This window comes from Vombatus ursinus, unplaced genomic scaffold (assembly GCF_900497805.2).
Source record: "Vombatus ursinus unplaced genomic scaffold, bare-nosed wombat genome assembly UNPS02014167.1, whole genome shotgun sequence".
NCBI lineage: Eukaryota > Metazoa > Chordata > Mammalia > Diprotodontia > Vombatidae > Vombatus > Vombatus ursinus.
In genome coordinates this window covers 2109721-2179210 of record NW_020953945.1, presented here as the reverse complement: position 1 = coordinate 2179210, position 69490 = coordinate 2109721, and the positions used below count along the sequence as shown (strand labels likewise).

The window sequence follows — 69490 nt, the reverse complement described above, 5'->3', positions numbered from 1 at the left end:
TGGATGGGTGGGTGGGTGGGTGGGTGGATGGATGGATGGATGGATGGATGGATGGGTGGGTGGGTGGATGGATGGATGGATGGATAGATGGACAGATCAATAAATGTGAAAGCATTTTTCAGCAAGTACTATGTGCCAAGCTCCGTCCTAGGCCTTCAGACTCATCATACTTTCTAGAAATGGGAGTTTTATAGGCATATGGTCTTGAAAGCACCACTAGAACCTTCTCAGGCACCTCGCTGCCCCCGGGAGTGACACTGGGCTCTTGGAGGCTTTGTGCAGGCTCCTGCCAGTCCTATCAAAGTCACAATATCAGGGCATCAATAGTGCAAACCTCACCCATGGATCAAGAATCTGACACGCAGCCTACACAAATGGTTGTCCAACCTTTCGATCAACCTGTAGCTCAATCAGAAAGCTCTTCAGTCAACCAACAAGCATTGATTAATGTCTATGAAGTGCTTATTACGTTTAGTATGTGCTAATCCACAAACAAAGCACTCATGTCTCCCTGGGCATTCTCTCTGGCCGCCCCTCCCCATGCCTGGGACACTCCACCTCCTCCACTCTGACCACTGACCTCCCCAGCTTCCTTCAAGTCCCAACTAAAACCCCACCTCCTACAGGAAGACGTCCTCAACCTCGCTTCATCCCGGTGCCTTCTCTGTTAATTATTTCCTATTTCTCCTGTCCACATAAATTATGCTCACATGGGCTATTTGTGCCCAACTTCTGAGCTCACAGAGATCTGATCAGCCAGTCAGACACACTGTACCCTGACCCCAGCATAATGATGTCACATTGGTCCTCTCGAAGAAGACCAATGGTGGCCAACCACCAACCATCTCTCCTGTCCTTAGTTTGCTGTGTATATATTTGTTTCCATGTCGTCCCCCGTTAGATCGTAAACTCCACAAGCACAGGAACTGTTTTTTGCTTCTCTTTGCTTAGCACGAGGCCTGGCACATAGTAGGTACTTAATAAATGTTTATTGAATGAATAAATGAACCCACTAGCCTTGTGCTGGGCACTGGGGATATATAAAGCCAAACAGGGCCTGTCCTCAAGAACTTACATTCCATAGCAACTCTCTGCATCTGGGGAGAGCTCTAATTGTCAGAAAGTGTTTCCTGACATCCCCCTAAACCTGCCTCTACGACTTCCACACAGGGCTTCCACGGTTATGCAGAGTTCTGGGCCCCGGGCAGAACCATTCTCATTCTCTTCTGTGAGGCAGTCCTCAGCTAGCAGCTCTGTGTAGCTCCAAGGTTTATAAACTGATTGACATGTCATCGTTTGATCCTCACAACAAACCCAGGAGGAAGGCACCACCATTATCCCCACTCTGCAGATGATGAAACTGAGACAGAGAGGTTCCCCAGGGTGACAGCCTTGCGTCGGTGGCTGGATTCGTCATCTTCCTGACTCCAAATCGCGCTCTGTAGGCCCGATGCCGCCCAGCTGTCCAAGTCCTCTAAATCTCTTCTCCCAAATCCTTTGACCAACCCATGGGTCTCAAAATCCCCTGCTCACCCTAGCCGCCATCCCCTGGACACTCTCCAGTCGGTCAGTGTCCTTCCCAGAACGTAGTGTCCAGAGGCAGGGATCGCATCACCATTGTCTCTGCATCCCCAGCGTTTAACACAGTGTCTGGCACATAGTAGGTTGCTTAATCAATGCTTGTTGAATGTAGGGTGACCAAGGCCAATCAGGCCAGTGGCAGAATGATCACCTCCTAGTTCTAGACGCTCTGCCTCTCAAGGAAACATCAATTCAGATTAGGAGCTGGGGCTTTTTATTTCTCTTGCTTTGTTATCTCACTGTTGACTCAGACACATGCTGCTCTCTACACACACCTCCCCCCATCCTGTGCTTTGGAAATTGACTATTTGAACCCAAACGTAAGATTTTGCATTTAAACCTCTCAGATTCCCTCTTCTCCTGTGCAGCCTGCAGAGGCCTTTTTGGATGCCACCTCTTAGCTAACGTGGATGGAAAGGCTTCCAGTGTGAGGCCAGTGACCATCAAGGCCACTCTCTGAGGGCCAGCATAGCTTAGCGCAGACAGGCTCATCACCACAAGTTCAGGCCACAGATTCTAAGTCTCCACGTGAAGTCAAGGAGTGGCTGTGACTGGTGTCAGTACGCAGGGAAGCATGGATCCTTGAATCACTGACATGACAGATGTCGGAGAGGAGATACGGTTCCTTTCTACATCCAGGGTCTGGTGGGAGCTCACCAGTGAGAGGAAGCTGCAGTGAATCCTTTGGTAAAGCAAAATCATTGCTCAGTCAGTGACGTGGCTTTAAGTCTGGCCTTCCACAGCATCACTCAGGGCATACCTCGACCCGTGTAAGTGAAAAGGAGGCTAGGCAGGGAGCAGGTCCCCAGCTCAAATTGGACTCTAGCTGTTTGTGATTCAGAGGGTACTTTGGAAAGCAAAGGCCTCCCAGAGTCCAGTTTGCTCCTTGGAAGACAGCTAGAGTTTCCTGTTCTTGGAAAGGATCCCCAGGGCACTCCAGAAAGTTCTAGACTATTAGAACAAGAACATAACAGTGAAGAGAACCCTGGAGCCTGGGTCCCAGGAAGCCACTAACTCACTCTGTGAAGCTGGTCGTGTTCCTTGACTTTTCTGAATCTCAGGGTGGTCCTATGCCTACGGAGGGGTGATTGTTCCCTGTCTGCATCACAGGGCCACTGAAGGGCTTCAAGAGATACAGTCATAGAGGGCAGCTAGGTGGCGCAGTGGATAGGGCACTGGCCCTGGAGTCAGGAGGACCTGAGTTCAAATCCAGCTTCAGACACTTGACACTTACTAGCTGTGTGACCCTAGGCAAGTCACTTAACCCTGAATGCCTCACCAAAAAAAGAAGAGAGAGAGAGATAAAGGCCTGAACATGCCCCATGAGATGTGCAATGTTCACTAGCTGGAAAAGAGCTCTGATGGAGAAAGGAGATTAAACTATCTTGAGATCAGAACTCGGATCAATGAAGATTCTTTAAGGCAGTGAGGGAAAGACTCCTGACAGGGACAGACTACCTGTGAACATAATCCCTGTCCTCCAAGCAGAGGCTGGATGGCCCCTTTTCAGGGATGCTGAAGAGAGTATTCCATCCAAGGTCCTGCGAACTCTAAGATGCTACCATTATCTAGTTCAAGTCTCTAGTTCTGACAGAAAATAAGACCAGAGAGAAGTGAAGTGACTTACCCAGGGTAACACAGGGAGTGTTACACAGAGCCAGGATTTGAACCCAATGCTCTTTCCACTATACTGTGTTACTCCAGAATCCTAGATACAGAATCCTGTATCAGCAAGCAAAACCTACAGTACTCAAAGGAGATCAGGAAGGAAAGGAAAGGGGATGACCAGAGGCTGAGACTGCCCTGGAATAGCAGGTGAACAGTTAACAAGATCCAGGGGTGGCCTCCCAGTGTGGAGAGGAAACCATAAATGCCTCCACCCCATCAGGTGGACCCCACCCCTGCCCCCTGATGGAAGATACGGGGGAGAGGGGCAGGATGGTCTGTGACGCACATCACTGGAGGGAACTCCAGAGCCAGAGAGATCGCTGACCCATCCGAGTATGTGATATAAGCGAGGTATAGAAAGGGAAGACCCAAGCACACCAACGGTGCTCATGCCTACTGTGGAGGTGTCCATCATGGCACCCAAGCTGAGCAGAGATCCCTTCCCTTGGGATACTCCTGGTTGCAAGTAACAAGGTGGGGAATCCATCGAGCACTGAGCACTGAAAGCCCCAGACATGAGATGCACGACCACCCACCCAGGAAAGATACAGGCCAGTTGCCTCGAATGCGGCTGGCTGCTGGACGGGCAAGGGCTTCAGATCTACAAAGCACTTTCCTTGGTGGATCTGGGCTTGTGATCCCAGCTCTGCCACGGCTTACCTGTGTGACTGTTCTCTCATCTGGAAAATGACCACCTCTGAGGCCCTTCCAGCAATAAATCCACAAATAACTAAGTAGGGAGCAAATGTCGTGGTTCTCATTTTATAGATAAGCAAGATGAAGGTGAGACAAAGGAAGGAAGGAAGGGAGGGGCTTGGCCACTATGACCCACAAGTCATAAATGACAGGTACAGCATTTGAACCCAGGGCTGCTGATACACAATTCAGGCCTCTTTCCACACCCTGTGCGGTAGGGGAGGGGCCAGCTCCCCATCTGAGCTCAGGAAAGGGATGTCCACAGATGCCAGGGCCACACCTAGACCCCGGGCTCTCGACTCAGAGCTCTTTTCACCGCCCCAGTGGGCCCAACTGTGGGCCTTGGGGGCCAGGTGCCACTTCACAGCCTTCTGTACAGTCCTGAGAGCACTCGGCTCCTTCGGCAGGTGTGGGGAAACCACGGTAAAAAGCGTTTGCCCACAGAGATGAGGCCAAGGGGAGCAAACGGGAGCTGAGGCTGCCAATACGGGTGGTCGGGGGGGCTCGCGGGCTCTGTTCAGCATTTCTGAAATTACGTCTGCCTTATTCAGTCCCAACGAGGGCGAGTCCCCCATCAGCCGATCCTCCGAGGAGGAAGGACTAACAGACAGAGCCTAGGAGTTCTGCTCTACAAAACCATCCTTGCTTCCAGGAGCCACCCGCCCCGATCTGCCCCGGTCCAAAACCCCCAGGGGTGACTTGGACCTCTTTCCCAGCATGGCACAAACATCTGTTTTTGTTTTTGTTTTTTGGCTAGGCAATGGGATTAAGTGACTTGCCCAGAGTCACACAGCTAAATCAGGTCCTCCTGACTCCAGGGCCGGTCGGTGCTCTATCCACTATGCCACCTAGCTGCCCTACAAACATCCTATCCTTTGGGGAATTCTTTGGGCCCATATCTCCCTTTCTTGGGGAAAACTTGGGAAAACTGGCTTCCAATTATCTGAGGGGTTTTCATGGGGAAGAGCCTTGTGCTGCTTGGCCCCAGGAAAGAGAAGTAGGAAATGTGGGGAAAGTTACAAATACACATCATCTTCACCATCCTCCCTTCCCAGTCCTGACCCTAGTGCTGGTTATTCCTTCTCTTACAAAAGTAATTTTTTTTTTTTACATTTTAAAGTCTTATGGAAATTGGAGAATAGTAATATTCCTGACTGCTATCATTCCCACGCTCCCCTCCCCCACCTGGAGCCAGTTCTATCCTTCTCCATACCCTCTGGGGGAGAGAACATCATGGCCACAAGCATGAACCTAACATTTCTGGCTTAAGAGCATCATTCTCCAGGGCTCCTCTCTGGTCCCCTCCTTTAAAAGGGAAGTGTGTCCAGCACAGGGAGAGACAGGAGGCCAACTCCATCCACGTGCAATGTCTCCATCCCCAACATGACCAGTCCCTTTTCACTAAGTGACTCAAGGAAAGCTAACGCTGCCCCTGGGGCCCTCGGCCCACAGAGAACTGAACCCTAGCCTAGGAAAGAAGAGTCACACAATCTCAGAGACAGTACAATAATCCTCTCCAGGACAACCAGGCCAAGCCAATCCAATAAGCACTGCCTTATACCTGTAATGAATGTGGCACTGTGCCAAACACAGGCTAATGCTGTGACAGAAGAATCCACAAAAGTCAGCAGCTGATTGGATCGGGGAGGGAGAGGAAAGAGCGGAGGCTGATTCAGAGGTTGGAAACCTAGAGTCGCCAAAAGGATGGTGGTGCCCTCAACAGAAACAGGAGAGAGTTTCAGAGAGAAAGATAATGAGTTCAGGTTTGAGATTCTTTCAGGACATTCAGTTGGAGATGAGGACAGGGAGTTAGTGACACGGTTAGTGACGAGCTCCAGAGAGAGATGAGAGCTGTATATGTAGATGAGTCATCTGCACAGATGACAGTTAAACCCATGGGAGCTGATGACGGATGAAGGGAGGGAGGGAGAGAAAAAGAGAAGACAGCGAGGGAACAAGAGAGAGAAAGAGACAGAGAAAAAGAGGATGGGAAAGAAAAAGAGAGAGAGCGAGAGAGACAGAACATTCGGGAGGATAACGTGGCCAAAGAATGCAGAGAGGGCAAGAAGGGGGATTGGGGAAAATCCACTGGATTTTTGAAGAGAGATGAGCAACCCTGGAGAAGACAGTTTCCTCTGAAGAATGAGACTGTAAGTCCTAATGGCAAGGACTGAGCGGTGACAAGGTGTGGAAGGGGAGGAAATAAGGAGCCAAGACCACTTGTTCCAGGACGATGGACAGCTGGGGACCTGGAGCGTGTTACAGGATGCTAGCCAAAGGCAAGGGTCTAGTGAAAGTTTTAAAAACAAATCAATCGGTCAACAATCACAGACTTTGCCCTGGCAGGGACTTTGGAGATGTGGTATTCAATTCCCTCTTTTAACAGATGAGGAAACTGAGGCCCATGGAGGTTAAATGATTTAACAAACCTATTCAGCATCAGAGGCAAGATGTGAACCCAGGACTTTTCCATTGTGAGGCTGGCTCTCCACATTATGTCATGCTGCCCCTCAGCTCTCAAACCAGCATTTATTATGTGCCTACTGTGTGCTAGGCAATGGGGACACAAAGACAAAAACAAAACAGCCCTGCCCTCTGCGAGCTTGTTTTACTAGGGAAGAACAATACGTACCCAGAGGAGAGTGACTGAGGAGGACTCTGCTGTTGGCTGGGACAATCCCGGCACCGAGCTCTGAAGGAAGCCAGGGCTCTAGGAGGCAGACGTAGAAGGGCAGTGGCCTCCAAGCGTGAGGGCCAGCCGACGCAAAGACAGAGACGATATCCAGGTCTGTTCTACTCGGGGAACAGCAAAGGGGCCTTCCTGGCCAGATGGTGGAATGCAGAAGGGGGGTGATGCACAAGAAGTCAGGAGAGGTGGGCGAGGGCTTGAAATGCCATCCGAGAGAGCTTAAGTGTGTTCCTAGAGGCAAGAGTGAGCCACAAACTTCTCAGGCAAGGGAACGAGGCCAGCTCTGGACCTCAGGGAAAATCTGGAGGGGGAAGACCAGTTAGGACAGTAAGGGAGACCTGAGAGCATTGGGGAGCATCAGGGAAAGGGTCAGTAGGTAGGCAAGACTGAAGACTGAAGTGAGGGGGATGTTTGAAGGTTTCCAACAATAGCTATGCCTTATACTGTGTATACACATAGACATACATACCTGCATACATACATCCAGAAAATGGAAGGAAGGATCAAAGGTACATGTAGAAGGACCAGTCCTGGGGAGAATAGATCAGAGAGGCGGAGAAAATGGGCATGACATCAAGTGATCGTGAGGTGGAGGAGAAAGAGCTTATGACCAATGTCCAATAAAGTAGATGAGGTCCTCTGCGGAGGTGGGAGGATGGGGGAAGAGCAGTATAGAAGGCTGGAGAGACAGGAGGATTGAACAGGGGCCATGGTAAATGCGTTAGAAATTCAGTTGGTGAAGAATCAAGGGATGCTCATGCCGAAGTGACGGAGTACAGAAGCCGGGGCCAACACAGGGCTGGGTAGTGATAAGGCAATAGACAATGGGAAGAGGAGGAAGGGATCCGAGGATGAGGATGATGTATGCTTGAACCTCAGAGCAAACCTCAAAGCAATGTCAAGACAGTCTGGGAGTGGCAGTGGGGAGCATGAAACATGCCACCTCCTCCTCCTGGCCCATTGCATCGTGGGGCAGGAGAGAAGCTGCCACCAGGGCTGGAGAGGGAGGCCAGGAATGCAGGAGCTTCTGAGTGTGGGGAGGCCAGTGTGAGGTGTCACCTCCATTGACAAAGCCCCCCGCCCTGGCTCCCTAGCACCCTCAGGATCAAACAAAAGACCCTCCCACTTGGTTTGTAAAGCCCTTCACCACCTGGCCTCACCTTACCTTTCCAGCCTTTCTTCTCCACATGCTCTCCAATCCAGTGACACTGATCTCCTGGCTATTGCTGGCACAGGACACTGTCATTCAGTGCCTTTTTTTTACTGGCTTTCCCCCATCCCTGAAGTTCTCTCCTTTCTTCCCTTTGCCTCCTGCTTCCTTGAAGTCCTAGCTAAAATGCCACCTTTTACAGAACACCTTTTCTAGTCCCCCCTTCTTTAGTGCCTTTCCTCTGAGGTTATCTCCAAATTACCCTGCCTAGAGCTTGTTTATATATAGCTGTTTGCACAGTGTTTCCTCCATTAGATTGTGAGCCTTTTGAGGGCAGGAACCATGTTTTTCCCCTTCTTTGTATCCCCAGAGCTTCGCATAGTGCCTGGCATATAGTAAGAACTTAATAAATGCTTATTGATTTGATTTGACTTGACTTGAGTAAAAGAAAGAGACCTAAAGTAAAGGGAAATTTATTCAAGAAAGAACAGAAGTTCCAGAGTCCAACAAATAGTTCTCCAGCCTCCATTTGAAGAGCTCCAATGACCATGCGAAAATTTCCAAGGCCACCCAACTGAACCTGAACAGTTCTCACTGTTAAGAAGTTTTCCATAATACAATGAAAATCTGCCTCTATGATTCCACCAGTTCTGCCCTCTGGTGTAGGCAAAACAGTCTTAGTCCCTAATTCCACAATGGTGATGGATGAAAAAGAATAATGGGTTTCTAGTTTGAAGACTTTTACGAAAACCCCACCTCTACTGTTTCCTAGAGACAACACTGAGGATGTCATTTCTCTACTTGGCTTCCTCTTCTTCCAGTAAAATGGGTAAAGTACCTATACCACCACCTACCTCAGAGGCTTGTTGTGAAGATCAAATTAAGTACTTTATTTAAAGTGATTTAGAAAAGCAAGCGATTGGGGCAGCTAGGTGGCGCAGTGGATAGAGCACCGGCCCTGGATTCAGGAGGACCTGAGTTCAAATCCGGCCTCAGATATATAACACTTACTAGCTGTATGACCCTGGGCAAGTCATTTAACCCCATTGCCTAGCCAAAAAAAAGTAAGCAATTGTCGTTGCCTAGATGATGGTGGCCACTTTGGTCGGGCAGTCCACCAACAGATGCGAGAGCTGACCATTAGCTGACCCCAAGACGACACTTCTACCAAAACCCCTCTTGCTGACATTACTGTTCTCGGGTGAAGAATGCCATTGTGGCTGAAGGACTGGGTGTGGTGTCAGGAAGGAGTGGCCTGTATCCCATGCTCTGAACTTACTAGCTGATGAGCCAGGGCTCTGTATGCCTCAGGGAATCCCATAGGACTTGTCTACCAGGTTACAATTTGCCTCGATGGAGTATTGGCTTCCAACTTCATCAGAACCGCTCTTTCCAAAGCTACCGATGAATTCTTGATGGCCAAATCCAATGGCCTTCTCTCAGTTCTCCATTGCCTTGACCTCTCTGCAGCAGGACCTCCTGGACACTCTATCTCTCTAGGTTTTCATGACATTGTTCTCTCCTGGCTCTCCTCCTGCCATCTGCTGCTGCTTCTTTCAGGCTGTGCCTCTGGGTATCTCTCCCAAAGTTCTGTCCTAAGTCCTCTTCTCTTTTCACTCTAGACTCTTCCTCAGATTCCATGGGCTCAACTACCATCTCTATGCAGATGATCCCCAACCCCACCTCCTCTCCTAGGGCAGCTAGGTGGCACCACAGTAGATAGAGTGCCAGGCCTGGAGTCAGAAGACTCATCTTGAGTTCAAATCTGGCTCAGTCACCCACGAGCTGTGTGACCCAGGGCAAGTCACTTAACCTTGTTTGCCTCAATTTCCTCATCTGTAAAACAAACTGGAGAAGGAAATAGCAAACCACTCCAATATCTTTGCCAAGAAAACCCCAAATGGTGTCACAGAGTTGGACACAATTGAATTGACTGAACAACAATAACCACTCTCTCCTGACCTCTAGTCATCCGTCACTAATTGCCTATTGGACATCTTGAATTGGACATTCCATAGACATCTTAAACTCAACATGTACAAAACTGCACTCGTTCTCTTTGACCTCAAATCCTCCCCTCTTCAAACTTACCTATGACTGTCAAGGACACCACCATGAACCTAGTCACCCAAGATGACAACCTTGGGGTCATCCTCAACTCCTTCCCTGCACTCTCCCCAGAGAGCCAATCTGTTCTCAAATCTTCTCGTTTTTGCCTTCACGACCTCTAATTTATGCCCTGTCTCTCATACAGTGGCCACCTTAGCTCATGACCTCTTCACCACTGTCCTGGAATTCTGCAATATCTTTTTTTTTTTTTTTAATGAGACAATCAGGGTCAAGTGACATGCCCAGGGTCACACAGCTAGTGAATATCATGGGTCTGAGGCAGGATTTGAACTCAGGTCCTCCTAATATCTTTCTACCTGGTGTCCCTGCCTCAAGTCTCCAACCACTCCAACCCATCCTTCGCTCAGGCACCAAAGGGATTTTTCTAAGGCCTGGATCTTTAGAGGGGACTCCCCCTCCCCTTAAAAAACGCCACTGTTCTCCTATTACCTATTACCTCCAGGAGCAAACAGAAACTCATTTGTTTGTCATAAACCAGCCCCTTCTTACCTTTCCAGTCCTGTTACACTTCACACCTCTCCACATACTATCCACAAACATAACCCTCCATCTCTCATCCCTGCGATTTTAGCGTGGGCAGGACCCATGCCCAGAGGGCTCCCCCCTTCACCTCTGCCTCCTGGCTTCCTCAGGATTCTCCTTCTGCAGGAGGCCTTGCCAGGTCCTCCCAAAGGCTAAGGCCTTTCCTCTGGGGTCGCCTTCCACATCCAGACATTCCATATGGATCCTGTGTGTAAGTATGCATAGAGATGTGTGGATAGACACGTATGTATACTCTGTACACACACATGCAAAGATATGTCTTACATTATGCATACACAGACATATATACCTGTACACATACATAGATATATGTGCTTATCTGTCAATTTTCTCCCGTTCGAATGTGAACTTGAGGGCAGAGACTCTACTGCCTTTCGCTGCGTCCTCAGCTCTTAGCGTAGTACCAAACAGAGCTTAATGCATGCTTGCTGCTGACACCCAGCTGCTAAACAGAGATGTCGGGGCCCTTCCATGTCGTGTTTTCTGTGTAGCCTTCCCCTCCGTTTTCTGGTCACAATCGCTTACGAACAACGTCCACTGCACCGGAGCTGAGGTAAAAGGAGGCGAGGTTTGTCTTGTGTCTGGTCAGGCAAAGTGCCCGGAGGGCAGTGGACGTTGAGGTGGAAACCAGACAGCTACAGAAAGCCCTGAGCGCGAGTGATCAGATCACTACCCTGCTCAAAAGAATCTGAGGTCTTCTCTCTTGTGCTAAGATGAGAACCCACAAGCGGGCTCCAAGCCCCGTTTCCAGTTTTCTTTCCCATGAGCCCTCTTCATGCTTCCCACTTTTAGCTGAACTGGACAGTTAACTCTTCTGGGATCTCCTCCTGCTACCCCTCACCTCCACACATTTACACAAGCTATTCCTAAATGAGAAGGCTCCCTTCAGACTCATGAAATCCTCTTTTTCCAAAGCTTTCCCTCAGCCCCCCCCCCCCCCGATAAAAGCGATCCCTCCCTCCTAGACATTGGACCACCCTTCTAGAGCTGAAAGGGATACTGGAGGTCATCTTCTCATTTTACAGATGGGGAAACTGAGGCTCAGAGAAATGATTTGCTCAAGGTCATGTAGCTAACAAGGGGCAGAGCTGGGTCTTCTGACTAGAAATCCAGTGGTCCTGCCTTAGCACCGTTCTGCTTCCTCAAATATGCCTTTGGATCTCTTTGGGTCCTGTCTTGGACTCCCTCACCCAATCCTCCTCTTCTCCCATGTGGCATTCCTGCCCCTCCCCAGGCTCCTTGAGGGGAAGGGCAGTGGTCATTTTTCATCTTCGGATCTGCACAGCCAGCCCCAGCAGGCTATCAACAGACATTTGTTGAATGGTACAGCTCCCATCCCACCCGGGTCCTCCAAGGGAAGAAGGCTGATTGCATCCCTTCTGCCAGGGAGAGCGTCAGATATAGTTCTCCTGCTCTGGCTGGCCTCAATGCCCGGCTGTGAGGCAGAAATCCAGGCCTCCCGCTCCCCTCCCCCACCCCCCCAAGACCTAACCACACACCAACACCTGAGATGCTCCGTGGAGGCCGTGCAGAATGCACAGAACTACCAATTCTCAGTCTGGTCACGCCTCTCGCTCATCAATTCACACACAAGGCAGACCCACCCATTATCGCTCAGCTCTCTTAGGATCCGTTCCTTTGATCAAACCAAAATCTACCCTCCCCAAAACTTGCCCATTTCTGAGAGGGGATGGTGGGGAGAGGTGAAACAAGTTCTGTCCCTCTTCCAGGGGACAGCCCCCCAGGGACTTAAAGACAGCTATCCTGGCCCCCAAGTCTTTTCTTCACCAAGCTAAAACCCCCAGTTCTCCCCCCTACTTCCTGTATGTATGTATGTATGTATGTATGTATGTATGCATGTATATGATTTCCAAGCCCCTCACACTCGGGCTTGTCAATGCCTTCCTTAAAGTGGGGTCACTCAGGGCCTCTAAACGTCATCTAAGCGAGACAACAGCGGGAACATCCCTCATCCAGGTCTCACTGGACTTTTGCCAATGAAGACTGGAGGCTGTTTTTGCCTGACCCCCATACCATTATACACTCAGCTCACATGGATAACCCTTAAGGTGAGCTATCATCTCTGGGTTGTCGTTTTCTTCCCCCACAAAACTATGATTTAGCAGCATCTCCCCACAGAGGGGCACCTTTCCTTTGGGCTAAGAAATTTTGTGTCCCCCCCCCCCCCCCCAGAGTCCTCTACCAAAGCGCAAATATTCTGAGAAGCCACTATTAGTCATTAACACCACAACTTATTTCACTAGTGGTAACAAACCTGTAACCTAAAAAGGCTCTGAGAAAGAGGACCGAGTACAAGAGGGTTAGGTTTTGATGAGGAAGAGAATCCTAAATCATTCTCAGGAAGGACAGGGAAGGACCCTCCCACTCATATCCTCTACAAGGTTAAGAAGATCTTATAATCTACGCAGGGGTGAGAACAGCCTTTGGGAGACAAATCTCAAAGGCCAGATTGGGAAAGAAAGAGACGCTTTCACCGAGAGCCACCGAAGATTTCATTTCCCCTCCTACCTCAGTTCAGGGTCCCAGGGCCAGGCTGGTGGTCGGCCCAAGTCACCTCTCTGCCTGACATCTGCGGGGGGCTCCTCCCCTCAGGCCTTCCAGGGTTCCAGGTCCCTAACAGGCTGGAGTGAGAGCTCCATTTCCCCCACACAGTCCCCGCTCCTTTGTGACTTCACACGCTGAAGTCACTCCGGAGACAATGCCGAGCGTTCTACCTCCAACCAGCTCCAGGCCCAACCTGCTCAGAGAACTGTCCCGCAGTGCCAATAAGGGCGCTGCTGGCCTATGTGGGGAAGGGTCATGCAGATAGCAGCGTCAGAAGCACGCGCCACTTCCAGTACTATGGATGATGCTGCTGTCCTTAAGAGAAGAGGCTACATCATGGGAATAAATCTGGGAGAGGGCTCGTATGCAAAAGTGAAATCTGCTTACTCTGAGCGCCTGAAGTTCAACGTGGCGGTCAAGATCATAGACCGGAAGAAAGCCCCCACTGATTTCTTAGAGAAATTCCTGCCCCGGGAGATCGAGATCCTGGCAATGCTCAACCACCGTTCCATCGTCAAGACCTACGAGATCTTCGAGACGTCCGACGGCAAGGTCTACATCATCATGGAGCTCGGGGTCCAAGGAGACCTCCTGGAGTTCATCAAGACCCGGGGCGCCCTGCACGAAGACGACGCCCGGAAGAAGTTCCACCAGCTCTCCTCGGCCGTCAAGTACTGCCACGACCTGGACGTGGTCCACCGTGACCTCAAGTGCGAGAACCTCCTCCTGGACAAAGACTTCAACATCAAGCTGTCCGACTTCGGGTTCTCCAAGCGCTGCGTTCGGGACGACGGCGGCCACATCACGCTCAGCAAAACCTTCTGCGGGTCGGCGGCCTACGCGGCCCCCGAGGTGCTCCAGGGCATCCCCTACCAGCCCAAGGTGTATGACATCTGGAGCCTGGGCGTGATTCTCTACATCATGGTCTGCGGCTCCATGCCCTATGACGACTCCAACATCAAGAAGATGCTGCGTATCCAGAAGGAGCACCGCGTCAACTTCCCCCGCTCCAAGCACCTGACGGGCGAGTGCAAGGACCTCATCTACCGCATGCTGCAGCCCGACGTCAGCCGGCGGCTGCACATCGACGAGATCCTCAGCCACTGCTGGGTGCAGCAGAGCAAGGCCAAGGCGCAGCAGCCCTCCACCTCCTCCAAGGAGTGGGAGAGCTCCCGCGGGGGGAAGGACACGCTCAAGGTCCCAGAGCTGCGCCCAGAGAAGAAGTCGGCCACCAAGGTGGAAATAAAGGAGGAGCCCAGGTCGGAGGCGCTCCCGGAGAAGGAAGAGCCGGTGCAGGTGATGAGGCAGTCGCAGACCCTGGGCTTCAACTCGGACGAGCCGGCCGCTGAGACCAAGCAAGGGGACCCCTCACCGGCTCCAGAGACCGTGCACACCTAAGGAGGCTGAGCGGGCCCCCGGGGGCCCGAGAAAGAGAGGAACGGAGCCCGAGGTTCAGCTCGGAGCGCGGATGGGAGAGGTCAGGAGCGTGCAGGAGAAAGTAAACACGGTCCATTATAAGCTGCTATTTTCATTAATTCCTCTTCCCTTGCTTCGAACACAGCAACCACATGGCTAAAGAATAAACCAATAAATCATAGACTATATTAAAACCCAAATCTGGCAAGAGTATTCTTCCCCCTGCCCGCCCCCTCCCTGCGCTGGACGTCCAGCAGGGAGGGACCACAGCCCGAGGGGAGGTCGAAACGGGCAAAGACAGCCAGATGGGGAGTTGGAGGACCCCGAGTTCAAATCCTGGCTCTGGCACTTACTAGCCGGGTGACTTTAGACAAGTCAATTCTCCTCGGCGGACCTCAGCTGCTTCCTCTGGAAAATGAGACAGGTTGTTGAATAAGCTAGTCTCTGGTCCCTCCCGGTTTTAAATCCTTGTGAACCCCCACTGAAGGAGCTCCCAGGCAGCTGTCTTCCATCCCTCTGGTGACCTCCCCAGAGCCCCGGGTCAGGAGGCCTCTGCTCCACGTCCTGTGCACAGGCAGGCCAAGACCACACTCATCCTCCCTGGGATCTTGCCCTTGATCTCGCCCCACCACGAACCCCCTCCCACTTTAGGGCCTTTAGCCCAGGGGAAGTCCCCAGTGCCTGGCAGCTCTGACTAGGACACTTTTCACTGCCGAAGCAGAGAAGGGGGAAAGAAGGAAGGAGAGAGGGAGGGAGGGAGTGAAGAAGGTGATTCTAAGCAATGGCTTTAGAATCAGAAGGCCTTGGTTTGTAGCCCAGGTCGGAAACCACCTGTGTGGCCTGGGCAGATCACTCAAGCGCCCTGGACTTTCCTTCCTTCACTGCCATAGCTCTAAATCCTGGATTCCTCCCCGACCCCTACCTTTTCTGATCCCTTGCTCTACGGCCTTGAACAAGACCTTGGCCATCTCTGGGCCTCACTCTCCTTATAGCTAAAATAGAGATGATAAAGTTTGCCTTCCTTGCCTTTGTGAGGATAAAGAAAAGAACAGGTAGAAGACGACCATGGTAAATGTCTCATAGGCTAGGCAGAGAGGGGGCCGTGATGAGAGATGGGCGAGGTCAGAAGCAGGAAGGGGCATCTGGGAGACCAGGGCAGGATTTGGAAATCACAGCCCCTGAGAGTACCTGAACCCTCCCCTGGCCCAGGCCACCTGACTTTCTCGTCTGCAAGGGGGGATTCTTGGCATGAGAAATATATATGGTTCCAAAATGTCACCCCATTTGTGCCCTGTTAGTGTTAGCTCCCCAAGTCCTAGATACAGGGATGTCCATCCCTGGGAAGCCTAGGCTGAGTCCTACCTTCGACTGGGCTCGTCGGCTTAAGCTGGGAACCACAGGCCAGGAGGCAAGTGGGAAGACATTAGGAATCCCAGGCCATACTGAGTTTGGCCAGCCTGGGCTCACAGAATCACAGGATCCTGGTGAAAAGGGTCAGAATGCTATTACTCCCTGCCCAGGTAACCTAAGGCAAGCCCCCTCTCCGGGACTGTTTTCCCACATACAAGATGAGGGGGCTGGACAACACGGTCGCCAAGGCCCCTCCGGCTCTAAATTCTCTCTGATCTGATGAACCTCAACCAGAAGAGGCCTCAGCAGCCTTCCAGCCCAAGCTCCCAACCCCAGGTAGGAATTCCCTCTGTGGTCACCCCAATAGTGAGTCAACCACCAAGCCTCTGATGTGGGAGGTCACTCAGCTAGATCTCTGGTGACCCCTTAAGAAAGCCCAGAAATGTTTAGAAACCAAAACTTGTCAGACCCCTAGGTGTTAAGTCGTTCTGCAAACCAAGCCCCCTCACTTCACTGAGCTCGTGGCTTGCTGTGCATCAGAATCTCCCACTAGAGGCAGGATATACTCAGAGGATGTGCTTTGTGTGGCACACAGAAAGGAGAAGGGACAGGCAAGCGTCCAGTGAGCCTGGCTCCCAGCTGCAGGCCTCCCTACCCCATCCTAATCTGGCTCCCTACCCATCCTGTCCACACACTGACATTCCCATTATAAAAACTGGGCCTTCTTGGCTCTCCCCAGTCTCTGACTGGCTTTCCCAGGATACAGAACAGGAGATTCTGAAAGGGATGCAACCAACCGTCCCATCTTGCTCTGGTTCGAGAGGCCAGGATGATTGAGCTAGACTTTGAACCACCAGACCCTCCATGCCAGGAGGCCCACCATGCCCAGCTCTAAGCTCAGCCTGGGAGCACAGCGGGACTTCTAGCATAGGCTGTCCAGCTTCCTGTCCCCAGTTACCTGGCCCACAGCTCACATCATCCCTGGGGAAATAGGGATTCCCAATGACGCACTGCTGTGGCCAGAGCCTGGCTGGCCCTGGGCATCTCCAGCCCCATTCGGGGCTAGGCGATGGTCCTTCAGAAGAAAAGCAGAGTTGATGCTGAGGGAGCTGAGCCCAATGGACCTGAGGAGGGTGGTCTCCATCCACCAGGCTCAGAGACGAGTCCACAATGTAGCCGAAGGTTGTTGTAGAAAAAATTAGACCCGAAATCCTAGGCCCGGGGCCCAGCTTCCCTCTTACCTGAAACAGTCACAACCTCCTGGGCCTCAGTTTCCTCACCTGTAAAACGAAAGGGCTGGACCGGACGGTCTCTACGTTCCTTCCAGCTCCACACCTAGAACTGATGTGAAAGACTTTGCAAGGATCGCAGCGTGATGGCAACACCAGTGATGACTTTTTTTTTTCTTCTCCTCTCTAAGCCTCAACCTCCCCCCCGTAAAATGAAAGTAACAACTCACACCAGCATAGTCTACCTCACGGGACTATCATACAGAAAGCACTTGGCGTACCTCAGAACACAAAAGAAACGGGAATTGAAATCACCGATCCCTGCCTCTCCCAAGACCCTCGATCCCAAACCTGGGGCCAGGAGAGAGGAAAGGATCTACTGGTGTTATCCAGTCCCGACTGGGCCCTCATTACTGGAAGGCAGTTACTGTATTCCCTCCCTAAGTGACCGTCCATCCCCCCTCCCCAGAGCTGCTGTTCCAAGCCTTCTCTCATCTCCTCAGCTGAGGACCTTTCTTCACATTTGCTGAGAAAACTGAGGGAATCTGCCATGGGCTCTCTCTGCTCCCTTGTCTTCATCTCCAAACTCCCTGACATTTTGCACTCCCTCTATTCCAGTTTCTGATGAAGCGGTGGCACCCTTCTCACCAAAGCCAGCCCTTCTCCATGTACCCTGGTTAACACCCCTTCTCATCTCCTCCAGGAGGGACTCCCACGACCCTGCCTTCTTTTTCCCTGATCTTAGATCTCTTCCTGTCTACTGGTTCCTTCTCTGCCACCTAGCCTTAAAAAAAAAAAGTTTTTTCACTTGATCCTATAACATCCCTTCAAGCGGTCATCTTCCATCTTCTTCCCTTCCGTAACCTCCTACGAAAAGCTGCCTCTGCTTTCTGTCCACACACTCACTTCTTCACCCTTTGCAATCTAGCTTCCAACTTGGCCACTCAACCAAAACTATTCTCTCCGACGTGACCCATAACCTCCCGATTGCCCGATCTGCTGCCTTCCCAATCTCCGTCTTTCTTGACCATCTCAAAAAGGTCAGGTGACTGCCGGCTCCTAAGTCCTTCTCTGCATTTCCATGACACTGCTCTCTCCTGCTTCTCCAACCTGGATGACAGGGCCTCCTCAGTCTCCTCTGGTGGATTACCATCCATAACCCATTCTCTTCACAACACTCTGTCCCGGGCCCCCATTTCTCTCTACGTTCTGTCTCACATTGACCTCGTCAATTCCAGGGGAGTTAAGGATTTATCTTTATGCAGACAACCCCTAAGAGCTAGCCCCACATTGCCAACTAACAGCCTGGTGGATATTTTCCACTCAATATCCCATAGACAATTCGAACTCTGTGCCTCTTGCACCTGTCCCCCTTCTCTGGTCACACAGCCATCACCTCTCACCCAGCCCACTCTAAAAGCCTGATTAGCCTCCTTGTGTTAAGTCTATCCCTTCACCAGGCCCTCCTCACCTCTGCCTCTGAGAGAGCTGAGTTTCCTTTCCTTCAAAGCTCAGCACACCTTTCCTGATTCTCCCCCACAAAATGTTCTCGTATTTATAGATTCGGTTTGTACATACTTTGTATGTGCTTATGTATTGGTACACATCGGCTGTCTCAATAAAATATAAGCTCTTTGCGGGCAAGACTGTTGTTTTTGTATTTGGATCAATAGTATCCAGTAGGCACTTAATAAATGAAATGCTCCCTTTTATCCTAGACCCTGGAGAAGAAAGAAGAGGATAGCCCTCCTAAGCCTCCCCTAAAGCATTCTGCATCCCCTCTTCTCACCTCTGTGTTCCAAGAGTTCAAAAAGGCATAACAAGCCTGAAGGAAGCCAACCCCACCCTCTTACTCTTAGGGGATCCCCTAAGGGGGTCACGTCGGAGAGAGTAGTTTTGGTTGAGTGGCCAAGTTGGAAGCTAGATTGCAAAGGGAGGAGAAATTAGTGTGTGGACAGGAAGTGGAGGCAGCTTTTCGTAGGAGGTTAGGGAAGGGATGTTATAGGATCAAGTGAAAAAACTTTTTTTTTTTTTAAGGCTAGGTAGCAGAGAAGGAACCAGTAGACAGCTAAGGGGCAGACGGCTAAAGCCAGAGGATCCTTCCTGGCCCCAAGAGCACCATGTTCCTGGAGGTCTCTGACTTCAAGCCAAGAGGCCTGACCCACCCAAACAAGGACCAGGACCTCAGAGCCCCACCGTATTAACATTTCCTGGAGAAGAAAAAAATCAAAGAGGGTAAAACTGCCTTTAAGCTTCTAAAGGATGATCACAGCCTCAGACACATAACACTTACGAGCTGTGTGACCTAGGACAAGTCACTTAACCCCACTGCCTAGCAAAATAAAAAAAATAATAATCTAAAGGATGATCAATGGGAAAAGACATTAGCCTTGTTCTGCTGGGTCCAGAGGGGAAAACCCAGAGTAACAAATCTAAGCTGTGGAGACACAGGTTCAGGCTGGACGTGAGGAAAAACTTCCAAATAATAGGAGCTGGAGCAAGCTGCCCAGCAAGGTAGCGTGTTTCCTCTCACTGGAGGTCTCCACACCCCATCTGGGTGACCCCTCGTCTGAGATAGTGTCAAGAACTGGTCAGGTTGGTTGAATTATATACCCACCAAGATCCTTCCTAGCGTTAAGAAATCTGTGGTTCCTCCTTCCGTTTCCCAGAAGGGATCCCAGCACCCTGCATGTGCCTCAGAACATGACCTTCCTACCTACCGAGGAAGGGCTCATCTGAGAGGCAGTATGGCCCAATGAAAAGAACAAAGATCAGGAGGCCTCGTTTTGACACCAACTTGATACAAGTGTGAATATGCCTCTTCCCCTTCTTTGGCCGCAGCCTACCCCTCTGTGAAGTGAGGGAGCTGGACTCAGTGTGTACTGGGTCCATTCCAACGTTACTGTTCCACAGGTAGGGGCTGGCAGTTCAGCGTTGAATCAGGTCCAAGCCATCCTTGAAGAGGAATGCTCCCAACACCTCCCACTGGTCATCCTGTCTCTGATCGCACATCTCCTGAAAACTTGCCCTCAGTGCTCCTTGTTCTGCTCCCTAAGGCCCAACAGAACTAATCTAAACCCTCCTCCATATGACAGCTATCACCTCATTCCCTGTGTCTGCTTATCCAGCTAAATAGCCCTCATTCCTTCCAGACATCCTCAGATGGCTCGGTCTCCTGCCCTGCTGCATACACCCCAGTGAGTCAATGTCTTTCCTTGAATGTGGTGTCCAACCAAGGCTGACCACAGTACTCCAGATGGAATCTGCCAAGGGCAGAGGGACAGTCACCTCCTGTTTTCCAGATACTGTTCCTCTCAATATAAAAAAGATTGCATTAGCTATTTTGTTGGGGGACTGACAGGTGGAACTTACTCACTGAAACCCCTATATATTTCACTATCTTCTACCTGATCTCCCTGGAGGGTTGAGCCCAATTGTCTATCTCTACCCTTCCTGAAGACAGTTGCTCATGAAACTCCAGCAAGGTACACCTTATCCCAGGGCCTGGACCCAACAGATTGCTAGTTAAGCACACAGGACGTTCAACAAGCCATCCTTAGCAAAATAGACATTTCTCTTCCATAGGCACTGTCATTAGCTCCCCTCCACCCCCACTCCTAATCTTGGCCCTAATCCTTCTAATCCCTATGCTGGAGGAATTATAGCTCATAGCTCAAAGGGCTGAGAACTGAAAGGGGCCATAGATCCCAGCCCAGCTCCTCTGGAAGCCTACCTCACCCCAAATATCCATCCTCATGCACAAACCCTCCAACCAGTTCTCCATTCAGTGTTTGACCTCCACAGTCCCCTCTGCTCATCATCACTCAGTCCCTTTTCTCCCAGATATCCAAAAGCTTCCTCAACTCAACTATTACCCAGTTCTCTGACCAGGATGGCTTCCCCATTAGAAATCAGTACAATTAATTACAAGGACATAAAAGTTACAAAGACATCAGCCTAACTTGGGAGAAAAAGCACAGGGTTTGAAGTCGGGAGGACCTACATTCAATCCTGCCTCTGACACCTCTGACCCAGGCAAGTCACATAACATCTCAGTGGCCCCCAGTCACTCTCTAAGGGTGTAAGTTATAAATGAGCAACCAGTCAGCACTGGTGAAAGGAGCTTCCACATTAGGATTTCCCTACACCTATGAAATCACAGACCAAAAAATATCCAGGAATAATACCCTTAGAAACATCCTGACTGCCATTACAAAGCAAGTTTGAAGAGGACAGTCTTCCTTTCCCCTACCACACAAGGGTAACCTTGAGCTCTCAAAGGCTACGTGAAGAGAGGACTGACTAATCTAGCAAGACTCTGAGTCTGGGTCCTGTGTTGAACAGTGCCCCTTCCATCCAAAGACCAGCCCACCCAAGTCTGGATAGTATTATCAGCAGAGGCCTGGATGCAGCTGCTCAGTCCATCCTCAGCCAAGTCGAGGAGGGGGTCTCTCTCTGCTCTGGGTCACTGCAGTGAGCTCCTGTGAGGAGTAACCATAGATCCTTAAGTCATCTTTGCGCCACCTCCCTCAAAGGCTTGTTTGAAAGACACACTTGTATGTACCGCAGCCTTCTAGAAATGGGAGCTGTTAGGAGAATCCTGATCCAGGGCCTCCCTCACCTCCCTCTAACTGCTCTCTCTCCCCTCCTCCATTCCATCTGTCCTTCCCTTGCTCAAGCACTTCAGGCAAACCCACTAACTACAGGATGAAGCCCAAACGCTCGTCTGGCCTTCAAGGCCTTTCACGATTTGGCTCCAACCAACCATTCCAGCCTTATCTTAATAAGTCAATCAACAAGCATTTATTAAGTACCTACCGTTTGCCAGACCATGGACTAGGTACTGAGGATAAGAAGACAGACATTAAACAGTCCCAGGCCTAGAAAGTCAGCCAGACCATCTCACTCACTAATCCCCTACACATGACCACGTGCATTCCCTCCCCCAAGACTTTGTTCAAGCTGTTCCTTCATGAAGAGGATTCACCTCTCTTTCCTACTGAAATCTTCCCATTCTTCCAGGACCAGCTTAACTCCTCCCTGCCGGCCTTCCCCTCCCCACCCCCCCAACCCCACCCCAGGTGTCTGCTTGGGAAGTATGTGCAACAATTCACAAATGCAGGCTATATCAAAGTTAGGAGGAAAGCCAGGCTAGGGGAAGGATGGCTTTATGGCCCCCACTTCTCCCACTGAGGAAGAGGGTTCCCATCCCAGATAATAGAAACATAAATATTTTGGTTCTTTGTAAACCTTTGATAGCAACACTATCCAAAATGTATACACACACTCTTCCAAAGACAAGGACAAGAGGTCTTTGATCTGAGGGCCTCACCTAGGAGTTGCCCAGTTAAATTTGGGTCCTAGCCCCAGGCCTGCTCCAAGTTCTTGCACTACATTCACGGTTCTCCTCTCTCCCTCCTTTCTACTTGCACCAGAAGCCCCAGGCACCAACCATTTCTCCCCCAAACATCTGGCCAGGGTAGAAAACTTGTTCCCAGACTTCCAGTGATCGAAACAATACATGTAGCCAAGTCCAATAACCGTCTCTGCAGGCAAAGCCAGGCATCTTCATGGAGGGAGCTAATGCTTTGCATGTTTTCACATTCAAAAGAAATCAAACAAATTCACCTTGAGTGGGACAAAGCCAAACGCCCAGTCCCAGAGTCAAAGCCCGCACTGTGCGAGCAAGGCAGACATTAGACATCCCACCTGTCATTCTGTCCTGGCCACAGGCCACCTTTCCTGACTGGCAGAACTCTGGGAAAGAATCCATTCTGATGGACAAGTTGCCCAGGCACATCTTGGTTAAGAGAAAAAAAGAGGGGAAGTTACCAGCATCCTGGGGTGGGGGGAGGGGGGTGCCCCTTGCTGCTAGCCTTCCAGGGTTCCAGATGCCCCACAGCCTCAGGGCGAAAGCCCCATTCCCCCCGGCCCAGTTCCCCCCTCTTGGCAGCTTCGCTTTGTGACTTCACACGCTGAAGTCACTCCAGAGACAATGCCGAGCGTTCTACCTCCAACAAACTCCAGGCCCAGCCTGCTCAGAGGACTCTCCCGCAGTGTAAACGAGGACACTGGTGGCCCACGTGGGGAGGGGATGTAGATAACAGCGTCAGAGGCATCGGTTGCTTCTGGCACCATGGACGATGCCACAGTCCTAAGGAAGAAGGGTTACATCGTTGGGATCAATTTAGGGAAAGGCTCTTACGCCAAAGTGAAATCCGCTTACTCTGAGCGCCTGAAGTTCAATGTGGCGGTCAAGATCATCGACCGCAAAAAAACACCCACTGACTTTGCGGAGCGATTCCTGCCCCGGGAGATGGACATCTTAGCTACGGTCAACCATCGCTCCATCATCAAGACCTACGAGATCTTCGAAACATCCGATGGGAGGATCTACATCGTCATGGAGCTCGGGGTCCAAGGAGACCTCCTAGAGTTCATTAAATGCCGGGGCGCCCTGCACGAAGACGTGGCCCGTAAGATGTTCCGCCAGCTCTCCTCGGCCGTCAAGTACTGCCACGACCTGGACGTGGTCCACCGTGACCTCAAGTGCGAGAACCTCCTCCTGGACAAAGACTTCAACATCAAGCTGTCCGACTTCGGGTTCTCCAAGCGCTGCGTTCGGGATGGAAGCGGGAGGATCATCCTCAGCAAAACCTTCTGCGGGTCGGCGGCCTACGCGGCCCCCGAGGTGCTCCAGGGCATCCCCTACCAGCCCAAGGTGTATGACATCTGGAGCCTGGGCGTGATTCTCTACATCATGGTCTGCGGCTCCATGCCCTACGACGACTCCGACATCAAGAAGATGCTGCGTATCCAGAAGGAGCACCGCGTAGACTTCCCCCGCTCCAAGACCCTGACGGGCGAGTGCAAGGACCTCATCTACCGCATCTTACAGCCCGATGTCAACCGGCGGCTGCACATCGACGAGATCCTCAGCCATTCCTGGATGCAGCCGCCCAAGCCCAGAGTCACGCCCTTGGCCTCCTTCAAGCAGGAAGGGGAGGGTAAATACAGGGCTGAGTATAAGCAGCTGGACGCCAGGCCGGCCACCAAGCAAGAACACAGACCTGACCACAAGCTGGGAGCCAAGACCCAGCACAGGCTGCTGGTGGTCCCCGAGAATGAGGAGACCAGGCCTGAAGAGCGGCTGGCTGAGACATCCAGAAACAAAGACCATCTGCAAGGATCTGAGGTGGGGAAAGCTCATGGCTAGAGGCGGCCGGCCTTCCTGCCCCTCTCCCCCAGGGTAGTCTCTGTCGCGTAGCTTCCGTACAAGTAGCTAAGTAGGCAGGTGGGAACAGAAGAAGAAGGCACAGGTGCAAGGACAAAGTAAAATCTGTCAATTAAACCACTATTTTGATTACATTCTATAGCTTTCTTCCCACTCAGTAGCGGAGATACTACTTGCTAATCACCAAATAAATCACAAAGTCTTTACAAGTGCAAACAATGCACCGTGAGGAGTCTTTTTCTCTAGGATGTGGGTGGCGGCAGGGCCAAGGGGCCTTACCCACACTCCCCAAGGTGGGGCTGGGGTGGGAGTCTGCTCAGACAGGGTCCTGGGGGGCAAGTGGTGCCTGCAGAGAAGTGGGCGAAGGCGGGTGTCTACACGACTAGGGAGCTCCCCGGAGGTCAGATCCCAGGATCCAGAGAGAGCCACCCACCCTAGGCATCTTTGTATTCTGCCCTCAACTCTAGTATCCCATTCCAAGAGGCCTGGGAGATGCCCCCAGTATCAAACCAAGCTCATCAGCTTCCAAAAAAGCTTCCTTTCCTTCCAGCATTTGGTTCAATTCAACAAGCGACTGATTAAATAAGTCGCTGCTGTGGGCTAGGTCTAGAATTCTGGACCTGGAGTCAGCAGACCTGAATTCAAATCCAGCCTATGGCACTTACGAGCTACATGACAACAGGCAAGTTATTCTCAGGCCCTCAGTCCTCCATATCCATAAAACAGGGATAATACTTATCACATAGTGTGGTTCTGATGCTTCAACGAAATGATTTCCATAACGCACTTTGGAAGCTTGAGAGTGCTGGATAAATGTAAATTATTACTATTAACTACTAGGGGAACAAGATACCGAGAATTTAAAAAAAAAAAAAAAAAAGGAAGCTACAAGGCCAACTATGACAGGGCCCAAGGAAATAGCCCACCATTGTGTTCTAGGAGCATTTCAGGAGCAGCCAGGGAAATGAGGGAAAATGGCTTTGAAGGCTCAGGGTGTGAACTGAGCCTGGATGATGAAGGGGCCTGGGTCTAAGACAAAGAGAAGTAAATTTCAGGAACAGGAATCAGCCCGTCAGAAGGCAATGGCAGAAGGAGGGAGGCACCACGCCCGTTTCCACCCTGTCTCTCACACCCATCCTTCTCTACCCCCAGAAGTGCCACTCTGGTCCATGCTGCCATCACACTGATAGGATGACCTTTCTTAGGTGCAGCGCTGAGCAGGGACCTCCCCTCTCTAAACCCTTCCTGGATCCCTATTACCGTGGTCCTACAGGGAATGCCATTCCCCCTGAGCCAAATGCCACCTGTCCTTCCAAACCCAGCTCAGCAGCCCCCCTCCATGAAGTCTTTCCTGACCACGTCACTGCAAAGTGTCCTACCCTTCTCTCAGTCCATATTAACCACTTCCTTTCTATTCCACTCACTTAACAGCAACCGAAAACATAGATTTAGGAGGGGGAAGCACTTTAGAAACCACACCAATTAACTTCCTTATACAAACAGGAAAACAAAAACCTAAAGTGGGGAGGTTTTCCCAAGGTCACCCAGACAGTAAATAGCAGTCAGGATTCCAACCCAGATCCAGCTTCCAAAGGCACTCTTCCTCACTGGTATCTGGCCATGTCTATCCCCTATGGTGCTTTATTCATCATCAACTCTACAAATACACATTGAATGAAGACTAGTCTTACCCTAGTAAAGAAAATGAACCCTTGGAAACTCCCCACCCCCTCCCCCAGGAGACCACCCCCCTGGTTCCCAAAGAGCTTTGGGGGCAACTGCTGCTGTAACAAAACACAACCCAACTGGGATCATCGCCCGCACACTCTTCTTCTGTCGGCCAAGCCCGTGGGTCTAAGGTACCTGCGTTTGTCACTGGCTGAGGTGTTGACAAATGGGAAGTGGCTGCTCCCTCCCCGTTTACATGGTCGGGAGACCTGGGTTGCACTCAGACATTTATTCAACAATAGACTTTGGCCAAGTCACCGCCCTCTCTGGGCTTTAGTTTTCCCCTCTTCCAAATGGAGATGAGGGTAACTGCACTGCCCACCCCATAGGGTGGTGAGCTGTAAATGAGATAACACAACTAGGGGGACTCCAGTTGTCTTCAACCCCCCAGAGGTCTTCAAACAACAGCTGGATGTCCAACAGTTTGGGGGGGGGGAGTCTAAGGGAGGAAGGGGGGTAGACTCTTTTCAGGGATGGCTTGGAGTTTTTAGACAAAATAATATAAAACTGAGGCAACACAGAATGTCCGTCTTCAAGCATTTAGAAGGTTCTTAGCAGGCCATTTCGGCTTTGTTCTGCCTGCCTCCAGAGGATAAACTACGAGCAGTGGGGGGAATGGGGAAGCGGATGCCAAGAGACATATTTAGGCTGGAGGCAACGAATAGCCTTTTAACAATCCCAACTCCCCAAAAGCGGCTACCTGCCTCAGGAAGCGATGGATTCATCTCCACTGGAGGTGTTCAAGCAAGGACTGAAGGACCAATCATTCAAAGTCAGGGACTCTACAGGGGCCCTCAGCTCAGGCAAGCAAGGACTAAACGTCCTCTCGGGTCCTTCCCAACTCTGAGACTCTAAGATGACTCTACTGACCCAAACTTAGAAAAGAAGCCCCTGCCCTCGGCCTCCCCGGACACAGGAGTATGTCACGAAGGCCACAGCTCCAGCTTGGGGAGAATGGACAGGGAGGCTCAGAGAGACAGAAGAGCAATGGAGGACATTGGCGGACCCGCTTCTAGGCCTAGAGGGACCAGTGCCCAAGGAGTGTCCTGAGAGGGCACCTCGGCCAAACTCGTCATTGCACAAACGGGCAACGTGGGAGGCCACAACTCAAGCTCCAAGCAGAGCAAGCCTAGGCCTGCCCAGAAAAGGACGGAGAATGCTGAGACTGGTGGGAAGATCGGCACACCCAGGCTCAAAAAGCCCAGTTCAAGTATTGGCCATGACCTTTTATCAGCTACGTGATCCTGAGCCAGTCCAGTCCACTCTCAATCTGCTTCCTTCTCTGTAAAATGGGGAGAATAATCACGTACACTCTCACAGAGGGAAGATAAAGGACTTTTAGAAAACCACCCGGTAAAGTGTAATTTTGTGCTACAGGCATGTGAAAACAAACCAGAACATCTCAGAGGCACACACCCAAGTTTCTGATGAAATCTTTCTGGGCAAGGTGGGGTGGCATGGGCTGAGTGATAAGCCCTGGAAGGACGGTGTTGGTCTCCCAGCCTGAGTGACTTCCCGTCTCTCTCTCTGCACCAACCGTTGCAGGCCTAAGGTCTCAGGAGTGGGACCAGAGCAAGCAAACATGGTGAGAGCCTACAGCATGAGACTGGGAGCCACTGCACTTTTTCTGTGAAAGAGCTCAGGGGCCTTACAAGGACCCTCCTCAGCTCCCCACGCTCTTCCCAAGCAGCCAGCCAGCCTGTGCTCGCAGACCTCCCCAAGTCACTACCTCCACTCGGAGAGAGCTCCCCGTATGAAACCTCCACCTGCCTCCGTGACTTCTACTCACTGCCCCTGGGCCTGCCCTCCAGAATGAGTCTCAGCCCTCTTTCCAGGTGACAGTCGTAATGACCGAAGAAGACGGGGCCTGGAGCCCCAGCTCGGATTCTTTAAGCCAGAGCACCAAAGGAATGTGAATTGCTGCTATCCTCCAACTCATCCCCACGACTCGACTGCACAGGTGGGCGTGACTACAAAACCTGCTGAAGACACGAAGCTGAGACGGCCAACGACCGAGGCAAGGTCCACAAAAGATCTCAAGAGGCTAAGACGGCATTTAATGGTCCAGTCCTATGTGTGGGCTCATACAGTTTAGACCCCGATACAGAATGGAAACAATGCTGGGAAGGGGATACTAGGTCGGGCTGGGGTCTCCCTTTCCCGGGCCCTTTGCCAAATCCCCTAGAGGAGGCCCAGGTTCTGGGACCCAAAAACCAGGCCAACAGCTCCGACCTAGCGTTTTCCCCCCACGAAGGCAAGCATTCACGTCCCGATTTTAGGGAGAGAGGAAGTGCTAAGAGATGTGCTCAGTGTCACCCCCAGGAGACCCGAGGTCACCCTCACCCAGATCCAGGCCCGCCGAGCCCTGCCTGGCCACATGGCCGACCCAGGTGAGGGGAGGGGCTGTGCAGCCAGACAGGGACGGGAACCCAGGGAAGCTTTGGTTCAGCTTTTAGTTGAGCCTGACCAAGTGCCCGGCCTGTAGCTGGGTGCAGGCGTGGCCCCTCCACGGGGGCATTTCCATCCCACCTGACAAAGCGTTCTGCTGCCCCAAGGGTCCCATGGCCAGGGAGGGCTGCGCTTTGCCCCGGGCCCCCACTGCAGGGTCCTCAGAAGAAGTCCGATGCTTTCCGTCGCTTGGGGAGCTGCAGGAGGTTGTCGGTGATGGAGGCAGGGTCCTGGGTCAGAGGAGTCCTCGTGGTAGTGCCGGGGGCAGGAGTGCCCGTGGGAGTCTGAGGACCGCCCGCAGGCGTCTTGTAGCCAGGGTGAACCGGGGATGGCGTGTAGCTGGCCCGCAGGGCCTTGTCGGTGTATTTGCTGGCGGTCCTGTTGACAAGGCGCTGCAGGGCTGGGGACATGGCTGGACTCAGGCCTTTGGGAGTGAGGCTGCGACAGAGGGAAGGAGACAAGGCACAGACACTTAGGAGCCTCCAGGCCAGCAGCCACAACGGGATCCCAGGGCACAGAGCCCGCGGGGTCTGGCTCGGACATAAGCTACCTCGTGCCCCCCTTGTTCGAGACAAAGCAGAGGCCAGAGATTCATGACCCTGGGTGGGATGAGGCTCCGTGCCACCCCGGGAGCCCCGAGGGCCCAGGGCTTCTGCCGGGACAGGGCCACCCTAGTCTCCCCAAGGCCTCTGCCAACCCAGGGGCACAATCTTTCTCCCAAAATGAAAAGGCTCATGGGTCGGCTCAAGGAGGCGACACACAAGTGTGGGAGAAGTGAGCAACGGTTCCAATGCGGCGGGCGCCCAAGACCCGAGGGGGTGAGTACGCTTCCTGCCACACCGAGGACGGTAATCAAATCCATGGAGAACCATCCTGGCCGCTTGCCTTTTGATCCGAGGGAGGGTCAAGGCCTCGGCCCCCTCAGAGACAGGGTCGCCCTCGTGCCTCTGGATCCCTGTGGGATGGACCTCCCTCCCTGCTTTCTAGCCTCATGAGCTCTCCTCCTGCTGCCCACAGAGACAGCCAGGGCAGGGGCATCTTGCCTGCTCCCCGTCTCCACGCAAACCCTCCTGCTTTAATCACTTCCCGGAGTCCCAGAGGTGCTGAGAGGCTGGGAAGGGGGCCCAGGGCAGCTGCTCCAAAGGTCCCTCCTGGTCAGAGGGGAAGCCAGAGAACTCGAGCTCTGCCAGCAAGGCAGCCAGGGCACACCTAGCACATACACTGTTGGAGGCCACAGCATGGGCTGACTGCCTCCGAGGAGCTATTTTTTTCTCTTTCTTTTCTAATCTCTGTTGTAAGGGATGGCTCACTGGATAGAGGGGAGGGGAAGGAAATGTTCACAAATAAATGTGATATACCCACAAAAGGCTTCAGTAAAATTTTAGAAGAAGGCTAGACTAGATGATAAGATCTGAGTTTGAATCCTGCCTCCACCACTTAGTACCTGTGACTTAGGGCAGGCCCTTTCAGGTCCCTGGACCTCAGTTTCCCCATCTGTAAAATGGGGCAGTTGTGCTAAGAGATCTTTCCCTTCCAGATCTACACTCGGCAATTTTGAGACAGTAGACTAGGGGCCAGACCCTCTGCGGCAGTCCCCCTTGCCCCACCCTGCCCCGCCCTGCCCTGAGAGAGGGACAGATGGAGCCTCACCTGGCCAGGTTCTCCGTGACTCTTCTTAGGGCCTCTTGTTTCTTGGCTCGGTTCTTGGCAGCTGCCTCAGTGGCCATCTTGAGACCTAACCTCTCTCTGCGTCCAGGCTCCAGGATCTGGAGAGACAGCGGGCCAGGTAAGGGTCTGAAAAAGGGCCCCAAAGCACCAGGCCATGCGTCCGCAGACGTGGCCTCACCCCTCCCACATTCTGCCAACAGCCACGCCCCACTTGGTCCCTGGACCCAGGCTGCTGGCCGAGGAGACCGGCACAGACTCGCCACTGTGCACCAAGGGTTGGACGCAAGGGGCCCTCCCAGCACAGGCCTAGGGGCTTTCAGCCAAACTGGATGATTCACTCTGTGCTGGCCCATCTGGATCACCAACACGGCAAATGCCTGTCCTGTCCCATCACATTGCAGGTCTCTGAGGGGAGGGGAGGGGAGCGGAGCCTCACCTGAGAACCCTCCCAACTCCCACGCAGAGCAGAGGCACGGCAGGGGCTCATCACTGCCAGCATCTACCTTGCACTTTCCGGGCATCACCTAAGGGAGCCTCATGACCAGCTGGGGACGTGGGTGCTTTTATGATCCCCGCTTTACAGTCAACAAAACTGAGGCTGACAGGGTTAAGCGATTTGCCCAGGGTCACCCAGCTGGCTGTGTTGGAGGCTCAAGTCTGGCACTCTGACCACTGCACCACCCAGCCTCCTCTGTTGTCATCTATCCTTCATTCACCCACCTCGAGGGTCTCCCGTCCCCTTTATGAACGCAATAAACTCTCTGAACTCATGCTAAAAAGGAAAGGCTCTTATCAACTCTCTGGGGCGTCACACATCTGTGCTAAGGGCCTTCCGGAGTCAGTGACTGTTCTGTCTACTACTCGTATTTCTCACTCACTTCAGCAACACAGGCTATCCTTGGGACGGGGCACAGGGCCCCCTCCACCATGCCATGCCACGCCACACTATGCCATTCCACACCATCAGGCATCAGCAGCAGCCAACACTTGGGGAGCAGCCTTGGTGCACTCAGCCAGGCTTCAGGCTCAGGTCCCACCCCTCCCCAACAGAATCTCCCCAGACCTCAGGGTCACCTTCCTATCACAACAAAGCATAGAAGAAGGATCTCCTAAAGGGCTGCACGTAGCAGGCTCCTTCCTAGAAGCCCACCATAACCCTCCTCGCTTTCCCATTCTTTATAGCTGGCCTGTGCATTCTCAAATGGTCTGGACATCAAAGACATTAGAACTCCTAGCCAAGGCAACTTTGGACTGGTACCGCCCCCAGGCCTAGACTCAAACCTATAGCAGAACCTGCACCCTCTTATCTCTGGAAAGAGGCCTCTGGCTTTAACTGAGGAACAGCTGAACAACTCCCGTTCTGTGTCTTCAATAGAAGGTCACTACGCCACCAGAAATAAGAGAGAACATTCTGGGAAGGCTCATCTAAACCAATGCAGAGCACAGGGAGCAGAAGCAGGACAGCCATGGACACATCAACCACAATCTTATCAGAGAAAATGCCTTTGAAAGACTCCAAAGCCCTGCTGGATGCAGGGCCCAGGCAGGACTCCCAAAGACTGAGGAGGGCGTGGCTGCCTCCTCCATCTGGGCAGAGACCAAAATGTAAGTCTGCAGATGGAGCCTCAAAGGGCAGAACGGAGAGCAGCCAGGAGAAGTCCCGGGGAGCCAAAGTGGAGCAGGCAGCGGGCCGGAGTGTCTCACTGTCTGGGTGGAGGGAAGACCAGAGGCCTTCGGGCCGGGCCTCCACATTCCCCAGACACGTCTGGTGGCCAAGGGCTCTGACAGGGCATTTGCTCAGCCCCAGAAGCAGAGAGGAAAGGAAAGCCGTGCCGCCATTGTGGCTGGCTGGCTGTGGTGGCAGATATGAAGACCAGACTAGCCTCTGGGTCCCCCCTAGAATCCCCATCACAGGTCTCCCCAACAAATGGTCATCCACTTAGCCTCTGCCTGAGGACCTCTCTGAGAGGAAAGGTGCCACCTGGAGAGAGGAAGCACCTTCTCTTCACTGCTCCTGGTTTGGTCCTTGGGGGCCAAGCAGAGCAAGACTCATGCCACACAGCCCTGCCAGGGTTTGATCCCTGCCATCACGGCCCACAAGAATGTCCGGGAGAAATGCTCAGCGTCAATCTGGCAAGCTCAACAGGCAGAGCCCTCTGCAGACCTGCCATCAGATGGCGTTTGCCATCAAAGGCAGTGAGGTTGGTCTGGCCGGACCTCTTCTGGATGAGGCCAGGCCAGGTCTTTGGGATGGCCACAGAAACTCAAGGCAAGCTCAGGAGCCTCTACACACAGTCTGCAGACTGCACGCTCTTCCCTTTTGGTAAAATTCACACATCTATCACTCTCCCCATCTCACACACACACATACACACACACACACACACACACACACACACAAACACACACACACACACGCGCGCGCGCGCGCGCACATGCACACGCACACACCATACCTTGAAGGCTGGCCCTGGAGTTCTGTCCACATATGGAGTTTCTGACCCATCAATTCGCAAGGGGGTACTCTCAACCTCTCCCCACGTCATCATGGGAGACTCGTTCACACCTAGAGAAGAGGCCAAGGCCAAGACGGAGTCAGTAAAATCAGCAGAAGCAAAAACATACGAAGGTTAAGGAAAATGGCTGGGGGAAGTGGGACAGACCAGGACATCCAATGAATCCTAGTACCTGCTTCTCCTCTGAATCCTAGCCAGGGCTCACACTTGCCTGGGAAGCCCTGGTCCCAGGGGGATAACCCAGCCTTGGGGGACAGTCTTTAACTCTAGGGGTCAGAGCCTGGCCTGCCAGAGGCTAAGCAACCACTGCAGGCCCATCCACACTTCACTGGCCCCTTCAGAAACGTGAGCAGAGAGATGATTTAAGGCCATTGGAGGTGTACAGAGAGAACAGACGATGGGATGAGGACAAGGAAGAGAATGCTGGGTGTAAGTCTACCAAAGTCTTTGTTATCCAAAGGGCCTGAGGGTTGCCAGCAGAAGGGAATACAGTTCAATGGATTCCCTAAATAATTTCCACTCAAGCTTTAAAAAAAACCCCAACATCCCCAGATTCCTGGGCAGAAGGAACTATTATTATCACTATTAACTATATGATCAATATCTAAATCAATAACTGTGATCAATATCAGAAGCTATTATTATCTCTATTCATTAGAAAGTAAGCCCCACGAAAGCAGGGACTGTCTCAGCTTTTCTATTTAGGTCCTTAGCACTCGTATGTACACACTACACTATGTACTACATACACGCTAAGCATTTAACAAATGCTTTTTCATTCATTCACAAAAAAATAACTACTTCAGTCTGCCACATGCTGTGCAGATGGTGTGGTGTGGAGATAACCTCAAGCTCTCTAGGCACTGGCAACAAAGTCCATGCTCTGGCGGGTCCTATCAGGCTGACGAGTCTGCATGGGCAGGCCTGGCCAAAGATAAGTATGCTTTCCAAGGGCCAGCTCAGGACACAAAGGCTCAACACCAGCAAGCTGGTCACCAGGATGATGAATTGGCCGCCTCTGCAGAGACAGTGGTAGAATAAAGGACGGGGGGACAGAAGCTGCTAACAAACCCAACAAGTCCAACGACCAATCGCACCAATCTGGACATGCTCGCTAGAAACAAAACCAGCAACCAAAGGAAGTTGTGGCCAAAGGGGTTTTCCTCAGAAGGACAAATAAAGCTCATTTTGCCAGGTGCCCAAAGACAAGAAACCCTTCAGAGGGAATGTGTTCATCTCCCATTGCAATGCTGATCATATCTGCAGATAGAACCTCTGGAAAACAAGCGTTCGTGTGCTAACATCAGCTGCAAATTTTGAGGAAGGAAGAAAAATCACTCTGGCAAGAACTAACCCCAGCCTCCCTTTAAATTGCCAACGACGTCAATGCCAAGTTGGGCAAAGGGAAGGAGAGTGAAACACATCATGCCTACTTCCGTGACCTTGTGCAGAGTAACCTCTCTGGGCAAATGTGCAAGCTGAACCACATGACTGCTCAGAGGCAGCTCTAAAACCAAGCTCCTGGGGTGGTAAATATGGCTTGAAGCAAGAAGAAGAAAGGTCAAAGATGCGTGCACACCACAGAGAAGTCTCACACCTACTCTTCAGGAATTCTTCCTCCCTAAGAAGAATCATGCGGCTCTGAGAAGCACTAAATAAGATCACCAAACTGGGAACCAATTCTATTACAACAAGAAAGGACTCATTAGTGAAATGGAAGCTGTTTCCAAATCAGTTTCTATGTACAGTTAGACCACCGACTGGTGAAAGCTAACATAAATATGATTACAAAGTTAGAAGAAACTAAAAATGAGAAAAAGGCATACCAGCCAATTAAAACAATCCTAACCTGACCTATTAAAACAATGAAAATGGGAAGTGGATGGAGGAAAAGACTGACACCAATTCTAACAACTCCATAGAGAAGTTTAACTGACGCAAACTGATCACCACAGCAAGGAGACCTTTTAATCGGCTAACCGTGGACCACCTTAGCAAGTGAAGAGAGATGGCGGCCACGGGCATGGCACAGGATCGGGAACGATATCTCTTCATAAACAGTGAGAAGCAGTAGACAATAAAAACTCGTTTTTTAAAAAATCTGAAGGAAGACCCAAAGACGATAAAAGACGTAAAAGATCTGCAGAGGTTTCCATCGTGAACTTTTTTCATCATTGAAGAAAGGACAGCCACCATATTTGAACTAACCGCAGTTGGTTAGAGAGGAAATGGAAGGAGCAAGGAAGAAAACAAATATTTAAGAGATAACTTGGTCTGACCTTATGGTCACCGATATGTAAAAAATACTCTACAATAAAACAAGTGGATATGTCCTCATTAAAGACAGCTGCCACTGATATGGAGGAAATCTTACCCAGAGTACACACAGAGAAAGATTCCCTACAGGTGGCCAAGCCTTCCAAATGCTTTTTTGTGTGCGTGGTTTTTTTTTAAACACAAACCTCATACTGACTATATGAAGCCCCTCAACACTAGAGAACCTCCCAAATGAGATCCATAATCACTCAAAGAGTCTGGCCTAACTGCCCACACGGGAAAAACCAAGTGGAAGAAGAAGAACGTAGAGAGCACATCCATGAGCAGCAGAGATCTTGGACGGATACCTCGAATGGACGCTGAATCGGACCCTGAACTGAACAGAAAGAAAGCAGGCTAGACCACCTCCGGAAACTTCTAAGATCTTGACGAGCACCACGATTCTCCCTCGAGTAAAGGCCCATAGGCTCAACAGCCATTTCCTTCCCACAATGGTGGACAGCAGCCAAGTCACAGAACACGAAAGTCTCCGAAGACTGAAGCTGAGATCACCCAAAGGGCAAAGGGGAGGCACCTGGAAGGCACAACCTGGCTGCAACGTGTGACATATGAATGAGGAATCATGAAGGAGGAGTATGGGAAGGAGGGCGTGCTGGTCACCCGGCAAGAGCCCAGGAGGACTGAGGGACGGCCCGAGATGGGTCAGACACAGTCACAGCGGATGGGCAGGCGGGCACAAGGAGGAGAGCGCCACATCTCAAGAGCATTTCAGCCCGTCCACTGTTCAGAGCTGCTCCCATTTCTAGAACACTGACATTTACCATGGGGTCTCTGTGGACAAAGGAAGGACAGATGATGATGTCACAATCCACATTTTATCTATGAGGAAACTCAGCCCTGGAGTGGAGAAAGGATCCACCTGGGGAGGCAGAGCCAGGACCAGAGCCCGGGTCTTCTTGCCCATTTGTGCCATGATGCCCTGGGTGCCCATGACTCTGGCAGCCCAAGGATTATCATTCCCACAGCTTACAGGTGAGGAAACAGAGGAAGGCGCCTGTCCAAGGTCACCTGGCTCAGGAAAAGCCACGATTAGAACCCAAGGGTCCTGACTCCCAGGCCAGTGCTCTTGGCATGACTCTAGGTTTTCAGAGCAAAAGCCCCACGTCCCCTGGGATCTGCCATCCCCCCCAGAGGCAGCTAAAACCACATATGCAAACCAAGAGTTTCTCTTACCAGGGGCTGGAGAAGGGGTGGTAACGAATCCATACCCATTGACCTTGGGAGACTCCTGAGGGATCAGCTCCTTGCCATCGGGGCCCACTTTACCCTGTTTGTACTGAAATACAAAGAAAGTCACAGATGACCAGCACGCACAGGCGACCGATACTGTCCAAAGCCTCAGACGCTCCCAGCTCTGGCCAGCAGGCTCTGCAGCCTCCTGTGGCGGGTGGTGAGAGCTCTCTGCGGCAGCCCTCAGGCCGGTGGAGCAGGCAGCACCCCTTTGCTCCCTGAGTCCAGAAAGGCAGGCTGCTGCCAAGGACCCACCTCCCTGGTCTCTTCAGAGTCCAGGCCCCTGAGGCTCTGCTCTCTCCAGAGTGCCTGCCCTCAGAAGGCTGAAGGCCCTGGATCTCCAGAGGACACTGATGAGGGGATACTCGGGCGTCTCGGTTTGATGAGGACGTTCGACAAGCCAGGAGAAGAGGAAGGAGCTTTCTCGAGGTCAGATGCAGTCGCATGGCAGGCAGAGCTGGGCTTTGAAGCTAGGTCACCTCACCTCAACACTTCGATTATCACAACCTTCAAGGGAGCCCCCCTTTTCTGTCCTCTCCTCCCCCTTCCTGCCTCACTGACTAATCTTAACACTCTCAATCTGCTAACAAGGGAAGTCCTTTGCTCAAGATGGCACAATGAAGCACAAACTTTAAGGTTCTTTCCTCAACATCCCACCCTCGCCCCACACTACCGATTCACCAGGCTGGTCGCCCCTGCTCTGACACAGGCCCTGCAGATTCCTGCCTCAATACCTGTCTGTGCAGCTCCTCCTACCGGGAGCACCCTTCCCCTCTGCCCCACCTAACCCTCCCAGTCCTAGCCCAAGCCCCCTCAGCCTCTACCTAGTCTAGCCTGACTCCTCTCATCCACATTTAGAGAGTTCACCATCAAACCTGGCCCTTCGCTGAGCTCAAATGGTTTCATGCACTTTGGCTGAAAACCAGGACCAGAGCAGAGGTGGCAGCCTGGGCAATCTCCAACAATGCTGGGCACCCAAGAGCCTCAGTGAAACACGACCCCATCTGGTTTGATGCCAAACTCTGCCTCGGAGAGCTGAGCCTGCAGACGAGGCTTCCTGGCCGAAGGCGAGCCACCAGCGTCCACACACCTGGGCATTGAGGGCAGCTGCCTGCTGCAGCTGGGACTTGCTCAGGGCCTGGCTGAAAGGGTCCCTGAGAAAACGAGTGTTTCTGTGCAGCACCTGCCGGGGCTTCTTAAACACATCTTCCTCATCAGGGACACCTGAGGAAACACAAGCAGGAGCCAGACTCAGAACACAGGCACTCATCCCAGGTGAGTCATGGGACTGTGGGCGCGTCACACCCTTTTCGGGGCCTCAGTTTCCATGCTTACCCATGGCTACAACAAGAGTCACGTGGTTTCCAGGTCCAGGCCAGGGACCCCCCCAGCACAGCCATCTTTTGGAATGACCAAAGGGGGGGGTGACAACCTCCAAAAGTTAACCCCCTCCCCCACCAGGATGGCCAGAAACGGCTCACTTCCTCCAGGGCACCAACAAACTGGATTCCCTATAACAGCCCCAGCTGGTGCCAGAGCAGGTACGATCATGACCATTTCACTGAAGAGAAAGTTGAGGCACCACACAGTGCACTGACTTGCCCAGGGATAAACAGCTGACGTGAGAGCCGGCATTTTAACTCAGACCTCTTGGCCCCCAGGCCAAAGCAATGTCCAGTATGTCACGTGGCTTCTTCCATAAAGGAAAAAACACACCCCCCACCCTCCCCCAAAGTAAACTGACCGAATGAATATCTGAAAAGAAGATGCCCCAAGGACAGTCAGGGCACTACCCACCCAACCATTACTTCCCAAGCCCCTCAGCCCAGACTCCCATTCCAGAACTTTGATCAGCAATCCCTGGGAAACCTTTCTCCAGCCAGTCTCACCCTCAGGGTAGTACATCAGGGAATTCTTGGCCTTGTACTTCCAAGTCTCCACTCCGGCCTGGCTGCTCTGCAGGGCCTGCTGCTCAGTGGACGGCAGGGCCAGGTTCTCCTGCTGCCTCTGAAAGCAGGAGAAAAGTGAGAGGGAGCACCCCTGAAGGCCAGGCTGGCCAGCTGCCCTGCCTCTCCATTCCCATACAACACACACTTGGGGGACTTCAGACATTCGGGAAATGGAATTTATGAGAAACACACAAGGGAGATCCCATCTCCCCTGCCAGTCCCCAGGTCTTTCAAGTGATCAGTGACTGCCTACGAGAGCTCCCGGGAGGGCCACAAGTCACAGGACTAAAGCTGGAAAGACCTCAGAGATCACCTATTTCAACTCTTTCATTTTATAGAGGAACAAACAGGCCCAGAAAAAGGAAATGACTTGCCTAAGATCACACAGGTAGTCATCAACAAATGAGGATTTGAACCCAGGTCCCACATCTCAAGTCCTTGGTACCACCCAATGCTGCCTCATGTTTGAAAATGAATTGCAACCTCATTCTAAAAGGCCACCCTGGTCCCTGAGGACCCCCCTCCAATGGTGGGAGGGAAGGGGCTGAAAGCAACCACTGAGGGGCAGACAGACAGTCCCGGTAATGCTGGGAGAGGAGGAAGGGGCCAAGGAGACATGGCGAGGAGGAGTGGTGAGGCGGCCAGCAGCAGCACAGGGCCGCGGGGAGCAGAGCAGACCCACCCTCGGCGGCACAGTCTGAATTCAGCCTCAACATTTGCTAGCCACACAAGCATGGAGGCGAGGAATTCAACCCTCTGGGCCTCCATTTCTGTAAAATGGGAATAGCACTCCGTTTTGATTCAAATCAAGCTATTAAGCTCCTACGCTCTGCAAGCCTGTGCTGGTCCCGGGAGACCCACAGACAGAAGGAAGTAGCCCCTGCCCACCAGAAGCCTCCATTCTCAGGGGCCCAGAGCACAGAGAGTAAGTACGCTGAGGAGGGCCCCAGAGCCCACTGACAGATCACAAGGCTGCTGGGAGGTCCACCTGAGACCAATCTATGGCAAGTGCTTCCCAAGGGCCTTGTGGAAGGTGCTCTGGGTACCGGCTGCTCCCAGAGACTTCCAGCTAACCTAGAGCTTGGCTCGTCCCAATGCTAGGAGGCAGACACTCAGAGAAGCTTGGGGGCCCTCTGCCTCGCCACGCTGCCGCTTCCCACGAGTCAGGGAAGCCGGGCCGTGGGCAACTCGAGGTCCCTTTGCCAAGAAAGCTCAAGAGCCCAAGCTCCAGAGTGAAGCCGCACTCACCGCATCTCCCCTCCCCTCCCCCAGCCGTCTCCCCTGCCTGGCTCTCCCCGGAGCTCGGCCTTCTCCGTGAAAGGCAGCGGAGACATCCCAGAGGCCCCTCCTCACCTTTTCAAACTCATCCTCTGCCTCGTAGAGCCAGGCGTGCCGGGCTCTCTCCTTCTCCTTCGCCACTTCCATGATCTCCTGGAACGAGGCATTGTCCTCACTGGTGTACCTGGTCAGGAAAGCGTCGAGACTAGGGAGGGGCTCTCTGTCCTCCTCTTCCTCTGCTTCTCCCGACCCTGACGAGGACAAGAACCAGGGCACTCTGAGGGCCGAGCAGCAGCAGGCCCCTCTGCCACCCTGAGCAAACCCGCCGTGCCCCCATCGCAGCCAGGGCTGGGGCCCCCTCTCCGGCCTGGGATCCTGAACAAATGACTCACAACTCTTTGCACAGTCAGTTTCCTCCTCCCGCACAAAGGGGACGCCATCTGCACTCCCACCAGACCAAGAGGGTGGAGGTAAACCACCTGAGACACAGTCTCAGAGCGCAGGCCGCCCTCCACCCGGAACAGCCCAGACGCCCTCCCAGCGGCCACTGCTCAGAGTTCAGCACTTCTCCGCCGGGCAGCCGCTAGTGAGATGCCAGGCTGGGCTACGAGGCAAAAGCCCTGGAGAGAATCACTTCTGCGTGTCAAAGACCGGGCAGAAGCAAGAGAGTTTGGGCCCACTCAGAGGGGGTCAGCAAAGCCAGGGAAACGTCACTCGGGCTCCTGCATCTCCGAGCAGCGCCTCAAGCAGCCCCCCAGAGAGCTCATCCTCACTGGGCCTACATGGCCACCAGCAGCCCCCAACAGCTCTGTGGGCAGGACGACCAGAGGGGGAACCCCCCCCAGTGGCAGCACCCCTCAGCAGCGACAATGGCAAGGCCACTTACCCTCCTTGGGACCTTTGGCACGAAGTCTGGGCTTAGTCGCCAAGGAGGTAGTGCCCGGGTGAACCTCAGGGGTCTCAAATGTAGCTGGGGTCACATCTGACAAATAAGAGAGGAAAAAGGCACTGAAAAAACCGGGTCCCTGACCACCAACTTTGCCACAATTTGCCAAGGACAAAGACGGTCCCACTCCTGAGATGCCTCCAATAAAGCCAACGCCAGCAGGGGGACCCCTCTAAAGCCTGTGCCATTCCTCCCAGGTTAGGGCCAGAGGGTGCTTTGAATGGGCCTGGTCCCCCTCCAGGGACTCTTACACGGCAGAGGGGTGTCTCTGGACAATTTGCCCAGCGAAGAGCCGAACTTGATGGCTATCTGCCGCATCCTCTCCAGGTCCCCACTCTCCTCTGCCTCCAAGTACTCCTTCTGAGCTTGCAGCTTCTCCACATCAGGAAAGAAGTCCCGCTGAATCACTGTCTGGAGGCCCTGGGGGAGAGGAAACCAAAAGGCAAAACGTGACTTGTCAGTGAGACCCTCAAAGCCTTTAGCATCCTCATCTGAAAAATGGGGATAAGGCAGGCCTGCTCTACCTCCTTCCCAGGCCTGGGGAGAAAAACAATTTGTGAACTTTACAATGAGATAGCGTCATTCAGGAGAGGGGTTCAAAATGCCCATCAACAGCTCACATTTATTTTTCCAAAATGGCTATTTCCCAAGTGCTCTCTACATGGCAGGTTCTAAGCACCTGTGGACAGAGAGACCCTCTGCATACATGGGCTCAACACGACATCAGCATGTGGAAAGTTTAGCAAAGTCAAAAGATCTACGTCACAGCACAAGACAACACAGAGCCCGGTCAGTGGAAAGACAGCTTGCGTTAGGCTCGGTAAGGCCAGGCTGGAGCCTCAGCTGACATGACCACGCTGGATAGCTGCGAACAGGCAAAGCAGGCACTCCCCTGAAACTTAGGGTCTTCTGATGGATAAAATAAAGGAGGGAGGTGTGGCCATCTGCAAAGTTCTGGATTTTCGGCTGTCATTCCTAAGCCGCCCCACAAAGGGCTGAGTCAGGTGGAGGGGAAGTCAGGGCAGGGATAATAGAGAACTTTAGAAACCAACTAGCCCAAATCCCCTCATGCTACAGAGGAAGAAGCTGAGGCCCAGAGATGTGGCTTCCCCAAGGTCACAGAGCCAGCCAGAGCACCCAAGTCTGAGGGCCCCACAGGTCTTGGTCCAATGATGCTGGTTGTGACACATCCAGACCTATCCTGTGGGGCTCTCTGTCATGCTCTCCCACAAGGCTGCCATGAGAGGTCCACCTAAAGTGCTAAGGGCCTTCCTCAAACTCTCTCCACGCCACAAAGATGCGCACAGAACATGCAGCCGGCCCAGCAACACATCCCAGCCTTCTCATTTTCTCATCACACATTTCGGGATGACATCTTTACACCAATCCCCCCCCCCCCCCCAATTCTCCACTTTCACTATAAAAGGCCTTTAAAACTTCAGGGATCACAGAAAGGTGTGGCGATTTCCCAAAGGCAATCCAGCCCCCTCTTTTCCTCCTGACGAGTCCAAAGCCCAACTCACTGTCTGTCTGCAGCAGCGCTCGCTCGACAGGGAAAGATTTCCGATTCTACGGATACACAAGGAGGTGATCAAAGACAGAAAGGGACCACACGCACCAATATACGGTAAGGAAGCCCAGGAGCGGCCCTGCAGGGCTACGAGGTGAGCCCGGAGGAAGGGAAGACCATCCCTGAGGAAGGACTGCACAAACGCAGTACTGAAGGCGAGGCGAAGGGGCACTACCCGACACAAGAAAGGAGGAGGGCCTGGCAAAAGGCAAAGACTGCAGCAAAACCCAAGTCTGACATGAAGCTGGATGACCGAGCGCGCCTGCCTGCCTGGGTGCAAGGAGCAGGGGAAGAGAGCGGGCATTTATAGAGTGCCTACTGTGTGCCCGGGACTTTAAAAACAGCTCAGGCTCTTCTAATTCCTCTACTTCCACCCCTTGCCCTTCCCTAGGACACTTCCCAGCTGTGTGGCTCAAGGCCAGTTCCTCTCCCTCTCTGGTTCTCAGTTTGCAGCTCTGTAAAATGGGCTAACCGCGCTGGCAAGGCCATAGGAGGGATTTAACGACAGGCTCAGGGAGGCCAGAAGTTGTCACTGTTGTGGTTACTAACTGATGTTATCAGGGACCGACCGCGGGGTGGGGGAAGGGGAAGGGGACGGAGACGGGGACATCCGAGTCTCTGCTGGGGAAGGGGCGTGGGCCGCGAGGACCCAGGGAACCAAAGGGTAAACACCCGAGGCACCGCGGGACCCGGAGCAGGCCGCGAACCGGCAGCATCCGGGCCTCCGGCCCAGGGACTGGAGGGAGGTACATCCGGGTCTCCCGCGCCTCAGAAAGGGCCACATCCGGGTCTCCCGCGCCTCAGAACGGCCACATCCGGGTCTCCCGCGCCTCAGAAAGGGCCACATCCGGGTCTCCTGCGCCTCAGAAAGGGGCGGGGGGAAAGCGACCAGGACATCCCGAGCTCCACCCAGGGAAGGGGCGGAAGAAGGGAGGGAGCAAGGAACATTCGGGTCCCCCTCAGGAGAAAGGGGGTGAGAACGTCCATCCGTTCTGGGCGGGATTTCCGGGTGCCCGCCTCAGGAAGGAGGGGACATCCGGGTCTCTGCATCGGGAAGTGGGGAGGGGGAAACATCCGGGTGTCCGCGTCAGAAAGGGGCGGGGAACATCCACAGGCCGAGCCGGAGCCGCCTACCTCGATGTACTCCTCCTCGTCGAGGACCCGCTTCCTCGCCTTCGCCTCCGTCACCCGCTTGCTGCGAGCTCTGGAGCCAGCCAGGGCCGTACTTTGCCTCCGCAGGGTGCCCAGCGCCCGGGCCGCAGCGGCCGGCGAGGCGCTGCCCGCGCAAGGGCTCTCCATCTCGCTGGGCCCCCGGGGCTCGAGTGCGGCCTCGCAGTGGAGCTAGGGGAGGGCGGGAGACCAGGCGCTGATGACGACACTTCCGGCGCGCGCTCGTCACAGTGCCGCGAGGGCGGGGCCCGCGCCGAGCGGGGACTCCGGAAGGCGCGTGGCCATGACCGCCAACAGCCCCTGACGTAAGGGGGCGGGGCGCGTCCCGGACGTAGCCGCGCGGCTTGCCGGGAGTTGTAGTCTCCTGCCTGCGGGCGGCGGAGACAGAAGGGCAGCCCTGGGTTGGAGCTGGTTCAAATCCCTCCTGTGACACGCTGTATTATAACAATAATAATAATAATAGTAATAACAATAGCTAGCAGGCATATAACTCTTTACATATATCTCATCGGATTCTCAAAACAACCCTAGGAGGCAGGCAGGTGATGCTATGATCCCCATTTTAAGGATAAGGAAACAGGCAGGTTAGTTTGAACTCAGATCTTCCTAACTCCAGGCCTTCAGCTCTTAGCTTTCTCAAAATGGGGGCAGTAATATTTGCACAATTTACCGAATAGGATTGTGATAAGAAAAGTACTTAGAAATGGAAGCTCTAGTTAGAACAATATCATTATGATCGGTACAAATCTAATAATAACAACAATAAATAAAAATAATATCATTATTATTACTATTTCTGCTACTATGGCCCCTAACTTCTTCCCCAGATGCTGCCACCTGAGACACCGGGCTCCTCTCTGCGTGTCCTACCATGCTTGATACCTGTGTAACCAGGACAAGCCATTCACCTTCCTGGGCCTCACTTTGCTCATTTGTAAAATGAGGGGGGGGGTCCTACTCTAAATGTATGGTCTTGTGACCCCAGCCAGGCTCTCCTTTGCTCTCTCCTCCCTCTACCTGCCTAACTACTCCTCTTCAAACACAACTTCTTCCTTATCCCTCAACATGACTGTCCTCTAAGGCTCCCTCCTGGGCATTCTTTCTCTCTAGTCAAACTCCCACAGTAATTAGATGAATTAAGCAGCAGGGGGCACACTGGACCTGTTGACAAGAAGACTAGTACAAATCTCACTTTTATACTAGTTTGTATAACCCTGAGCAAGTCACAGCCTCTCAGGCTCAGTTTCCTATTCTGTAAAAGGAGGATTATAATGGCGCCTATCTCACAGAGTCATTGTGAAAATGAAAGGACATAACATTGTTAGCACATTGCAAATCTTAAAGTACTACGTACATGCTAGCTGTTGTTACTTATTCCTGTATTCCTATAGTCACTCGGGTGACTCCAAAGCTTGTCTGCATCCCTGACCTGTGCCTGCTGAGCCTCCAACCCAAATCCCCACCAGCCAATACCAAGTTCCTAACATTTCTGAGTATGAGGACCACTCATTAATGTCCAAAAATTTTGTGGACCTCAACATGGTAGTATTAGAATCAGTTATTAAATATGTGATAACAGAAACTACCTCTTGTGCAATAATAGTTTACCTTAGTGGCGTCTACCTTTGGCTCCTTAAATCTCTACCCCAGCAGCCTGCAGACAAATTATTTAAAACTTAGATTTGAGACCCATGCCTAGGTTTCTCCACAAAGGGGAGTAAAATGTATTCCATGTACAATATGAATCAGTTATGGGACAGGTATTTTATTCCTATATACAAAAGAAATGTTAAACATCTAAGATTCACTCAGGCATTTCTAGAACAACTTAAAACAAGATTCAGTAACTGTGAACTCCTGTTTCCGTCAGCTAGGCAGCTGATACTTAAACCTCATCAAGACAAAAGCAGTTTCCCAGACTGCAACCTCTTGGATTCACAAGGTTTCCTACGAGCCTGTAAACACCCATCTTGGAGCTGATGCTCAGTCACCTCCTGAGGAAAAGAAACACAAAGTGGGAAAGGCATCCAAGGACTGAGGTACAAGTTCACCTAAGAAAGGCGTCCTTCTCTAACTGCCACAAAAAAGTGGTTGCCATGATCCCACAGTGAGGAGGGGGCCAACCCAGGTACCCCACCTGACACTGGAAGTCTCAGCATTATCTGAGGCCTTTTGGAGGGTCAAATGAAGAGAGCCAGCTGGAAACCGTCTCCTCTTTTAACTGCTGTGACACTGTACTCCTGTTGCTGTCATGAGGTCAGGGGAAAGCCAAGAAACCACTTGGAGTTTTCTTCATCAGGGTAGAGTGATAAGTCCTCTCAATACTTAACTAACAGTAGCCGGGAAATCTGTCGTCATCAATGTGCCCAAGAGCTTAGTAATCATTCCCCTGGTGTGTCCCCAGATGTTTCCAGGGCTATATGGATGTGATTCGGAATGTCAGGTTCCCCGAGGCACAGCAGGCCAAGCTCTTTAGAAACAGGCAGCTAATTAGTCTAATTGACTAACATGGGCACATATTTCTTCCTGCAAGCATTTAGGATGCTTCTGTCCCAAGCCTCTATCTGATTTAGGGTCAGAAAATCCCTTTAGCTCCAAAGACTTCCTAAGATGTGGCATTCCTCTTAAATCATTTCAGGAGCTCCCTTTAGGAGTTATATCCGAAGCACCCCAGTTTTCTTCAGCTGCCCAGGATCCTTTGGGTCTTGCTATGCAAGTAAATATGAATAAATCAAAGGCCAAAGTGGACATGGTCGTGATCTTCTATCCTTTTGGTCCATATTCCTTGATCAATTAAATATGAAGGGCAGGCTTTGAGCTACCCTTTGCCATGTGTGCTAGACATTATTTGGGAAAGGTCTCATCTCTGACAAGTGGCAACGAAGTTTTACCAGTTTTCTCACTTCCCAGAGATTCTAGAGCAGTGATTGGTGGAGAAACAAAGTGGTATATGATGCTTCTGCTCCCAGATCTATGCTCTGAAATCTTTGAGCATTATAATTGGTTGCTTCGCTAGGGTCTCAGAAAATTTCCCAAAGCCAGTGAAGTCACTGTACCCAGCTACCCGTTAGCTCCCTGGGAATTTGGATAAGGGGCTCATTCAGGGAGTGCAGGTTTAGCAAATGGAAAAGAACAAAAGAGACCAATAAGATTGTTCATTACCTAAACCACTGGCTTATTCCCTAGTTCTCCAGAACTAGGCTTCAAACCCTAAGGCATAGTATAGTATCTCTGTAGGAAATGTAAGCAGGTTAACATTCACCTGGGGTTCTTGTTGAGTACTTAATATATTGGTATGTATAAGATGGGTCACAAAACAAATATAAGGGAGCAGAAGAGGCCTCTAGAACAGGAGTTGAGAGGGATACTGTTACCTAAGTTTCCTGCTATTCTGTCCAAAGTAGATATTTTTGTATTAAATATAGGAAGTCATTATTCATTCCACTGGAGAGAGAGAGCCAAGGGCGTGCCCAGGAAGAGACTCATTTGGCCTTCCCAGGTCCCTTTTCTTCTTAACATGGCATTAATCTCTTGAAAAAGTTAGCTCTTTGGTAAGATATGAAGGATGCTGGCCTAGACTGCTGCCCTTGCCCCTTTAACACAGTATCAAGCGTAAGTGATTTATGGATTCAAAGCTAATTCATCCACATGAGCTGTACCCTGACTTAACACTTTAAAGAAGTAGAGACAAGGAGAGAAGTCATGTGCAAAATCAGATTCAATTGCTTTAAGAAGTCTGCTCCCAGGGGCCACCCCAAGTGAGGCTCTGGATAAGATGGTGAATGGAAGCCCAAGCCGAGCAGCGAGGAGCTCCGGATCCAGCTGAGGAGCCAACCAAGTGGCAACCAGAGTGGGACATAACCCAAGAGAGATCCACAACAAGGGCAACAAATGCGAAGCTTGCCCTTTGTGGCTGTGTCAGTGACACAGACTGTTCAAGTCCACAGAAAGGGGCCAGTTTTCCACCGATTCCCAAGTGCTTTTGGCTATTGAAGCTTCACATTGCCCTAAGACTTTGAAGACATGGTAGAAGTCCCTGGGGAGGCAGTGCATGCTGGAGCCAGGAGGAAAGTTACTTTGACCTTTAAGGGCTCAGGTATAGGTTCTTTGCATCTTTTGCCCTATGTGCAGTGATTGTTTTAGCCAGAATGCTTCCATGGGAGCCCTTTTCATTTATTGTGGAGACATAGCTATGAGCCCACTTCTGATATTTCCAAGGAAAACCCTGAGGTAGGGATACAGGCCAAAAAAAAGAGATTATAATCATTGAGAATCCTCCAACATTGAACTTGGCTCGTTCAGTTCTAGGCCATGGGTTGTGATAACAATAACTAAAAGTGCCCGTAACCATCTCCCTGGACCCAGGAATGGGTATCTCCCAAGCTCACGAGTCTCTTGTGGGGCTGAGATGGCCAAGTGTGATTCTTCTGAGCTTTTCAGGACCAGTGCTGTTTCTAGGGCAGGATTCAAACCCGACTTTCCCCCAGAGTCCCGGGCTGGGGCTCATCTTACTCCCAGGACTCAGCACAGAGAGGATGATAGACCTGGAGGGGATCTTTGAGAAGAAGTCCACCGTACACATTTTATTGATACCACTTCAAGTTTTGGTTTTTGTTCTTTGATGCCTTCTGCTTTTTGTGGCACAATCATGTCCTGATATGCCAAAGAAAAAAAGAGCTGAGCAACACCAACCAACAGAGTGAGCGCATCTGACAGTGTATGAAACATTCCACACCCACAGACACCTCCCCCCTTCCTGTCCCATCAAGAGGAGGCAGGTGTCCCACCATCTCTTCTCAGGGACCCAGATTGGTGAGCTGGGCCCAGCTGCTTTTTCGCTCTTATTTTTGTCCCTGAAAGTGTGTTCATCATGTCTGTTGTTCTCCTGGTCCTGCTTCCCTTCCTCTGCGTCCATTCATATGTGTCTTCCCGTGTTTCCCTGAATGCTTCCTGCTCATCGCCTCTTAGAGTACACCAGTGTACCATTACATTCATAACCAGAGGGATGTCCCCCGGTCGATGGGCAGGCACCCTCCTTGTTTCCGGGTTTTTCCAGCCACTTAAGGAATGTTTGGGTATTCATTCATTTCTTGCTCGGTGCAAAGCCTTCTGCTAGGTTCTGGAGATACAAAGGTCCCTCGTTTATCCAGAGGGGGGCAGGGACTTGCCCAGGGTCCCACAGGATGTGAATGATAGAGGCAGTATTTGAACCCAGGCCCTCTGACCCTACATCCATCACTCTTTCTCCTATTCCAAGGATTTCAAGGCATTGTTCACCATGATCTGAAGGTGAGAATGTCAGGAGCAGTGGGGTGTGGCTAGGAAGAACACCCCTGAAATGAGGCCTTGTCCGGTCCCAGGCAGGCAGGATCCCAGGCTGATAGATTCCATCGATTTTTGTCTCCCTCCAAGGCCCAACTCTGCCGCCATCCCCTCCAGGGAGCCTTCCCTGCTTCCTCCCAGTGCCCCTCAGTTTGACCTTTCTTATACACTAAATCATTTTCTACATTGTTTTATCCTTGTCTGTATACATGCCTGAGAAGCAGCATAGGGTAGAGGGAAGGCGCTCCAGTCATTGAGTCCACCGCCAGCTCTGAAACCTTTGACCATGGGCAGGTCATTTCCCTTCTCTGGCCTGGTGTCCTGGGCCAGGCCTCTGGGCTTTGAGGGGGATGGGCTGAGAGCGCTGAGGGACTCAGCCTAGGAAAGAGAAGGTCACCTCCGATGAGGCTAGCTTTCGTCTTCTTAGCAGGCCTTAAGGGTCCCAAAGAACCCTCATCATACCCAGCCTGGGAGATAAGCAGTACAAGCCTTAGTATTTCCCTTTACTGGTAAAGAAACTAAGGCTCCGGGCAGTTAGGTGGTGCAGTGGATAGAGCACTGGCCCGGGAGTCAGGAGGACCTGAGTTCAAGTATGACCTCAGACACTTGACACTTAATAGCTCTGTGACCCTGGGCAAGTCACTTAACCCCATTGCCTAGCCAAAAAAAAGAAAAAAGAAACCATGGCTCAGATGAGTTAAGTGACTTGCCCTGGATGGCTTAGCTTGTGAGTGCTGGCACCAGGGTTTGAACCTTTATCTTAGAACTGAAAGATCAACACTCTCCATTACCATGTCCTCTAAGAAGAATCCTGTCATACCAACTAGTTGTCGCCTCTTGTCCTAGGACCATTGATTTAGAGCTGGGGGGAGGTCAGAAGTCATCTAATCCAGCCTCTTCATTTTACAGATGAGGAAACTGAGGCCCACAGAAGTTAGTTAACCTTCCCAAGGGTACACAGACATAAGCATCAGGGGCACCATTTGAACCCAGGGTCTTTGATCCTAGAGGGATTCTTCATCTAGGCACCTAGAGCCATTAATCTGGAGGCTGCACAGTGGTTATGAATTGTCAGTCTATGTTGAAGCTCACTCTCAGCTCTAAATCCTAAGAAAAACTCTGGTGATTATAGATACCCATTGATTGGGACATGGCTAAACAAGCTATGGTGTGTGAATGTCATGGGAAGGAAAGGGAAGGGGGAGAAGGGAAGAAGGGAAGGGGAGGGGAGGGAAGAAACATTTAGAGAGTGACTAGCATATGCCAGCCACTGCAGTAAGCAGTTTTTAATGGAATTTTGCTGTCCTGTAAGAGAGAGAATGCATGCAACGAATGTGAAACCCCATGGGAAGACTTCTATAGCCCCGGAGTAAGCAGAACCTGGCCAATGTCTGCACCCGTGTAAGTGAGACGAACAACAAAACAATGGAAACTGAATTCAGTAGGTCAGTCAACATTTATTAAGCGCCTACTATGTGCCAGGCAAAGAGTATAATGACCAAGCTTGTCTTCAGAGACCTAGGAGAAGTGTGCCCTCATGGATGTTGTACATAATATCAGACTTTTACAACATAGAAATTAATTTTGTTGAATCAATTTTTTTTTATCTTTTCTTTTTTGTAAGAGGTGGCTCTCTGGACCAAGAGGGAGAGGGATATATTGGGAAAGAGAATGATATAAAGACAAAAGTTATCCACAATTCTAAGGAAAAGAAAAGCTGTGAAGCTGAGGCCTAGAGGAGGAGCCCAGGTTCAAGGTCACGTAGATAGTAAGTGACCCAGGTGGGGTCTCACAAAACTGTGACTTGCCCAAGGTCACATCCGGATCTGAAAGAGGGTGAGAGTCAGTCCCAAGGGCTTGGATGGGCTGGGTATTTGGGGTAAGCCAGGTTGCTGCGGGCCCTTGGTGATAAATCATGTGGGACTTCAATGCCGAGACAAAGATTTGGGATTTTTCATCTAGGCATTAGGAAAACTCAAGCTAAAGAAGGTTCCTCCTGGGAGACACGGCCAGGAGAAGGACTGAAGGGAGGGCCACAGGGTAGAAGGCTGATGTCCTAAGTAAGATGTGAGGTGCCGCCAGGGTCCCATCTCATCTCATCCAGGAAACCTTCCCAACCACACCAAGCCCCAGTGATACCTCTCACCTTTGATTTTTCCAAGTTACCCACACTCTGACTTTAGTAGTCAGAGGTCCACACCCGAATAGACTATGAGCTGGTGCCCTGAGCTGCCAAATAACTCACATACAGCAGGACCCAGGCCCTGGCATTTTGGGCACCCCCATCCCTGCCTGTGCCAGCCCAGGACAACATAGTAGGGGCCTCACCCCCTGAATTTCCTCTCATGATCCAGGCGGTCCCTCAAGCTTTGGCAAATAAATTCTAAAGCTGGGCCCCAGAGACCCAAGGCTACCACTCTGGTCAGCCCACGAAAAGGGGCCATGGATGGGTGTGGACTGTTGCTAGCAGCCACTAGGGGTCCGGGTGGTCACTGGAAGGTGCTGGGAAGTTTCAGTCGAAGGTGATCACAAGGGACTACAGACAGGCATGCTATGGATGGCAGGTTTGGGGAGAGGGGGTTGACAAGCAAAGTCCTGGCACCTCAGACCTTGGACGAGATGACGTCCCAAGTCTTCAGACTCTGAGATTCTACCTACGCTCTTGACTGACTTAAAGGGGATGGGGACACTGTCTGGCCCCCTTTCTCAGTGCCCTTCACACCTAGCCCAAGGTCCAAGAACCAGGCAAAGTGGGCCTCCTTGGTCAGGAGGGTGGAGGGACTGGTACCTTGAGGTCTTAGGAGGGAGGGTGGGGATCAGGGCCAGGGTTGAGGGGATAGTAAGGGGCAGGCCATTCTCTTTTATCAACTCCCCCACCCCCCTTTGCCACCAAGATTACTGACCCTCCCCCGCCTCAGGCCAAGGGGCAAGGGACGAGGAGAATGAAAAGGTCAGGGACCCAGGGGGACAAGGTGCTCTCACTCTCCCCCACCAGCCACCCCATCCTGAGCCCCCCTTCTTCCCAGGGAGCCCCCAGACTTTTCTTTGATGCTGTCCCTCAGAAGCTGCATGCCTCAGCAGCTCTCCTTGGGAGCCTTCTTAGTACTTTGTAGGATGAGGGCTGAGGCTGACGCCCGCTTCTGATGCCGCCACTTGGCCCGACGGTTTTTAAACCAGACCTGTGGGAGGGGTAGGGGAGAAAGACAGGAAGAGCCTCGGGTCAGAACTGGGACCGCAGGTGCCTCCTACATGCCGCCCTCCACTCCTGCCTTGATTTCCCTTCCTTCAGTGCATTGGGGAGGAGGGTTCAAGGTGAACGTGGGATCTGCTTGGCAAATGCCCCAGGGACTTCACGAGAGGGCTTCCAGAAAGAGATGTCCCACGATAGAACAGGGAGAATGGGGGGCCTGCCATGGACTTACAGAATGTCATCCCTGGGAGGGACTTTAGAATGCAGAGTGCCCAAGCTGGGAGGGTCTGAGAGGAGATGTCAGGGACCTTACAGATGAAGGGGACGAAGGGAATTGAGGTGGGTGGAGGAGGGAGGAGCAGACTGGGGAGAAATGGAAGAGGGACAGGAATGAGGAATCTGGGGAGGCGGCAGAGGGTGGGGGCGGTATGCCATGAGGTAGAATTGAGGGTCCTGAGCCCTCAGAGGTTCCCTGGCCCTGGCCTCCCTCTCCATGAGCTCCCTACCTCCACACGCTCTTCCTTGAGGTGGATGCGGTTAGCCAGATGTTCCCGGGCCACCACATCTGGGTACTGGTTCTGCAGGAACAAGGCCTCCAGGGCCTGCAACTGCTCCTCGCTGAAGATGGTTCGGTGCCTCCGGGTTCTTCTTTGCAGGGGCTGGAATGAGGGCAGGGTCCCAGCTGGGGGTCCCTGGGACCCCTTGCACATGCGGCCTGTAGCAGGAAGCAGCCTCAATGGCCAAGGAAACCTGGAGTCTGGGAGAGGGAAACAAAGGCAGAGAGAAAGTCTGAGCTCCTGACCCACTGGCCAGGCATGGGGGCCTTCTGGGGCCAATGTCCAAGCAGAAGCAGAGCTGGTTAGTTAGGCAGGTGGGAGCATAGTGTCCTAGATCTTGGACTGAAAGAGACCTCAAAGGTCATCAAATCCAACTCTCTTCTATTTACAGCCAAGGAAACAGAGGCCCAGAGAGGCTGGAGAGCTTCGCAAGGTCAGGAAGGTCATAAGTGGCAGAGCTGGGATTTTAACTCGCATCTTCTGGGCCCAAAGCCAGTGGCTCTTTTCATGGAATTTCTCTGAGAGAGACAGACAGACAGACAGACAGGGAGATGGAGACATAGGAGGGAGACAGAGAGATCCAGGGGAGAGAGAGAGATAAATAGAAAGAGAGAGGCAGTGACAGAGGACTTGGTGAACGAGGGACAGAAAAAACAGACACGGGAGCTCAGAGACACAGAGAGGGAAAGACAGATATCATGAGAGAGAGGACAAGAGACAGAAATAGTAAATGAGAGAGACAGAGGGAAGAAACTTAAAAACAAACCAAGAAACATTGAGGCAAGCCAGACACTGAGAGAGATAGAGAGAAATGAAACAGAGACAGACAAGGGAGAGAGATGGAGAGAGAGACAGAGGGAAGGAGGAAAAGGAGGAGAGGAGAGAAGGGGAGAGAGAAACAGAGGTAGGAGAGAGAGACAGGGAGAGAAATAGAGTGAGGGAAAGGAGGAGGAGAGGAGAGAAGGGAAGAGAGAATGAGAGCGCAACAGACAGATACAGGAGAGAGAGAAGAAAGGAGAGAGGGAGGGAGAGAGGGAAAGAAGGAGGAGGGAAGAGAGACAGAAAGAATGAGACAGAGAGACAGAGACAGGAAAGAGGAGGGAGAGAGGTGGAGAGAGAGAGGGAGGGAAGGAAACGAGAGGAGAGAAGGGGAGAGAGGCAGAGATAGAATGAGAGGGAGAGACATTAGAGAGTGAAAAGAGAAAGAAGGAAAGATAAACAAACACAGATACCCAGATGGGGCAGAATGGCAGGAACCAGCAGGGCCAGACACAAAGGCAGAGAGGAAAAGGAATAAACTGAGTCAGAGACCCAGAGCAGGGGGGATCGAAACAAAGATGGACAGAAGAGAACGAAAGTGAAAAACGAGGCAAGGGGAGGCAGGCAGTCTGGCAGCAAGCATTTATGAAGCACCTACTGTGTGCCAGCTGCTGTGCTAAGAGCTGGGGATACAGAAAGAGCCAAAGACAGGCCCTGCCCTCGAGAGGCTCCCAGTCTGATGGGGGGATGGCAAACGCCTTTGGACAGACAGGACATGAAAGGGGCCGATACCAAAATGTGAGTCTAGCTGGAGTCTCCTGGGGCTGGCCTGTGGGCGGCCGGCCTCCCGGCTGGGAAGGGAAAGGAGACGCAACTTAGCACTTGGTAGTCATGTGACCCTAAGCAAGTCCCTTCCCCATCGGGGGCATCATTTGCCTTATCTATAAAATGGGGCAGTCTTGCTTAGACTCTCTGCCTCTCTGGATTGTTGAGACAAAAGCGATTTTAGGCATTCGTATTATTGTCCTGAAGAAGTGGGGCCTGGGGGGCACTGAGTTGTCTGGATCCAGACCCCCCTCACTTCTCTTCTCACTTGGCCCCTGGAGAGATTCCCAGCAGCGCTGCTAGAAATGGAAGGGAGTGGGGGGAGATGGAGGGCAGAATGGTCCCTTCTCTCGGCCCCAGCCTTTTCATTCTGCTCAGAGGCAGCCTTGGAGTCAGTCTAGAGGCCTGGGGTCTAGCCTTGGATCTGCCATTAACTCACACAGTGTGACAGTGGATTCAGCAGTCTAAGTCTCAGTTTCCTTTCCTGCAAAATGAGAGGTTGGACTAGATGATATCCCAGCCCTGACATCCCCTGTCCTAAGGCCCCTCCCAGCCCTGACATCCCCTGTCCTAAGGCCCCTCCCAGCTCTGACATCCCCTGTTCCAAGGCCCCTCAAAGCTCTGACCTTCCATGGTCTACAGTCAAGGGCCATAGATGCTGCTACGCTGATTCCTTTCTCCAGCCCTCCCTGAGCACTGGGTGGGAGCTATGATCCATCTGCTCCATGCTACAGAGAGGAGTGGTTCCCCAGGGTCCCCTCTGCAGCTCACAGTGATAGAGGGTCCTAGAATGCCAGGACATGGGGACCTTAGCAATTATTCAGTCCAAACCTCTCCCCTGACAGAGGAGGAGACTGAGTGCCCAGGGCCACTCAAGTTGGATTCCAATCCAAGGCCTCTGACTGCCTCTCTGGCTCTGACATCAGAGCAGACCATGGCAAGCATACTCACCCAGCCAGACAGCAGGCTCCTGCAGACCGTGGGGGCTGGCATGGTGAGCACAGCAACAGCAGATGCCACAGGTTGCTGGGCCTGGCTCCCCCAGCTCCTCAGGGTCCTCAGGCAGGGCTGCAGGAGAGTGGGACCCCCTGGGTGGCTCAGGACTCTTGACCTGGGTCTGTGGGCCAAAGGCGGGCAAGGCTGGCGGGGGAGGGCTGGACAAGATGTGGTCGATGCTGAAGGGACACGGCCTTCTGAGGCTCCCCCGGCCTGGGACAGCCCTGCCAGCCAATGCCATGCCCCACCCCCACCGCCGGGATCCCAAAGCACAAGGAGATTGGGGCCGACAAGCAGCTCCCAGCCCAGCAGACCCAGAGAGCCCCCAGAACCTTCCTGCTGCCCGTCAGCTGCGAGCCAGTTGTTGTCCTGTCCCAGGGAGCCTTATGGTATGGAGACCGGCAGGCATCGATAGGTATTTCTCTCCTAAGCTCCCAGCTTGCTGGCTGGGGGCTGTCTTAAATATCTATCTATCTCTTTATATAAATATATATATATATATATCGAGGGAGAGAGATGCATAATCCCTTTGGAAAGAAAACTCTAAGACCTCTGTGAATAAAAGAAATTCTCCCTAATCTTCGCAGCTTTGTGTGGGGTTAGCATGGATCTAAGATTTAGCTAATCCTCCCGAAATGAGTCCAGGAGGAAATCTCACCTCTCCATCTCGAGTGGAGATTGGAGGTGGCGTTTGGGGCCATTGTGAGCAGCCTGGGTCCGAGGCAGCAGGAGGAGAACCGTTCCCAGGCCAGAAATGGGCCCAGAGGATTAGCGCCTTAAAAAACTCTGGCCATTATCCCCTGGGGACAGGAGGGAATTGTCACATCAGATGGCATTTGAGACAGGCAGAGAAAAAGACACCAGGCCGCATACGGTGGGGATACTTGTAGAGATGAAAACACAGGGCAAGAGGCTGAGTGAGAAGGATGGAGGAGACAGAGCCAGAGACAGACAGATTCAATGAGAGAGACAGAGGCAGGCAGAGGCAGGCAGAGACAGAGACAGTGAGAGAGACAGAGAGAAATAGATGGAGAGAGAGACAGAGACAGAAATAGATAGCAAGAGAGACAGAGACTACAAGAGAGACAGAGACAGGGAGAGAAATGGTGAGAGAGACACAGTGAGGGAGAAAAGAGACCCCGGGTTCCAGGCAGAGGAACAGAGAGAAAGCAAAAGAGAAAGAGAGGGTCAGAGAGAAGCTTCCAGACGAGACTACAGGAAATCACCAGTGTGTATTTCATTCCATAAGGTTTCCTCTGCATTCTACAGGTGTAACTAATTTGATTCTCATAATGGCTGTAAGAGGCAGATACTTTTATTATCCCACTTTACCGAGGAGGAAACTGAGTCTGAGAGTTATTAAGTGCCCTGGGTCAGTCAGCCAGTGTTGGATGCAGGGGTCAGACTCGGAGCTTCCTGACCGCTCGGCCAATGCCCTAGCCCCTGTGCCACCTAGTTGCCTCTTGTTGAACAGAAATAGGAAAAGAGAAGCCGGCCCAGAGGCAGCAGCAAGGGGAGGGCCCCAATCTGAGTCCTCCGCCACTCAGCCTCACCCAGCATGGCAAAACTGTGCCATCTCTGGCGGCCCTCCTACCTGCCCTTCTTACCTTCAGGGTAACCTGCCCAGCCGGGGAGGATGTAGGATGCTGTCCCCCGCCACTCCCTTGGCATTAACCCAAAGAATGCACCACAAATGGTGGCCATCCAGGCACTGGGAGATTGGGAGAGAGGCGGACTGCAGATTGCTATGAACCATGGGATCTCCTGAAAAGTGAAATCAGCTGCCTGGGGGTGGCGGGCTCCCCTTTCCTGGAAGTAGGTGGGGTTAGAGGGTCATCATTTCGAACTGAAAGAGATAATCCAGTTCAACCCCCTTGTTTACAGAGGAGGAAACTGAGGCCCAGAGCAGGTAAGTGCCTCATTCATAGGATCCTAGCTCCACAGCTGGAAGAGAGCTCAGAGGCTGTGTCACCCAACTCCCTCATTTAACTTCACCTCCGGAAAGTTGAGTGACTTGTCTAAGGCCACACAGGTAAATAAATGGATTTCATAACAGGATTCAAACCTAGGGCCTCTGACTCCTAGGTATTTTTCCCTGTACCATATTTCCCAAGGTAGTAAGTAGCCTAGTCAAGATTCGAACCCAGATCCAGCTGTCTTTCCACTAAGTAGTGCTGCCTCTTGGACCATTTCTCGGGGAAAATTGGGAACTGGATGAAAGAATGTTGACCTAGGGCCCCGTCTGAGTCCTGGCTCTCCCACTTACCATCAGGGTGGCCCTCCTGGGGCAAATCCCATCGTTCTGTTTTCCCCTTTGCAAAATGACAGGACTTGGCCAGAAAACCCTAGCTCTGAGATTCCAAGGTTCTGTGAGATATTGGCGTAGGGGGGTAGCAGACATTGTGCTCCCTCTATGAAGTGCCCAGTAGGCACAGGATGCCACCTCCCTGACCCTTGCTAGCTGTGGTCCCTGGACTAAGTTTTCTCATCTGTAAAATGGGGCTAGTACTACCACAGAATCTTGGAGTTGGAAGCGAATGGAGGCATTTAGTCCAACCTATCCTGAACCAAGGGCCCCGTCTCCAATGCTCCTGACAAGACCCCTTTTGATCTTTGGGGATGTCCCTTCTGAGATGGCCCATCCCCACTGGAGTGTAGGGAGTCTGTCCTGACACGGAGCTCAGACCTGCCTCTTTGCACCTCTTGCTTCACTGCCCCTCACTCTCATGTTGTCTGAGGCCGAGCAGAACAAGCTTTATCCTTCATCTATCTATAACACAGACAGCCCTTTGGACCCCTCGAAGACAGTGGTCATGTCCCCCCTCAATCTTCTCTCTCCAGGATAAACATCTGCCCAGGGCTATTGTGAAAACCAGCTGACCTATTGACTGGATGACTCTGGGTAAGTCACTTCCCTCTGTTTGCCTCAATCAATCAATAAACATTTATCAAGCACCTACTGTGTGCCAGTCACTGTGCTAAGTACTGGGGATACAAAAAGAGGCAGACGACCATCTCTGCCCTCAAAGAGCTTACAGTCCAATTGGGGAAGACAACATGAAAATAAATATATACAAAGCAAGCTACATATAGGATAAATAGAAGTAATTAGCAGTGGGAAGGCACTGGAATTAAGAGGGGTTAGGGAAGGCTTCCTGAAGGAGGTAGAATTTTTAACCGGGACTTAGAGGAAGCCAGGAGGTCAGTAATCAGAGTGGAGGAGAGAGAGGATTGGAGGCTTGGAGAACTGCCAAAGAGAATGGCCAGGCCCACACATGGAGGGTCTTGTGCATGGAACAGCCAGGAAGCCAATATCTCTCAATCTAGAGTCCAAGGTGGAGAGTGAGGACAGGGGGCAGCTAGGTGGCGCAGTGGATAGAGTGCCGGCCCTGGAGTCAGGAGGAACTGAGTTCAAATCCAGGCACTAGCTGTGTGACCCTGGGCAAGTCACTTAATGCCATTGCCTAGCCAAAAAAAAAAAAGTCTGGAAAGGTAAGAGGGGCGAGGTTATGAAGGGCTTCGAATGCCATATTTGATTCCAGAGGTGACAGGGAGCCACTGGAGTTTATTTGGGGGAGGGAAGGATGACATGATCAGACCTGCATTTTAGGAAAATCCCTCGAGTGAATGGAGGATGGGCTGGAGTGGGGAGAGCCTTGAACCAGGGCGACCCCCCCCAGCAGCCATTGCAATAGTCCAGGTGTGAGGTGATGAGGGTCTGCATCAGGGTGGGGGCAGGGGCAGAGGAGAGGAGGGGGCATATTAGGGAGATGCTGGGAAGGTGACATTGGCAGACCGTGGCACCATGTTGGACATGGGGGATGAGGAGTCCACAATGACTCCTAGCTTGGGGGCCTGGGAGGATGCTGTTGTCCTCTTCAGTGATAAAGACACTTTGGGAGGAAAGATAATGTCTCTGTTTCCTCATCTGTAAAATGGGGATACTAATAGCGCCTACCTCCCAGAGTCATTGTGAGGATAAATGAGGTAATAGTTGTAAGGCACACAGTAGGAGCTATATAAATGTTAGTTATTATTATTATTACTGCTTCCGATGCTGTTCCAACTCACTTGATGAGCTTTTGGGGGCATGAGCCTTTGGCTGGGTCTCTTGACTCTGGCAGTTATAGACACGCTCCCTGGTGCACAAGGCTCCATGATTACAGAGGACTCAGTTGGCAATGACTGCTGTGGGATGGTGAGCGGTGGGAAGGGCCGATGAGAGTCTGAATGATTGCCTTTTTGGTGCTGGTGTCTTTCACTAGAGTTGAGAAGAGACCTGGGGTCCTGAGAAGCTGATGGCCACTGTGGGACAAGAAACATGGCAGCCATGAAAATTCTTTTTTTTTTTTTTTTTTTTTGGTGAGGCAATTGGGGTTAAGTGACTTGCCCAGAGTCACACAGCTAGTGTTATCATGAAAATTCTTGAACCTTAGCCTCCTATATAGAAGGCAAGACCTGAGTTTGACTCTCACCTCATATCATCTGTGTAATTCTCTGCAAGTCGCTTAATCCCTCTGGGCTTCAGTTTCCTCATCTGTAAAATGGGCATAATAATAGCACCTACTCTATGGGGTTATTGGGAAAATCAAAGGAGATAAGATTTGTAAAGAGCTTTGAAAACCTTTAGGCACTACATAAACGCTAACTATTGTTATTTTCTGGGCAGTGAGAATCTAGAATCTAGACTTCTAGCAGAAAAAACCGATTGGCAGCAACGGCCCGGAGAGTTGCCCGGCCAGCAACACCACATTGGAGCGTCTTGGAATGCACTTTGATTTCAGGATGCCAGTTGGTCTCTGAATGGGTTCAGCCACAGATTTCTCTTGGATATCTTTATGCTCAGCGTGTCTTGTCTGGAAGGAGAACAAGGTTATTCGTCGGTGTTGCCTTATTCCAACAGTCCCATTCGACCTTTAGATTCGAGCACGAAGCCTTTCGTCTCTGTCTTTCCTGGGCGTATATTAAAGCATTTCACACTTCTTTTGAGATCATTGGATAAGGATTTGACCAGATGAAAGAACTGCTTGATTTGTTTTTCGCTGAAGTCCTATAACATGATGTTATCCAAATTGTAGTTGTTATTTGGTTGTTTAAGTTGTGTCTGACTTTGTGCGACCCCCTTTGGGGTTTTCTTGGCAATGATGCTGGAGTGGTTGCCATTTCCTTCTCCAGCTCGTTTTATAGATAAAGAAACTGAGGCAAACAGGGTGAAGTGACTTGCCCAGGGTCACACAGCTAGTTAAGTGTCTGAGGGCAGATCTGAACTCAGGGAGATGAGTCTTCCTGACTCCAAACTCAGCGCTTTGCATGCTATGGTGACATCCAGGTACTGAATGAATTATAAGACCTTTTGGTTCTACTCACCCCTTAATTTGGAAGTCATTCTTAGCTCTTTTTAGAAGAGACGATCATGGAATTGCGGCAAGCTTAAGGTCTGGCCCTCTCTCACAAGGCCCTGCAGAGCCCCAGGGGATAATCCTGAGGCATCTCTGGGCGGATATCACTCCTCTTTTGCTATAGTCTCAAAGCCCCACCAGTTTCTTTCCTCTGTTATTAGGGGCCTATGATTAACATCCCAGTTCCTTTTAATCACTTGCCATTGATTAGTTTTTATAAATGAATAATTACTTCAAGGCTTTAACAAGGTCGAGACAAGGACACCTATTATTACCATTATATGCCATCAGTCATATCTGACTCTTCATGACCTCATTTGGGGTTTTCTTTGCAGAGATACTGTCACGGTTTTGCTATTTCCTTCTCCAGCTCATTTTACAGATGAGGAAACTGAGGCAAACAGGGTTAAGTGACTTGCCAAGGGTCACATAATTAGGAAGTGTCTGAGACCATATTAGAACTTAGGTCTTCCGGACTCAAGGCCTGGCACTCTAACCCCTGAGCCACCTAGCTGCTCTATTATCACCATTATTATTCAATACAGTGCTAGAAATGTTATCTATAGCAAAGACAACAAAAAGACATTGAAGGAATAAGCATAAACAGTGAGGAAACAAAGTTATCATTTTTTGAAGACATTATGATGATTTACTTAGAGAACCCTAGAAAGTCAACCCAAAAAAGTGATAGAAATAATTAACCACTTCAGCAAAGTTAGACTACAAAATAAATCCACATAAATCATCAGTGTTGCTATATATCACCAACAAATAGAAAGAGAAATTCCATATAAAATAATTGCAGACAATATAAAATACTTGGGAGTCTACCTGCCAAGACACACACAGGAACTTTATGAACACAATTACAAAACGCTTTTCACACAGATAAAGTCACATCTAAACAATTAGAAAAATATTAATTGCTCATGGGTAGGACGAACCAATAAAATAAAAATGACAACACTAACTACATTAATTTACTTATTCAATGTCATATCAAACTACTGAAGGGCTACTTTACAGAACTAGAAAAGAAAATGGAATTTGTCTGAAGAAATACAGGGACAAAAATATCGAGGGAACCAATGAAAGAAGTGGGAAGGAAACAAACCTTAAACTATACTACAAAGCTGTAATTATCATAAGGCAGCTAGGTGGCGCCATAGTGCACAGAGCGCTGGGCCTGGAGTCAGGAAAATTCATCTTCCTGAGTTCTGGCCTCAGACACTTACTAGCTGTGTGACCCTGGGTAAGTCACTTCACTCTGTTTGCCTCAGTTTCCTCATCTGCAAAATGAGATAGAGAAGGAAATGGAAAACCACTCCAGTCTCTTTGCCAAGAAAACCCCCAAATGGGGTCACGGAAAGTCAAACTCAACTGAACCAAAAAAATGTAATTATCAGGGCAGCTAGGTGACACAGTGAATAGAGCTCTGGCCTTGGAGTCAGGAGGACCTGAGTTCAAATCCAGCCTCGGACACTTACTAGCTGTGTGACCCTGGGCAAGTCACTCAACCCCTATTGCCTCACCAAAAAGAAAAAAAAAATGTAATTATCAGAACAGTTGGGTTGGGAGCAGATTAGATCAACAATACACAGAATCAACCAATATTCGTTGAGCTTCTACTATGTGCCAGGCACTGTGCTAAGAAGCAAATGAGCACAGTAAACTAGCCTTTGATAAATTCAAAGAGCTCAGCTATTGGCGCAAGAACTTGAGTCCCAGGCACCGTAACTTCCCAGGATTTCCCTGCTGGCCAGGCTATAAAATCCTTCCCCCAAAGCCACGGTAGCTCAAGTCTGGGCTGGGAGGTAATCCCCCCACCTGTGCCTAGAACTACAAAGGGCAAACGGCCAGGCCTTTCTTAAACCGTTACACCCCAATGAGCCCAGTCCTTCCGACCATGGCCAGGTACAGCGGGACTCTTGCTTCCTCGAACCTGGAACCTTTGCCTTTCCTAACACAGCCCAAGGTGGCCTGAGCTTTGTTAGCTGTCCCCTCACGCCACTAACTTACGTTGATGGAGTTTACGATCTCCTAAATTCCCTTTAGTTTCCAGATCAACTGTTGTCTAACCATGCCTTCCTTCTGTACTTGTGAGATTGATTTCTTGAACCCAAGTGTAACACTTCACATTTATCCCTACTGGATTTCATCTATTAGATTTAATCCAGTGTTAGCCAAAATCTTTGAGACCTGATTGAAATCCAGTGTGGTCACTACCATCCCGCCCAAACCGTCTAAGCCTCTATCCGAGTCTCAGATAAAAATGTGAAATGCGGGGGGGGGGGGGGGGGGGGAGAGCCCTCTGGGAAGCTCTGCCACGTGGATATCAAACCATGACCAACTCTGGTCAATCCATCAAAACGTCTTGGCAAGTGGTCCACATGTCTCCATTTTCACCGCTAGAATTGTTGGAGACATCTTACCAAATCGTTTGCTAAAATCTAGGCAAATTATGTGGATAGCACATTAGTAAACTTGTTTTTAAAAAGGAAACAATGTTTCTCATTTCCCTCCAGGCTAGTTGGTAACATTGTAAAATGAAAGAAGGCAGGAACATGACGAGGAGGTGGCAAGGTCTTAACTCAAAGGGCATGCTGCCATCTTCTCCCAACAGCGAGGGAGCCATGTGTCTGAAGCTCGCCTCCCCCCGCTCCTGTGCCCAGCCTGGTCTGCAGCTTCTCACAGAGAGGCCAGCCTGGATCCACTGTCTCAGCTTTGCCCCCACCCCGGATAGCCCAGCTAGACACGTCCTCTCTCTTCCAGTCCCAGAGCAGAGCTCAGTTCTGATGGAGAGGCAGGGCACTGGCTTGTTCCAGAGCAGGGGCAACCCCGACCCCATGGCCTCAGATGCCCGTAGGCCTCCGTCCCCCGTGCCACACTGCCTTCCCTCCATAAGGCTCCCTGTCTTCCTTCTCCACGACACTTCCTGAATACAGGGCCCTGAGTTCAGGTGGCCCCGGGGGTGGGGGGGGGGAGGGCGGGTTGTAAACTCTGGCTGCTTCCTCCACTGGGTGGGCACGGACCCCATTGGGCCAAAATGGCACCGGCCTTCCTCCTGACTGACTCAGGTCCCTTGGCTCTGCTTGTTTTCCAGCCCAGACTCTCTCTGGTCCTCCTCGCCACCCCACCGCCACCCCCAGCCCATTGACTCCGCCTGTTTCTGGTCTCTTTTTCCCCTCTCTCCACCTTGTTCTCTGCCTCTGGCTCTCCCTGCCCTTTCCATTTTCCTGAGCTCCCCTCTCCCCCCTTCTGTGTCTCTGCCCTCTGCTCCCATGGAGCTCCCTCTTCTCATCCCTTAGAGCCAGCTCTCTGGCCTCCTTTCCCTCTTCCCTGCTCTGGGACTCCTTCCTGTCCCCTCTCCACCTGGGCCTCAGACTCCCGTGGCTGTCCCTTTATCCCGTGCCATCGCTCTGCTGTCTCACTTACTCTGTCTCTCCACCTCTCTACTCCCATTGCCTGCTCTGTTCCCTTCCCCTGTTCTCGTCTCTCCACCCATCTCTTTGCTCTCCTTTCTCACCTCACTCTATGTCTCCTTCCCATGTTCCCAATTCTTTGCTCCTCTGATTCTGTCTCCCTGGCTCCCTCTGTGTCTCTGTCTCTCTCTCACTTTCCACACCCTCTCTCTCTGTGTCCTCTCCCTTGCTCCTCTCCTCTTCTGTTCTCTCTCTCCTCTCTCTATCTCTTTCTCTCCTCTCTCCTCTGTCTCTCTCTCTCTCTCCCTCCTGTCTCTGCCTCTCTTTTCTCTCTGTCCCTCTCTCCTATCTCTTTCTCTCTCTCTGTCTCTTTCTTTTCTCTCACTCTCTCTTTCTCCTCTGTCTTGTTATCTATCTCTCCTTGTTTCTGTCTCTCTCTTTTCTTTCTCCCACCCTCTCCTATCTCTCTCTTTTTCTCTCTCTGTCTCTCCCCTCTCTTTCACTCTGTCCATCTCTACTCCCTAACCCTGTCTCCATCTCTCTCCCTCCTTTCTCCCTTTTCTCTCTCTCTCTTTTCTCTCTCTCCTGTTCTCTGTCTCTGATTCTGTCTTTCTCCTTTTTCTCTCTCTTTTTCTCCTCTCATTCTCTCTTCCATCTATCCCTGTCCCTCCTCACTGTCTCTATCTCTCTCCCTCTAACTCTCTTTTGTCTCTGTCTTTCTCTTTGCTCTCTGTCTCTCCTCTCTTCTCTTCTTCCTCTTCTCCTCCTCCTCCTCCTCCTCCTTCTTCTTCTTCTTCTCTGTCTCTGATCTCTCTCTCACCCCTGTTCCCATTTATTTTCCTTTTCTCTTTTCCTTTTACTCTGTCTCTCCCTGTCTCTGTCTCTCCTGTTCCCACCTCGTTTCCCATCTCTCTCCCTGGCTCTTGTCTTTTCCCATCTCTCTGTATGTCTCTCCTTGTCTCTGCCTCGACCTCTCCTGTTGCCATCTCTGCTCCTGTCTGTGTGCCTGACGCTGCAGCCCCCTCTCCCCTCCTGGGCCAGGCCAGGCCAGGCCAGGCCCACTTGGCTATTAGTCGTTCTTGGGATTGCTTTTTTTCATTGCCTGGTCCCTTTCACTGGAGAAAATGGTTTGGTAATGCTTCTTTTATCACAGAATTAGGGGATTTAGGGCCCAGATCTGACAAAGGGACTTTCATAGGAGCTGGGAATCAGGCGCCAATCAGCCCCACATCTCTGGGGCCTGTGAGCAGAGAGGGAAACCGAGGGATTATGAATGTCCTGTTTACTGAGCCTCCTTCCTGATAGCATCTCAGACCGCTCTGTTGGAGAAAAGAAGTGAGATCCAGAAAGGAGCGGCTGGACCCAGAACAATGTAGGGCTGCTGGCGGTGGGGAGGAAGGCAGCCCAAGATTGGGCCTATTGGGGAAAGAGATTCAAAAGCCATTAGAGAGGCTTAACACTGAGGTTAATCTGCTTTGGCCGTTCATTTGTCAAAAGTGAATTTATAGGTTTGGAAAAATCTTGCCTGTGGCGAGGAGGCCTCAGGAAGCAGCCTCCCCGCTGCCTGCCACCTCCTGGGTCCCCAGCATCCTGCTGCCTCCCTGTCCCCCTCAGCCTGTCCCCCTCACCTTGTCCCTACCAGCCGCTGGCACCCCCGACCCCTTCCTCACTCTTGTCCTGGGTCCCTCACTTTATAACCAGCAACCTCCCCCCACCCCACCCCGCCCCATCCCTGCCGCCTCACTCTTGCCATACCAGCCTCCTTCTGCTCCCAGACCCTCAGCCTTCCTCCATCAGCCTCCTACTTTCATCCTCAGTGTCCTCACTGTGCCTACAAACATCCAAACTCCCCTGTCGCCTTATACCATCCCTTCCATATCCCCTAACTCAGTCCCTACCAGTCCCCCGACTTCTCTGTCTCCTCAGCCTCCTCCTGCCAGCCTCCCAGCCTCCCTGCCCCCTCACCCTTTGGTCCCAGTGTCCCATTTTGTCTCCAACTAAAGAGCCGTAACTAGGGCTAGGTGCCTTGAGCTTTGCCCCAGAGTGCGCAGTGTAGGGGGGCTGATGGCGCTTGGGGGGCTTCAGCTGCTTAATTACCGAGAACAATTCATTAGAAAAGGAAGCCTCCAATACCAGGGCAGCGGCTTTTCCCCTTTCCGTGTGATCTCCCAGCTTCCCTATGGTCCCAGGCTCAGCTGCAGACACAGTTCGTGTTTCTTACCCCGGGAGTGGACATGGCTTGCAGCTCCCTCCCAAGGAACCCTCCCACAGCCCCATCCATCTGCACTGTGCACTCTCCCTCCCTCCTGGCCTCCCTCCTGGGGGCTTCCCTCCTCCTCACTGCCTCCACCCTCCCAGTGTCCAGTGCTCCCCAGCCTCCTCCATCTGTCGGGCCCATCCACCTATCTGTATCTGCCCTGTCCCAGTTGTAGGTCAAGAATCCCAGCCAGCTCTCTGGAGATGACCCCTTCCCATTTAGCTAACGTCCGTACTCAGCTGGGCCTTAGTTACCAGTTATAATTTGTCCCTGGGTCTAGACTTGAAACCCTCCCAGCTCGGCAGGGCCTTCCAGAGCCCTCACTTCCCTGGCGGCCCTATCAATGACTTGGTATCACTGCCGTGCCAAGGGGGGAGAAGGGCACAGGAGGATGAAGTCAGTGTTTCTCCTGTGACCTAGACACCTAATGTCTATTTGCCTCAGTCTCCTCATCTGTAAAATGGGGATAAGCATCTACCTCCCAGGGTTGTGGTGAGGATCAAACCTTAAAATGCTATATAAATGCCTGCTATTTGTTATTATTATTATTAGGCATCCTGGCCTCCTTCCTCTGGATGTTCTTCACTATGGGGATGTCCTTCCTAAAGCGGGACATCCAGAACTAAGCCCACTTCTTCTCATGTTGCTTGCTGAGGGCTGAAGGCAGAGGGACCATGCCCTCCCTCGTTGTGGACAGCAGGCCTCTCAGCGCATGCTAGGATCACATTAGCTGCCACATTGCACTGACTCATGTTGAGCTTGTGGTCCCCTAAGACCTTGAGATCTTTTCCCTTTTTTCTGCCGAATCACGCCTCCTCCATCTTGCACTTGAGAAGTTGAAATGTTGAACCCAAGGGCAATGCTTTACTCTAAGAAAAATCCTTTGGGCCTGTTGTTTTGTTTTGTTTTGGTAAATGTTTAAATTTATCTTAAGCTTAAATATAAAATGAGAAAAGAATATTGCCATGCACGGAGCAGAACATAAGAGAGGGTTCCATAGAAAACAATACATTTCCATTTCAAGAAAGCCTATATAGTAAATCCTGCAGCCTGTTTTCAAAGCTGTCCAGCTTTTCTTTGCTTCCTCGTAGGTTGACTTTTGTTCTCTGCTGTGCACTTTTTACTTTCTTCTTATCCCCCTCTCTTCCCCCCAGAAGATAGTAGGATAAATGCTAGAACCTTACTGTCATTGGAAATGGGTTAACATAGATCTAGAACATATATATCTAGAACAACATTTATCTAGAAGGATATAAAAGTCTTCTAAATTCAGAAAGAAATGAGAGCAAGGGATAGGATGAGGGAGAAGATAAGGGAGGACTCTGAGAGGGTTCATCTGACCTTCAGATGGGTAGATGGGAAGGCACAGGGAACACTCAGCATCAGGTAGGTGAAGAGACCCCAGGCCAAGCTATTGAGTCCAAAGAAATGACTGAACCTGCCAGGGAGTCAACCAGCATGTATTAAGTACCTGCTATGTGCCAGGCACTGTGCTAAGTAAGTGCTGGGCAAAGGCAAAATGGATCGCTGCCTTCGAGGAGCTCACGGTCTAAAGGGGGAGACGTATGAATGGATGGATGGATGGATGGATGAGGCAGGCAAGCCGGCCTAAGGCAGCAAGTCACCCAAAGGGAGAGAAGGAAGGCAATATGTGCTACTGCGGATCAAACCCCACCCACCACCTCAACCACCGTCTCCCTCAGACCTTGATGGAGACAGCCCAGGACCCTGAGCCCAAGAGCCTTGGGGATAGCAGCACCCCTCAAACATGCTTCCAGCCCTGCCCCCACAGCCATCACTGAGGGCAGATATCATGTGGAGAGTGGCCCACCTTGGACATCGCCCCCAGCAGCAATGCTCCCCCACAGGCAGACAAGCAGGGCAGCCCTGGGGTAGCAGTGCCTCCCAGACCACTGGTCCTGCCTCCGGCCCAGCCCCACAGCCTTCAGCCTTCATCCAGGGAGGTCTTTCCTGTGGAGAAGGGGTCAACGGCCAACCACCCACCACCCCTGGGCAGGCAGGCAAGCCAGCCTAGCTGAAGCAGGCAGACACCTGGGAGAGCCTGCAGGCAGCATGGGCCAGGAATGCTTTCCCCTCATCTCTACTCCACCTCCCATCTCCAAACATTTGCACGGGCTGTCCCCTATGCCTGAAGTGCCCTACCTGCTCACCGTTGCTTCAGAGAATCCATCAGGATGCAGCTTAAGCACCATCTTCTGCAAGAAGCCTTTCCTGGTCCCCCTCCCCCACTGCCAGAGCCTTTCTTTCCTTCCCTCCCTCCCTCCCAAACTACCGCCCTTAACCTCTTTGTATCGACTTGTATTTCTACGTCTTTATTGTCTTTCTTATTAGCAGATTACCAGGTAGGGACTGGCTTCCTCCAGCCCCTGGCACCGGGCCTGGCACATAGGAGGCACTTAATACAGGCTTGTTGACTTATCCCTCATCCAGCATCACCTGCCTGGGCCCCAAGATAAATGCCCCTCCCAAAAAATTAGATCACTTTGGATGGAAAAAAATCCAGGTATAAACTGGAGAATTACACACGATTACCACGTTATAAAATATATTTTTTCTATCAATGTTTTGTTTACATTTCTTTAATGTACAAGTCAGATTTAGGGGTGGGGGGAGGGCCAGGAAAGAGCTGCTTCTATCTGAACCCAGGTGGTCTCTGCAGGAACACCGAGTCATGCACATGTTTGCTTCGCCCGGCCAGTATCACCCAATGATGAACCTGGACGGTGCTTAGAGATCACCTCATACGATCCCTCCATTCCCCAGACGGAGCCTTGAGAGGCCTCAGGACCTGGACTGTCAGGGCCAGGAGGGAACCTGAGATAATCCCATTTTCTGGGAGGAAGCGAAGCCTGGACAGCATGGGGCATAAGGGAGAGGGCGCTGGCTTTTCAGTTGGACACACATTCTAACTCTAACACGGACAACCTCCGTGATTGTGGACAAATGGTTGTACCCACTGAGCCTCAGCTCCCCCATCTGCAAAATGGGGGTGATCAGAGTAGCATGAGCCACCGACAGACGTCCCAGGGCGGCTGTGAGTTGAGCCCTTTCTAACCTTGGGAATGTCATCACCATCATGTAGTAGCACATAGTAGGCGCTTAATAAATGTTTATTGATTGTTGATTGATTGATCATCATCAATGACAGAGCTCAGTCACTCAGTGCATGACCTTTGGACAAGCCTCTTCCCCTCCCTCCCTGGGCCTCAGTTTCCTCCTCTGTAAAATGAGGGGCTTGGATCAACTGGTTTCCAAGGTCCCTTCCAGGCTAATGTTCTGTGACCCACAGAACTCTCCGATGAGCTCAGAGCCCCAGCTCCAGGCCTCTGTCCCGGGAGGCTTTGGAGGGGGAGGGACATCAAAGCAGGTGGGCGCCCCCCCCAAATGGGGGAGGTGCTCGGGGCCACAGAGAAGTCCCTGGGGGGCTCTGTCTGGCGCACACTGTCCCAGGCATCCTCGTCGGGCCGCCAAGGATGCACGGCAGCCCTTGTGCTCTTCGGCAATCACCTGGAGCCATCGACAAGAGCGCGTGGCCTCTCGGCCAGCCCTGGTCTCCTGCCATCCTTCAGCTGGGGAGCCATGCCGTGCTGGGTGAGCAGGGCCCGAGCTCTCCCCCAGGCCTGTCTCAGCTCCTGAGAAGTGCAGCCGACT

General features: G+C 51.7%; 5 protein-coding genes across 5 annotated transcripts in view; 2 read left to right on the top strand and 3 right to left on the bottom strand.

Annotated features, from left to right (window-relative positions):
• The first annotated feature begins 13319 nt into the window (after positions 1-13319).
• On the top strand, positions 13320-14420 carry LOC114041110 (testis-specific serine/threonine-protein kinase 1-like). Its single transcript, XM_027859366.1, has one exon. It carries the CDS (start codon positions 13320-13322, stop codon positions 14418-14420), a length of 1101 nt encoding a protein of 366 aa, XP_027715167.1.
• Positions 14421-23153: 8733 nt separating this feature from the next.
• On the top strand, positions 23154-24233 carry TSSK2 (testis specific serine kinase 2). The gene has a single exon (XM_027859367.1). The coding sequence runs from the start codon at positions 23154-23156 to the stop codon at positions 24231-24233; it is 1080 nt and encodes a 359-aa protein (XP_027715168.1).
• A 3782-nt stretch (positions 24234-28015) lies between these two features.
• ESS2 (ess-2 splicing factor homolog) lies at positions 28016-43577 on the bottom strand. The gene is given in 12 exon segments (XM_027859410.1): positions 28016-28865; positions 30078-30193; positions 32552-32661; positions 36122-36224; positions 37269-37402; positions 38068-38185; positions 39481-39656; positions 40292-40387; positions 40603-40771; positions 43056-43211; positions 43213-43490; positions 43493-43577. Coding segments are annotated over 12 exon segments (1818 nt in total). The 3' UTR covers positions 28016-28588.
• Positions 43578-51487: 7910 nt separating this feature from the next.
• Positions 51488-54981, bottom strand: GSC2 (goosecoid homeobox 2). Its single transcript, XM_027859422.1, has 3 exons — positions 54696-54981; positions 52110-52360; positions 51488-51592 (listed from the first exon to the last, which is right to left on the bottom strand). Exons 1-3 carry the CDS (start codon positions 54979-54981, stop codon positions 51488-51490), a joined length of 642 nt encoding a protein of 213 aa, XP_027715223.1.
• A 13449-nt stretch (positions 54982-68430) lies between these two features.
• LOC114041113 (thyroid adenoma-associated protein homolog) overlaps positions 68431-69490 on the bottom strand; it is a 27285-nt gene continuing 26225 nt past the window's right edge. The window contains exon 30 of the mRNA XM_027859369.1: positions 68431-69490. This exon is cut by the window's right edge and continues 136 nt beyond it. Coding sequence (XP_027715170.1) covers positions 69343-69490 — 148 coding nt within the window. The 3' untranslated portion in view covers positions 68431-69342.

Excerpts from the sequence above, each read along its gene's own strand:
- LOC114041110 (XM_027859366.1), top strand. The coding sequence starts at position 13,320 with ATGGATGATGCTGCTGTCCTTAAGAGAAGAGGCTACATCATGGGAATA.
- GSC2 (XM_027859422.1), bottom strand. The coding sequence starts at position 54,981 with ATGGCATTGGCTGGCAGGGCTGTCCCAGGCCGGGGGAGCCTCAGAAGG. Across the intron at positions 52,361-54,695 it reads GGAGCCTGCTGTCTGGCTGG|ACTCCAGGTTTCCTTGGCCA; the intron begins GTGAGTATGCTT and ends TCCCTCTCCCAG. Across the intron at positions 51,593-52,109 it reads TCAAGGAAGAGCGTGTGGAG|GTCTGGTTTAAAAACCGTCG; the intron begins GTAGGGAGCTCA and ends CCCCTCCCACAG.
- TSSK2 (XM_027859367.1), top strand. The coding sequence starts at position 23,154 with ATGGACGATGCCACAGTCCTAAGGAAGAAGGGTTACATCGTTGGGATC.